The following is a 72,089-nucleotide window of genomic DNA, read 5'->3' on the forward strand; positions in this document are numbered from 1 at the left end:
CGTGAGCAGCCAATTGTCTTGTGAGAGTAACATTCAATCTTCAGCATTTTCCGATCCCTTCATTTATGAATGCTGTAAATATAGCAAAGAAAAAAAGAATCGGAAAAGATGAACAAACACCTTTTTTAAAGGCAAAACTTAAAAATGACCAGATGTATTTTAATGCCCCAGAGGTTTTTAGTTTCATTCTAATTCCCCTTTTGCATCAGTTATATTGCTTTAAATTAAAAATAACTTGATGGCTTTAACTTTGTCAGATAGATAATCAATAATTAATTTAGCAACAACAGCGCTGGGCCTACAACATCTGTATTGTATCCAGGAATATATCGAAATTTGTGAATTTTAGAAAACTTGCCAAACAAATATAAAAACTTGAATTAAAAAAATGTTTTGTATTCTACAAGATCTGCAAAATTCAAATTGAAAAAAAATCTCCTAAGCATTGCCTAGGAAAACTACCTTTGACTTCTACATGAATTTGGCAGCTTTTAGATCCGGAATTTTGACATCCAAGTTTTGAAAGCTCTAATTCAAATTTGTCATTTTTAGAGTGAATAAGCTTAAATTGTGGTAAAAATTCAAATTCGAACATTGATACATTAGCCCCTCATTGTTAAAGCCTTTTTATTGTGTCACTTTGTAATACTGTAATTGTAATACTTTGTACTGTTATGCCTGAGTAATTTTTGTACCAGCTGTGTACACCTTTCATTAGTGATATCTGGGGTGGGCCTTGATATTTACTTGGCAGTTTGACTTGTTCCTAAATCAGCACAATTATTCACAAATAGAAGAAAATGGTGCACATTCTGTAGCTACAAGCCACCATGCAGTATATAACTAAAGGTTCAGAGAGCAGCACTATAGAAGCTGAAAAAAACCAAATGGCGGCCTGAAACATTGCTTTTTTTGACCAGGGTTTAAGCCATGCTATAATAAAGACTTTTTAAATTTTTATACTTCTGTGGTGCTGTTCATTGTATTTTTTGTTATAATGAAATGGAATTTTACATTTAATAAGACATATAGATGTGCATTAATGTTGCTTTGAAGGATCTGAAACAGGATAGTGGGTCATGCAGCACTAAATACTAAATGCTACCCAATGGGGCCCTGTAGCGTGCTGCAAAATGACATACAGGTATGGGATCTGTTATCCAGAAATCTATTATTCAGTAAGCTCCTTATTACGGGAAAACTATCTACCACAGACTCCAGTTCAATCAAAGAATTCATCATTTTTAACATGATGTCCTTTTTTCTCTGTAATGAGAAAACAATACTTTGTACTAGATCACAACTAGGATATAATGAATCTTCATTGGAAGCAAAACCAGTCTATTGGGTTTATATAATGTTTCAATGTGTTTTTAGAAGGCTTAAGGTATGGAGATCCAAAATCTGGAAAGATCCCTTAGCCAGAAAACCCCAGGTCCCGTCCATTCTGTGTAACAGGTTCCTTACTTGTAATAAGAAATAAAGGCTGATGTATCTGTAGTGATGCATACTTTACCCCATTAATGCATGTGGTTATTGTATGTCCCAACAGTTTACAAGAGATATCAAATTACGGGTTCCTAGAAATAATTTTTAATGCCCTGTAACCTAAGTGAAGTTCAATTCACACACAAATAATACAAATGTAATGTAACATATCTCACACAGAGTAATTGCAAGTGTAGAGAAAATATTATTCATTATAAATAAAAAAGGAGTTGCTTAGACTTTATTGTCAATGAAGCAAACTTTCTTGTAACAGAGGCAGTTACAATATCACACTGTATCAAGAGGGAAAGGTTCTACAGATCTAGACAACTGCAATATTACTTACTTGCTTTCCCCTCTGTAACAGTCATTTTGATAACAAAATAGCCAATTCTCTAAATGAAAAAAGTTGTCTTGCTGTCGAGATCCTTCATATCATGTCCAGTTCATTGACATAACCAAATAAATGCAGAGCAAAACCAACTGTATTATCTTGACATAATGACTTAAACAATTGCCTTCAAATAGTGCATTCCTCAGACACGGGAAAAAAACATAAGGACTTATTTATGATCAGTAGTCACAGCACTAGGCACCATGTTATTGCCAAAGTCAAAGGCACAGTGCACTGCAGAATGTACCACTCCTGTAGGTGCTTGATGTTGCATCTGCAAGTGTAACCCATGTCCCACCAGTATTCTGCACCTCACTGTGGCAGGATGAAGTATGCTGGAATAAGTATTAAACATGGCAAATAATTACAATATTTTGCACTTAAATATAAAATTTCAAATGTAAATTATGTAAAATATAAAATGTATAATTTGTGTTGTAATGTCGCTTCTACTGTATATATAATAGATGCAATAACAAACATACATTTAGGACTTTTTGCTCCAGATGACTTTTGAGAAGTTTCTATTTGTCCAAGTAATGTTTGACATTAAGTAAAGCTGTCATTGTGCCGGAGCAAACAGTCCCTTTAAGCTTTGCTTTTAGTGCAGTGTACAACGCAACTGTAATTCTGCTCAGCATGTTCTCCAGGCATTTGCAGTTAGAAGCATTCTTAAATCAGTTGTAAAAAGGTGGTCTGCTCCCTTTAAAAGCTCCTAGGGGCAATCTGTCAATTTACATTCTCCTTGTTTTGCTCTTTAAGTTGCTTTCAAAATTGATGTGTCTGGAGACTGACAGTTTAATGGCAATAACAATGTTTCTGTACTTTGCTACATGCTAGTTACAGCCTGAATGCTAGCATGCAATACATATTGGCCCACTGTCTGCAGAATCATTTACACAATAAGGCTTTTGGAAATGAAAAAACGTAATTTTTTTGATCTTGCTTTGATAACAAATAACAATATGTTGTGAGTTGCTCTCCAATACTTTCTGCAATATTTGCAATAAAAATGTTTTCTGCGGTTCAAAACAGAAAACCAGAAGTGTGTATTGCCCATTAAGAATATTTAGTAAACACTTACGGCTGTAGGACCTTCAATTGAACATAGAAGTGACGAGATTTATATTTTGTAGAAAAAAAATTTTGGAAAAATTTGTGATCCAGAAAAAAACTCTCAGCAAAAAAAGTGTTATTTTAATAAATGATCACAAATGATGTTAAATTAGTTCCTATATTTAGAACACTACTCTTCTTCAGTCTCTACACAAGAAAACATGACCTTACTTGTAAAGGTATGGGACCTGTTATCCAGAATGCTCAGGACCTGGATATTTCTGTAATTTGGATCTTCATACCTTAAAGTGGACCTGTCACCCCAACATAAAAAACTGTATAATAAAAGTCCTTTTCAAATTAAACATGAAATCCAAATTCTTTTTTTTTTTTTTTAATTAAAGCATTCATAGCTTTAGTAAACACATTTAAAAATCTGTCAAAAAAAAGCTGTCAATCAAATATTGCCCGCTCCCCCCTTAGGCATAGAGGTGGAACAGGCAATTACTTTCATTTTCCATTCAGCACTTACTAGATGTCTCTGCACTCTTGATATTCCCCCTCTCTCTTTACCATTTAATTGTGTAGCCAGGGCATGGGGATGGACATCAGGTCCCCCATTCTGGTGCATAAACAAGATTTTGAGATGATGCAAGGCTTACCTTAATAACAGTGTCCACAAAATAGCGCCTGCCTGCTTGCTATAATTATGAGTTCCCAGACCAAACAAAACAAGATTAAAAAAATGTATATAGTGTAATTAAAGTTCATTTTGCTTGACTAATGTCATAAAATAGTATTTGAAAAATTTTTTTTTAATTGTGTAGCCAGGGCATGGGGATGGACATCAGGTCCCCCATTCTGGTGCATAAACAAGATTTTGAGATGATGCAAGGCTTACCTTAATAACAGTGTCCACAAAATAGCGCCTGCCTGCTTGCTATAATTATGAGTTCCCAGACCAAACAAAACAAGATTAAAAAAATGTATATAGTGTAATTAAAGTTCATTTTGCTTGACTAATGTCATAAAATAGTATTTGAAAAATTTTTTGGGGTCCCCTTTAAGTCTACTAGAAAATCAGTTAAAATAAACCCAAGAGGCTGGTTTTGCATCCAGTAAGGATTAATTACATCTTAGCTGGGTAACTGGTTTCTAGTACAATGTACTGTTTTATTATTACAGAAAAAAAAGGAAATCATTTTTAGAAATTTGGATTATTTGGATAAAATGGAGTCTATGGCAGATGGTCTTTCCGTAATTCAGAGCTTTTTGGATAATGGGTTTCTGGATAAACGATCCTATACCTGCACTGCCATAGAGAAAACAAATTAACGCAATACTCAAGGAAACCCCAAATGATACTTTTGATGTAAAGACCTAAAGGGTTCTTATAATATCAATGATTCTATCAATTGAATAGAGCAAATAAATTGAGTTTGGCAAGATGAGGATAATTTGTTTCTTTGGTGAGTATTGTTTCAATAGATGGAGTAGCACAAAAGACAGATTGTAGATAATGAAGAGAACCCAATTAAGAAAAAAAAAAAACAAATCACTATACACAACCCTTTCATGAAAATTGCAGATTTTAATTAATTTTAACAAAAGAATGATGAGCCATCAAAGGGCAAAGAAGAGTAAATAATCTAGAAAGACACTGGGAAAGCAATATTGGAGGAGGTGGTTATGCTGGTATTGATGAGGTTGTGAATGGTAAATGTATTCTCTGTATGGACTACACATAGACACATCTAACATACTTTTATTTAATAAGCCATAGCACATTCACCAGCCTATCAAAATAAATATCCTATTATTGTTGTTATGGAAAGCATAGTCTGATTACAGATCAGAAAATGACCATGAACTCACAACAGATAATGAAGACAGAGCCAAAGAAATAATAGCATAATGTCATTGTAGCAAATGGCACTCTATCTATATGTTAACTTACAAAGCTTTACCCTATGTGGAATCAGTACCCCTCTCACAAATAGCTACAAGCTTGGAATAAGAAAAGAACTCCATTCCAATTAGAAATGTTTTTTAGTGATGGGTGAATTTCTCCCGTTTCGATTCGCCTAAAAATGTGCAAATTTTCAGTGAAATTCACGAAAAATTCGCTAATTTTTACGCCGGCGTCTAAATATTTTAGACACCGCGACAATTCCGACGCTAGCAACAATTCTGACACCCATTAAAGTCAGTGGTCGTCTAGAATTATCGCAGGCATCGGAATTGTCTCTGGCATCAAAATATTTGGACGCCGGCAAATTTTTGCGGCAATTTCGCGAATTTATTCGCCCATGGCGAAGCATGGAAATTTGCCGCGAATTCGTGCCTGCCAAATAAATTCTCCCATCACTAATGTTTTTTACAATTCCACAACATACAGCCCTCAAGATGTACAAACTACTCTGAAACAAACTGCTGTACTTTTGGTATTGCACATCAGACAAAATCTACACAAAGTTTCCAGCATTCCCAGATACTTGCTGGAGTAACTGGTATCTTAAGACATAAATGATGAGACTGCAAAAGCATAAATTAACCACCACTGTCTACAGTGATAAGCCAACGGACTAGTCTGTCTATCCTTAGGAACTTTATGCAGATGTCTGAATTTCAGACATTTTCCCACTACAACCTTTTTACGACCGCACTAAACATTGAAGGTGAAGCGTCACAGTGAAAACGTTCTCATTCAGTTTATCAGAAGGGATAAACTAAATGTAAAACTGGATTATCTAATATTGTGGATGATGTATTTTTAAATCGCCTGTCCATTACAAGGTAAAGTATACAATACTATTTCTGGAATCTTGTATACTTTATGTAATGTTTTGCTTCCTATTGAGCTTTCTCATCTACCACTATTTCTTCCAACTAGTGATTTGTTACTGCAACAAGAGCAGCAAGGTCGGCCTGAACCTCCCTGTCCTGCAGGTAAACCCTCAGGGCCTGTGGGTAAAGGGCATGCCCACATCACTATTTCCAACCTCCTTCTCACTTCTTCCTAACTTGTTATCTTACTTCGGTAACTTTTGTAAATTGTAAGCATCTCTAATTATCTAACTTGCCAGTAGTGATGTGCAAATCTGCGGCATTTAGCTTCGTGGAAAAATTTGTGAATTTACTGAAAAATTCATGAAACTGAGAAAAATGCACGAAACACATTTAAGTCAATGGCGTCAAAATAATTTCTGCGAATCCATGCCTGGCAAATTTATTTGCCCATCACTATTTGCCAGACTTAAAAGAGAGTGGCATTATGTTACTGGCAGTACAGGTATAGGATCAGTTAAACAGGAAACCTGTTATCCAGAAAGCTCTGCAATATATCTCCTATATACTAAATTTTAATCAAATAATTAAAATTTAAAACATATTTCCTATTTCTCTGCAATAACAAAAAAGTACTTTGTACTTGATCCTAACTAAGCTATAATATAAAATCCTTATTGGTGAGAAAATAATCCTATTGGTGTATTTAGCTGATTATTTACTAAGATCTAACTTGTCTGTTTTTTTATATAAAGAAAGCTCAACCAAACTCCCATCCATGACCTGACCTTATTTATCATTAAAATAAACCGAAAAAATCAGATCACTGAGAGACTCTATGAAATTGAGTGAAAACCTGAATTTTTCAGATTTTACTCCTGAAAGGCTAAATTTTTTGGGTTATCATGTGGTTATTGGGCTAAACCTAACGCAGACCATGATATCTTCAAATTGGGATAGGGACATCTGCCATTGACTTATACATGACCTCAAAAGATTTAAGATGCTGGGTTTTTGAATTCAGGCTTTTTGCAGTATTGGGGTGTAATAAATCTAGAAAAATGTGAGTTTTTTTTCCATGAAAAGTTTTGCCTAAAAAAACCTTGGCCAGAAAAAAAATCAAGTTTAGTAAATAACCCCTTAATGTTCAAATTATTTTTAACAGATTTAAGGTATGGATCCCTTAAAAACCCCAGGACCCAAACATTCTGAATACAGGTATGTGAATCGTTATTTGGAAACCCATTATCCAGAAAGTTTAGAATTTGTTTTTGTAATTTTGTTTGATCCAAACTAAGATATACAGTAATTAATCCTTATTGGAATAAAAAATAACAGCCTGTTGGGTTTATTTAATGTTTACGTGATTTTCTAGTTTAGGTTATGAAGATCCAAATTACGAAAAGTGTAGTTACAGATAAATACATATATTGATATTTATATATTGTACGTGGCCCACCAGTATCTGCACAAGTGCACAGTAAAAGCACATATTGTTTAAATGTAGATTAAGCTGTTTTGTCCTTTAAAGCAGTTCAGATAAGCTATATTCTCTGTGCCACAAAATAATACAGACTTTCCATAACATTTGGGAGAAGCTAGTGAATAACACTTTTACCTTTTACCTCTTCTCCAGCATCTGTCAAAGCTATTTGCTTAAAACCTTTCCATATGAACAAGCACTAGCCACCTGTTTATTTAAGTGAACCAATTTATTCCTTTTCCTTCTGAGTTCTGCATAATCAGATATTTGCCTTGTAGGTTTTGTTGTCAGTAAACAAATGTTTAGTTTACGCAGCTTTTCTTTTCTTTAGATAGGCTGAAAATGACTTGCTGACTCAGCTGCACATATAAACACTGTCAGAAGCATGAATGCTGACAATCCTAATTGCCTTTAGTATATGCCTAAGCGCCCTACCGGCTGGATGAAAGACGCAGGCTTTCAAGTCTCTCTTATAATTAACAGAAGCATTATTGAGAAAGTGACTATTAGATAGAATAAGCAATTACGATAAAACAAAAAAATCTATTGAAGTCTTAGTGACAAGGGTTGCAGCAGTGTAAGGACATTGTGTAGCTCTGAATTACTGATACTTGCAAAGATTATGGCACAGCATATCTGCTTTACATTTTACATTGGCTTTTTCCTGGAGTCTGGAACTGCCATTTTAAAACTTCAATGTCAAGGTTACTGGCTTGTTAATTACCATCTCTAAAGTAGTAGAGAAAAGACTTGTACATGCCCAAGATGGATACAAAAGGTGACAGCTTCCATTGTGTGCTACCATCATCTGTTCAGGTGATGTAGTAGAGGCAAATAAGACAAGATCACCATTAACCTCAGCTTCTTAGCCAAGAAAATAAACATATCCACTATACCATACTATATATTATTATGATTAATATAAAAAAAATACAGTAAAGTCCAGATTATTAAAAGAACAGTTCAGTGTAAAAATAAAACTGGGTAAACAGTATGTGCAAAATAAACAATGTTTCTAATATATTTAGTCAAAAATGTAATGTATAATGCCTGGAGTGACAGGATGTTTAACATTACGGAACAGAACTTCCTGATTTTCAGCTCTCTAACTCTGAGTTAGTCAATGACCTGAAGGGGGGTCACATGGGACATAACTGTTCAGTGAGTTTGCAATTAATCCTCAGCATGCAGCTCAGATTCAAAAGCAAACAGTTATGACCCCTTTGCCCCCTGTCCAGTCACTGATTGGTTACTGCATGGTAACCTGGTAACCAATCAGTGTAAACCAAGAGAGCTGCAAAGCAGGAAGTAGTGTTCTGGCTATTATGTTAAACATCCGCTCACTCCGGCATTTATACATTACATTTTTGGCTAACTATATTGAAAACATGTTTTAGTTTGCACAGCCTATCTATTTATCTAGTATAAAATGTTATACTGAACAATTCCTTTAATATACAAGCATATATTAGTATATCAGCAAGAAGGTTTATGTGTCTCATGAAATATTTTTAGCTGGAGCTCTGTCATATAATATGACTAATGGTGCAACATTGGGAGGCCCATTTATTAAATGTTGAATTTTAGTGGTATAATTTAGAAAAAGTACAGAAAACATGCAAATATCTCTAAAACCTCAAATTTTCAGATAATTACTATTAATAAAATTAGATAATATCTAAAATATGGCTAAAATGGCTAAAACAAAGTCCAATAGGATAAGTGCAGCTCCCATTAACTTCTATGGGACCTCAACTGAGTTTACTTGAAGAACTTTGTATTAGAGTTTTTTTGTGGTTTTTTTAGGGGCAGATTTATCAAGGGTTGTATTTCAAAGGAAAAAATACTTCGAAATTCGACCATCAAATTGGAATACTTCGAATATCGAAGTCGAAGGTTTTTTTTACTGAATTTGACCGTTTTGTGGTCGAAGTAAAATTGTTCGATCAAACGATTAAATCGTTCAAATCGAACAATTCGAAGGATTTCAGCGATCGATCGAATGATTTTTCTTTGACTTCAAAAAAACGTAGAAAACTGCTCTAGAAGGTCCCTATAGGCTAACATAGCACTTCGGCAGGTTTAATTTGGCGAAGTATTGAAGTCAACGTTTTTTAAAGAGACAGTACTTCAATTATCAAATGGTCGAATATTCGAAACTATTTTACTTCTAATCAAATTCAAAGTCGAAGTTATAGTATCCTATTCGATGGTCGAAGTATCAAAAAAATTATCTATCACCCATGACAACCAATTAGAGGGTAGAATATGCTGGTCCCCTGTTTAAAGCAAACATATCACCTGGGCAAACTTTGGTTGGGGGTTGACACTAATTCCGGCTTTGTAAAGCATGGGACTGCTACTTATTGATCTATCCTTAACTATGTATCAATTGCCAAAAAAACATAAATCCCTGTGTAATCCGCCTGGGAGACCAATTATTTCTGGTACTAATTCATTAACATCACATTTATCAGTGTTTGTGGATAGTCATCTCCAACCCTTGGTGGCATCACTCCCATCATTCCTTAAAGATAGTACATCAGAAATCAATGCTTTACAAGGGATAGTCTGGGAATCAGACATGATCCTGGTCTCTTTAGATGTACAATCATTATATACATGCATCCCACATCATAAAGGGAGACAAGCAGTCCAGTTCTTTCTGGATCTCTACCAGGGGTATTCTCCAGCATTACGGGGGTTTATATTGGAAGGGATAAGTTTTATATTATTCCACAACTATTTTGTTGTGGAGGGTACCTATTACAACCAGGAAGTGGGCACAGAAATGGGAAGCCCGTTTGCTCCCAGTTTTGCCAACCTATATATGGGGCACTGTGAACATATATATATATATATATATATATATATATATATATATATATATATATATATATATATATATATATATATATATATATATATATATACAGTATCCACAGGTGTTTTTTTGGCGTCGCTATATTGACAATATTTTAATGATTTGGCAAGGAAATAAAGTGAATTTAGAGAAATTCCTTTTAAGTCTGAATTCTAATGAGTTCAATTTAAAATTCACATCCACTATCTCCGCCACTTCAGTAGTGTTTCAGGATTTACAGATGTATGTAGAAAAGAAATGTTTAATGACTAAAACACATTGTAAGTCAGTAAATGTTAATTCATACCTACATCCAAAGAGTATGCACCCCAGACACTGTAATAATAATATACCCATAGGACAGTTTTTGAGGGTGAGTTATTAAAGGAGTAATCAACCTGTGTGGAAAAAACCCTGTACCCCCCACCCCAGGTAGACCTCCCTCCTCCCCCCATGCTAACTACCCCCCCCCCCACTGGGGAAATGCCCCATACTCCATACTTACCCCTCGGTGCAGATTAAAATAATCTGTGCCGAGGGGTAAGTATGGAGTATGGGGCATTTCCCCAGGGGGTAGTTAGCCTGGGGGGAGGAGTGAGGGAGGTCTACCTGGGGTGGGGGGGTACAGGGTTTTTTCCACACAGGTTGATATCTCCTTTAAGTCAACATCAATTAGAGAGAGGTTTAAGGAAACAGGGTATAATAGAGATGTCCTTAATACAGCAATTGAAAAAATGATGAAGAAAGATAGAAACTCTTTGTTAAGATTGAAACAAGAAAAAAGGCAGAGGACTAGTTGAATTTTTAACCTGATTTCACACAGCCAATAAGGAGATTAAGGGTATTTTGGAGAAACACTGGCGGCTCTTGTCAGCTGATCCAGTTTTAGCCCAGATTTAACCTCATAAACCAAAAATAGCTTTCTCCAGAGCTCGTACTATTAAACATATAGTTGCCCCTAGCTTCAGAACTAGATGTGCCGAGGAGGTAGTTGAAGGAATAAAGTGTACCAAATACTGTGCAAAGTGTAAAGCTTGTAAATATGTGCGAGAAGGATCAGTGATAGTGATTACACAAAGTAATGAAGTAGTTAAAGTAAAAAGTTGTGTGACCGGCAACATAAGGAATGTCATTTATGTGGCAAGTTGCAGTTAGGATTACCAATATGTGGGGAAAACAAACAAGACTTTTAAACGTAGAATATTGAAACATGTGAATGGTATTCTTAACACATCATGTCTTTTATTAAGAGAGAAAAACCACTTACACATTTGCAATACAATTTTCTTCAAAATCATGGATTTAATTTTTAAGGGGTTGGAGATTGTAGAAAATACATTGTTGAAACGGGTAGAGATGTCGCGAACTGTTCGCCGGCGAACTTGTTCGCGCGAACATCGGGTGTTCGCGCTCGCCGGAAGTTCGCGAACGTCGCGCGACGTTCGCCATTTTGGGTTCGCCATTGTTGGCGCTTTTTTTTGCCCTCTCACCCCAGACCAGCAGGTACATGGCAGCCAATCAGGAAGCTCTCCCCTGGACCACTCCCCTTCCCTATAAAAACCGAAGCCCTGCAGCGTTTTTTCACTCTGCCTGTGTGTGCTGAAGAGATAGTGTAGGGAGAGAGCTGCTGCCTGTTAGTGATTTCAGGGACAGTTGAAAGTTTGCTGGCTAGTAATCGTTTTGATACTGCTCTGTTATTGGAGGGACAGAAGTCTGCAGGGGTTTGAGGGACATTTAAGCTTAGGTAGCTTTGCTGGCTAGTAATCTACCTTCTACTGCAGTGCTCTGTATGTAGCTGCTGTGGGCAGCTGTCCTGCTTCTGATCTCATCTGCTGACTGCTGCAATAACAGTAGTCCTTGTAAGGACTGCTTTTATTTATTTTTTTGTTGTTTTACTACTACTACTACTACTACTATAAGAGCCCAGTGCTATTAGTCTAGCAGTGTTGGGGAGTGGGACTGGTGTGCTAATCTGCTGCTCCTAGTAGTTCAGCAGCACCAACTTTAATTTTTTTTTTTTAATATTCATTTTTTTTTATTTTACTTTTTTTTATTTTACTACCGCTGTAGTAGTGTATAAGTTGACCTTTTAGGCATTATTTGCCCTGTAGGCATTATTTGCACACTGTTTTCTTCAACCCGCCATCTAGCTGTGTGACCTTGTTCACATTCTGTCTAAATATCCATAATATTACCGTCTCCAGAAAAAACACCGGAGTGACTTTTTTCAAGCAGCCATAATATATTTTACGTAATCCGTATCCACCGCTGTAGTAGTGTATACGTTGACCTTGTAGGCATTATTTGCACACTGTTTTCTTCAACCCGCCATCTAGCTGTGTGACCTTGTTCACATTCTGTCTAAATATCCATAATATTACCGTCTCCAGAAAAAACACCGGAGTGACTTTTTTCAAGCAGCCATAATATATTTTACGTAATCCGTATCCACCGCTGTAGTAGTGTATACGTTGACCTTGTAGGCATTATTTGCACACTGTTTTCTTCAACCCGCCATCTAGCTGTGTGACCTTGTTCACATTCTGTCTAAATATCCATAATATTACCGTCTCCAGAAAAAACACCGGAGTGACTTTTTTCAAGCAGCCATAATATATTTTACGTAATCCGTATCCACCGCTGTAGTAGTGTATACGTTGACCTTGTAGGCATTATTTGCACAGTGTTTTCTTCAACCCGCCATCTAGCTGTGTGACCTTGTTCACATTCTGTCTAAATATCCATAATATTACCGTCTCCAGAAAAAACACCGGAGTGACTTTTTTCAAGCAGCCATAATATATTTTACGTAATCCGTATCCACCGCTGTAGTAGTGTATACGTTGACCTTGTAGGCATTATTTGCACACTGTTTTCTTCAACCCGCCATCTAGCTGTGTGACCTTGTTCACATTCTGTCTAAATATCCATAATATTACCGTCTCCAGAAAAAACACCGGAGTGACTTTTTTCAAGCAGCCATAATATATTTTACGTAATCCGTATCCACCGCTGTAGTAGTGTATACGTTGACCTTGTAGGCATTATTTGCACAGTGTTTTCTTCAACCCGCCATCTAGCTGTGTGACCTTGTTCACATTCTGTCTAAATATCCATAATATTACCGTCTCCAGAAAAAACACCGGAGTGACTTTTTTCAAGCAGCCATAATATATTTTACGTAATCCGTATCCACCGCTGTAGTAGTGTATACGTTGACCTTGTAGGCATTATTTGCACACTGTTTTCTTCAACCCGCCATCTAGCTGTGTGACCTTGTTCACATTCTGTCTAAATATCCATAATATTACCGTCTCCAGAAAAAACACCGGAGTGACTTTTTTCAAGCAGCCATAATATATTTTACGTAATCCGTATCCACCGCTGTAGTAGTGTATACGTTGACCTTGTAGGCATTATTTGCACACTGTTTTCTTCAACCCGCCATCTAGCTGTGTGACCTTGTTCACATTCTGTCTAAATATCCATAATATTACCGTCTCCAGAAAAAACACCGGAGTGACTTTTTTCAAGCAGCCATAATATATTTTACGTAATCCGTATCCACCGCTGTAGTAGTGTATACGTTGACCTTGTAGGCATTATTTGCACAGTGTTTTCTTCAACCCGCCATCTAGCTGTGTGTATTATCGTTTCCAGAAAAACCAACTGAGTTTTTGTTGTTGTTGTTGTTTTTTAAAAAATAATGCCAGGCAAAGGCAGGCCGCCACGCAGAGGCCGTGCTAGGGGCCGTGCTGCTATGCAATCCTGTGGCCCTAGCAAATTGCCCAGTTTTAAAAAGCCAATGACCCTGAACTCCCAAAATGCTGAAGAGGTAGTTGACTGGCTTACACAGCACACCCCATCCTCTACCGTTTCTAACTTTACCACAACATCCTCCTCATCCTCCACTGCTATGGCCACCCCACGTAACACTTCCTCCACCACCGGTGCCCCTTCTTCACTGGGGTCAGAGGAGTTATTTTCCCATGAGTTTCTTGAACTGAGTAATGCGCAACCATTATTGCCAGAAGAAGATGAAGGAGATGAGGACCTTACACCAGATTTAATTCTGGCAGAGAACACGACAGAGATGGACATAATGAGTGATGAGGAGGAGGTCCCCGCTGCTGCTTCCTTCTGTGATGTGTCAGAAGAAATTGATGCATCTGAGGAGAATGATGATGAGGAGATTGATGTTTTGTGGGTGCCTAGTAGAAGAGAGCAAGAGGAGGGTAGTTCAGATGGAGAGACGGAGAGTCAGAGAGGCAGTAGGAGAATAAGACTTAGAAGAAGCAGGGAGGACAGCCTGCAGGGATCAGTAGGGCAACAACATGTATCGGCACCTGTGTTCAGCCGGCCAACGCACCCGCCATTGCCGCCAATGCCGCCAACTTCTACTGTTACCGCCAGATCGCACACTTCCAAAAAGTCAGCAGTGTGGGATTTTTTTAATGTGTGTGCCTCTGACAAAAGCATTGTAATTTGCAATGAGTGCAGTCAGAAACTGAGCCTTGGTAAGCCCAACAGCCACATAGGTACAACTTCTATGCGAAGGCACATGAGCGGCAAGCACAAAGCACTTTGGGAGCAACACCTCAAAGGCAACAGGCAAACTAAAAGCCACACTCCTTCTGGTCCAGCATCTTACTGCTCTACCTCTGCTCTCCTTGACCCGTCTGAACCACCCTCCACTCCGCCTTCCACCTTGACCACCTGTTCCCATTCCCAGTCATCTGCCACCAGCCAAGTTTCTGTGAAGGCCATGTTTGAGCGTAAGAAGCCAATGTCTGACTGTCACCCCCTTGCCCGGCGTCTGACAGCTGGCTTGTCTGCACTCTTAGCCCGCCAGCTTTTACCATACCAGCTGGTGGACTCTGAGGCCTTCCGCAAATTTGTAGCAATTGGGACACCGCAGTGGAAGGTACCCAGCCGCAATTTTTTTTCTAAAAAGGGAATACCACACCTGTACCAACATGTGCAGAGCCAAGTTACCGCATCTCTGTCACTTAGTGTTGGGCCAAAGGTCCATATGACTACTGACGCATGGTCCTCCAAGCATGGTCAGGGCAGGTATGTCACCTACACTGCCCACTGGGTGAACTTGGTAATGGCTGGGAAGCAGGGAATGGGTAGCTCAACAACAACAGTGGAGTTGGTGTCACCGCCACGGATTGCACGCGGTTCTGCCACCACCTCTACTCCTCCATCGCTCTCTACCTCGTCTTCTTCTTCTTCTTACTCTGCTGCTGGGTCCTCCTTCTCCTCCTCCACACCTGTGCACCCCCAGCTCCCCCTAGGCTATTCGACGTGCCAGGTACGCCGTTGTCACGCTGTCTTGGGGATGACGTGCCTGGAAAGCAAAAACCATACCGGATCTGTACTCCTGTCATCTCTGCAGTCACAGGCCGATCGGTGGCTGACCCCACACCAACTGCAGATCGGAAAAGTGGTGTGTGACAATGGAAGCAATCTGTTGGCAGCGTTGAGACTAGGCAATTTAACACATGTGCCCTGCATGGCACATGTGTTAAATTTAATAGTCCAACGTTTTGTCTCCAAGTACCCAGGATTCCAGGACGTTCTCACCCAGTCCAGAAAGGTGTCGGCCCATTTCAGACGTTCCTACACAGCCATGGCACGCCTTGCTGACATTCAGCAGCGCTACAACATGCCAGTCAGGCGTTTGATTTCTGACAGCCAGACTCGCTGGAATTCAACGCTCCTTATGTTGGAACGTCTGCTGCAACAACAAAGGGCCGTCAACGAGTACCTTTTTGAACTGGGTGGTAGGACTGGATCTGCACAGCTGGGGATTTTTTTCCCCCGTTACTGGGTGCTTATGCGCGATGCCTGCAGGCTCATGCGACCTTTTGAAGAGGTGACAAATATGGTCAGTCGCACCGAAGGCACCATCAGCGACCTAATACCCTTCGCTTTATTCCTGGAGCGTGCCGTGCGACGAGTGACAGATGAGGCTGTAGACCAGCGTGACGAGGAGCTGGAAGCGCACGATTTCTGGTCGGAATCACCAGAACGAACCCAGGCACCTGCTGCAACGCAGGGAGAGGTGCCAGAAGTGGAGTCAGAGGAGGAAGGTGGCTTTGTGGAGGAGGAGGAGGAGGACCAACAGGAGCAGGCTTCCCAGGGGGCTAGTGGTGACCTTTTGGGGACCCCTGGTCTTGTACGTGGCTGGGGGGAGGAGACCGTGGATGATGCAGTCCTTGATAATGAGGAAGCGGAGATGGATAGCTCTGCATCCAACCTTGTGAGAATGGGGTCTTTCATGCAGTCATGCCTGTTGAAGGACCCCCGTATCAAGAGGCTTAAGGAGAAGGACCTGTACTGGGTCGCAACGCTACTAGACCCTCGGTACAAGCATAAAGTGTCAGAAATGTTACCAACATACCACAAGTCCGAAAAGATGCGGCATTTACAAACCAGCCTGCAAAACATGTTGTACAATGCTTTTAAGGGTGATGTCACTTCAGGAACTCATCAACATTCCAGGGGCAGAGGTGCCAGTAATCCTGCCACGAGCACACCTGCAAGGACAAAGCCCTTTGGCCAGTCTGTAACGTCAGACATGCAAATGTTTTTCTGTCCAAGGCAGCGCCACAACCCTTCTGGATCCACCCTCAAAGAACGCCTCGACCGGCAGGTAGCGGACTACCTGGCATTAACTGCAGATATCGACACTCTGAGGAGCGATGAACCCCTGGACTACTGGGTGCGCAGGCTTGATCTGTGGCCAGAGCTGTCACAATTTGCCATGAACCTCTTGTCTTGCCCAGCCTCAAGTGTGCTCTCAGAAAGGACCTTCAGTGCAGCAGGAGGGATTGTAACTGAGAAGAGAACTCGCCTAGGTCACAAAAGTGTCGATTACCTGACCTTTATTAAAATGAATGAGGGGTGGATCTCGGAGGGTTACTGCACGCCGGAAGACTTGTTCTGACTTCTATGCAGCTGTCCTTCTCTTCAAGCCTCATGACTCCACACACAGCTGTCCTTTATCGTCCTCCTCCTCCCTCCGCCACCGTTACAAACTAGGGTGCAAACCCTACTGGTTTAATTTTTTCTGGCCTCTGTGCTTCAGTGGCTGCAACCAAAAAAACTGGGCAAACAATGTCTACAAGGTCAACGTATGGCAAAAAATGACTATTTTCAGCATTTATATGGCATATTTTTTCTGGCAACTGTGCTTCAGTGGCTGCGTCCAAAAAAATGCATATTTTCTGCATTTATATGGCATAATTTTTCTGGCCTCTGTGCTTCAGTGGCTGCAACCAAAAAAATGCATATTTTCAGCATTTATATGGCATAATTTTTCTGGCCTCTGTGCTTCAGTGGCTGCAACCAAAAAAATTTATATTTTCAGCATTTATATGGCATAATTTTTCTGGCCTCTGTGCTTCAGTGGCTGCAACCAAAAAAATGCATATTTTCAGCATTTATATGGCATAATTTTTCTGGCCTCTGTGCTTCAGTGGCTGCAACCAAAAAAATGCATATTTTCAGCATTTATATGGCATAATTTTTCTGGCAACTGTGCTTCAGTGGCTGCGACCAAAAAAATGACTATTTTCAGCATTTATATGGCATATTTTTTCTGGCCTCTGTGCTTCAGTGGCTGCGGCCAAAAAAACTGGGCAAACAATGCCTACAAGGTCAACGACGTTGACCTTGTAGGCATTGTTTGCCCAGTTTTTTTGGCCGCAGCCACTGAAGCACAGAGGCCAGAAAAAATATGCCATATAAATGCTGAAAATAGTCATTTTTTGCCATACGTTGACTCAACGTATATGGCAAAAAATGACTATTTTCAGCATTTATATGGCATATTTTTTCTGGCAACTGTGCTTCAGTGGCTGCGACCAAAAAAACTGGGCAAACAATGCCTACAAGGTCAACGTATGGCAAAAAATGACTATTTTCAGCATTTATATGGCATATTTTTTCTGGCAACTGTGCTTCAGTGGCTGCAACCAAAAAAACTGGGCAAACAATGTCTACAAGGTCAACGTATGGCGAAAAATGACTATTTTCAGCATTTATATGGCATATTTTTTCTGGCAACTGTGCTTCAGTGGCTGCAACCAAAAAAACTGGGCAAACAATGTCTACAAGGTCAACGTATGGCGAAAAATGACTATTTTCAGCATTTATATGGCATATTTTTTCTGGCAACTGTGCTTCAGTGGCTGCGTCCAAAAAAACTGGGCAAACAATGCCTACAAGGTCAACGTATGGCAGTTGTTTAAAGAGAACAGTAGATTACTAGCCAGCAAAGCTACCTAAGCTAAAATGTCCCTCAAATCCCTGCAGACTTCTGTCCCTCCAATACAGAGCAGTATCAAGCAGATTACTAGCCAGCAAACTTACTATCATCTGTCCCTGAAATCACTAACAGCTCTCCCCCTACACTATCTCTTCCAAGCACACACAGGCAGATTTTTCAGATACATTTTTGCCCTTGATCCCCCTCTGGCATGCCACTGTCCAGGTCGTTGCACCCTTTAAACAACTTTAAAATCATTTTTCTGGCCAGAAATTTTTTTTTTAGATGTTAAAGTTCGCCTTCCCATTGAAGTCTATGGGGTTCGCGAACCGTTCGCGAACCGCTCGCGTTTTTGCACAAGTTCGCGAATATGTTCGCGAACTTTTTTTCCGACGTTCGCTACATCCCTAGAAACGGGATATACTATACGGATTTTACAGAGAGACCAATTTGGATCCATAGGTTTCAGTCTAAATTTCCAAAAGGTTTTTATGAGGCTTTAGAGTTTGCTGTATTTTTAAAATAATAATGGTCTTACCTAAATACATATTTTAAATGCACTGTGATATGCTGTTTATTTTGTTTTTATTGTAAAAATGTAAGATTTATTTTTTAAATTGGTAGTATTATTGGTGATTAAAAAGTTAACTCTTCCTTTTAAATAGGAAGTGTGGAAGGAACAGCTCGTTCCTCCTGATGAAGTTGACAATATTGAGGACAAGTGAGCTGTGAGACAATTTGGTTTGTGCACTGAAGTCTCAATATCTTGTAAGTGTATTTTGTTGTTCACTAAATCTGAAAAAGACATTGTGGCAATTGGAGTACATCTCATGTTTTAATTTCTAGATACTCCAGTGGGAGGATCGTGTGTGACCTGCAAAGTCACGTGGATAGAGACACTGCTGCTGGGAAAAGTCTGTGGAAGTGCTGGTATCGCGAGGACCCTGAGGTTTATCTGCTGCTGGATTGTTTCTATCCTTAACTATGTAGTGCTACTACAATATCTAAGTAAGGAATATAGCCTATCCACTATAACTTCTTATAACAGATACTCCCTGGTAACATGGTACAATATCCTCACAGGAAATTACTGCCCAGGAAAAATAACAGTAACAAAGGCAGAAACAAAGTCTTTCAGCACTGTAAAGAACAGACTTTTAAGAGTTGCATAAGAATTCTAGATATGTGACTATAAACGTATGTGTGAGAAACTTGCCTGGTGGTCTAGTGGGGGTGGAACAGGGACGCCTGCCATGTCTGCTTTCTCTGGTTTCAGGCTTTGTTTTCTTTCTTCGGCCAATTCTGGCTATATTCGGCGCTGACATCATTGTGATGGCACGAAATTCAAAATATTTAAAGGCAAAGGCGCCTTTGTACATTGTCCAACATAAAGGTCAATTTGAAGTTCCTGCATGCGATTTCTAAGTTGTTCTTGACCCTGCCTGATCAAATCTTGTTTGCTGCCTGTCCTGACCTTTTCCTGTATTTTGACCACTCTTTTGGATTCTGTCTTGATACAGATTACACTTCCGTCTCTTAATACTCTATTGCTCTGCCCGTTTGGCGTTTGACCTGGCCTGTGCCTCCAACTACACTCCCGTGTCCTGATACTGTACGGCTCTGCCCGTTTGTTATTTGACCAGGCTTGTGATTCTGACTAGGTTCTTGTTCTCCTGTCCTGTACCATGTGCGGTTCCCTTGCCTGCCCAGAACTCTTTCCCTGGTCCTCTCACACTAAGACCTGGTGGCACCCGAGTAGTGGAGGGCTCCTCCTGAAGCATACGGTGGCTGTTATTGGCATAAGACCGAGCCGCGACCAGGACCTTGGGGATTGTTCTGGGTTTGGTATACGAATCATAAAAGCATGTGGTGACTTTCTGTTGTTTTAGAGCTGATGCAGTTGTACCTTTTAGTCTGAGTAAAGCTTATTGAAGAAAATTGTGGTCCATAAAATATGTGTGACAGTTAGTGGAGTTTCAATACAAGGATTTCTGTATGAAGTTTGTCATAAAACAGTAGTTGTATTCAAAATGATTGATAATGTGATGGATTATTTGGGTCTGCTGAGCATGAATTCTTTGCCATTTGGATGGATTTTTTCCCTCTTGAGGCATAATTGGCACTGGCTTCAGGCTGGGCTTTTTGCCTTCATCTGGATCAAAACAGTGGATATATATAATAATGTATTTTAAGTTTTATTTGTCACATCAGTGGTAAAAAGGAGGTTCTCTCCTGTGACTGCACGGTGGGTGAATTGATACAAACACTACTACTTCTAGGTGACAGCCTGCTTTGATTTCCAGTCATCGAGACACTGCAGATTCAGGAGCCGCAGCAGGACTGCTGAACTTCTCTCATGGTGGGAAATGCAGCTCCTGTTGGTAGCAGAGTTTGGGGCCATCCTCTCTGTACATAGACACAGTCTATTAAGGCCTAAGGCAATAACTAGTAGATAATAAATTGAGTAGACACAAGTTGGTAATAAATTGAGAGACCTGAGTTCAATTCCAACTGTACAAGTTTAACTATGAACCCTTGGAAGATCTTGACAAAAAATATAGGAATTAAAAATAATTTCTTAAATCCAAATCACCTTCCACTTGTCCCAATAAAATAAGCTTTAAATGTTTTTTTGCACAGAGGAGAAAAACTGACCTCCCTCAGTGATACATTCCTCTTGACCATAGCCCTTGCTTACAAATTGTAAATTTATCCCTGTATTTTACAGAAAAACCATAAAGAAATTCTGCCTTTGTCAACTGCAGTGGAAAGTGACAAGTACATTAATCATATGGTGACATAGTTTACATAGTTATTAGCACATCAGCTAGATCTGTTTAAAATTACAATATAAATTATGATTTTAAAATAACTATGCTAGTTTCTTTTTTAAACTGTCAAGGATGCAAAAATAGTACTTTAACATTCGACTATAAACGCTGGTGCATTTTTGTAAATTAATGAAATCAGTCTATTGTGTCAGAAGTGTTTAAGAAGGGCTCTCACCAAACAATACATAAATGCCTGGGTGCTTTAATGAGATCACAATAATCAAAACACAATCAGCACTCGTGGGTCTTGCAAAACATATTTTAAATATTTACTGAAAATTAATGTTTTATCCCCTGAGAGAATAAAATACAGCTGTAATGATCCATTATTGACTTAAATCTTAAGTACATTTAATGCTGCATGCAATATTCAGTATGTGTACACTGGGCAGACAATCCCAACTGATAGCTTTGTACCCTGGATATTGGTTTATCCATGGGGCAGGTTTCAACATTTCAGTCAGGTTTACCTTCACCTCTATCAACTCGACATGGATCAGGTGGCTCTGAATAGGATCAAAGGGTCTTTATTGCAACAGGTTGAGGATCTATATGGCCTTCACCTCTGCTGGAATTTGCTCTGTTAAGTTTACCCTGTCTGCTTAACAATATTTACCACAATTACAGTATATATTATAGGAAAATTACAATTTCAATGTGTATAGCCAGCATTAGTAACTAGGACCTTATAATTGTTCATATTCTGTCACGTTCGGCACCCTAACTCCAGAACCAATGCTGAGCTCCCTGGTCTCGGCTCTTGCTTTTGCCTTTAACAGCCGCCTTTCACCTCGGGGGGAGCCCTCAGCTAATTGGATGCCGCAAGGTCTTACTAAGAGAGGAGCCAAGCTAAAGGTTCTGGATGAGCAAAGGGGCACAATCGTTTCCCCAAGGATACTGGATGGAAGAAAACACAGCTTGGAAGACAGACCAGACAATGCAGCGTGGACGGACAGGCTGGGCCAGCACAAGCAAAGTTAAAAATAGTCAGACAAGATGGAATCAGGATTGGAGAATGTAGAGTAGCCAGACAGGCAAGCATCAACGTGGAGAGTTCAGAATAAACAACCAGTCAAGGGTCACGATACTGAGTTCAGAATAGTCCGGCAAGGGTCAATAACCAGAAGATAAAGAGGATTCACGTAGAAATAGCACCAGGAACAAACTAAATTGAAACTAACAATAGGCAATGTGTTTTATTTCAAATACTTTGAATTTCGCGCCATTGCGCAATGACGTCATCACGCTGGCGCATAAACCCAGAAGTGTCCCCGCCACTCACAGGGTAAGCCACTAGACCACCAGGGAAACTGATCGTTACATATTCTAGGTTTTAAATAGTAATAATAATTAGGGTTTGTACTGAATTTACTTTTTACCTAATTTTTTAAATTAGAAATATCTATTTTTTTTATTATTTCTTGTACTGAACCTGGCAAAATCTGAAAATGAAACCTAAAAGTCCCATTTTATATGTTTTTCTATTTTTCTATAAACAGCTGCTCCTTAGCTCACAGCCAAACAGACTACAGCTTTGGGAAAGTGGCCAGGTTGTTAACACACAGCTTGAGCAATCTTAAATCAGGCCATTAATCTATTTATTTAAGTCAAGCTTTTGGAGTTTTTTTAGCTTTTAAAATTGATATTTTGAGGTATTCAAGTGTTTTCAATGTTTTTATTCATTCGAATTTTTCTATATATTAGAATAAGGTAACAATAAATAAGGTAATAATAAATTTTAAATAAGGTAACATTCAAATTTTTTTTATTTAATGAACTTTATTAGTTTTCAAAGACACATTTTCCAAAAAGTAACGCTTAGTAGTGTAAACAGCCTCATCTCAACAACTGCAGCATGTGGTATTAAAACAATAAACGTTTGCTCCGCCACAGTGTGTTTCTTTGTTTGGTCCCCACCTTTTGTTTTCCCAGTCCATAGAGGGTGGGTTACCATTGGCATATATTATGCGAGGGATTTCCACTAATGGATTTAAGGTTTTTTTTTTTTAAATGTGAGTTTATTCAAAGTAGAAAAAAAACCTCTAAAATAACAAAAATCCAAATTTTGATTAATAATGTCTTGTGGCGCTACACCTTTCTTCTTTTTAGATTGTAAGTTTGTCACCTCTTGTATCAGTTAATGGTTGCTCTGTATGTATTGTATTTGTTCAACGTATAATACTATTTATTATAAATTGCTATTTGCAGTTCAATAGTTTTTCAGGATTTTATATTGGCAAAGTGCATTGCGATGCAGAGCTGTATGTTTTTATGTACAGTATACTGTTTGTATATTCTTTCAACAATATGTAAAATGCATATGAAAATATTATTGTGGTTTAACTTAAGTTTTTAAAATGGCATATTTTGTAAAAAACATAAAACTGGGGTCAGGCTCTGAATATTTACTTAGCAACCTTTGTAAAGACAACAAATAAACAATTACTAAATCCAGGATCGGCTTGGGGGTCCAGGGCCCACCAGTACTGCCACCTCCGGTGCCCTCCAGGCAACACCCGACACCACAATTCTCAGGCAGCACAAGGAGCACATACAATACAGTCTTTGGTGGGGTGCATGTTTGGGTCCACTGGATTTTTTCCAGATGTCCCGCTGGCCTAGTCCGACCCTGGCTGAATCCAGCAGAGATTGATGTTTGGAGTTACTTATCCTTAGAAAAACTGTCAGGCTATAAACTAGGCAAAAGATGGATATCAATAGCATATAAATTCTACTAAGTGCGTAAGAAATATGTTGAACAGATGCATTACTCTCGTTCTTATTGGTCACTAGTTGTGTGTTCTTATAGAACAAGCATCTTGCACTATCATGCACCACTTAAAGAGACAGATATATCAAAATTCAAGTTGGCGCTTTTTCTCATTTCGAGAACACATACACTTGTGGGAGTATTTTCTAAAACAGTCAAGATTTAGTAAAGAAAAAAAAAACATGAAAATTCACCAGAAAAAAAACTTAGCAAGTAAAAGCTGGTGAGGTTCTTTAGAAGAACAACTTTATTTATTTTGCCAGTTAATTAAAACACTTTTTCAGGCTCATTGAAAATGAATGGAACTATGTGATTCTCACCGGTGTGTGTCTTTTTCCATGAAAAAAGTGAACTCGACTATTTTGTTCATTTTTTTTTTCTTGTCAGCTGACAGTCAAGGAAAAAACTTGAAAAGTCATGCTTATTATGTTGGCCTTTTTTTTTTTAAACTTATTTTGTAATGCCGCATAGACTGCAGTTTTTCTCTTTATATTGTGTATAGTATAAAATAGACAAGAGTGCCCTACGCAAAATGCAAATATAAATGAGAAACTAAAGGTAATGAACCATCTCAGCCATTGTAAGCTGGTTTCCATTCATTTGGGAATGTGGTGGGAGACCTGATTCTCACAATTTTAAGGGCAATTTACATGAAATACATCTATCCCAGTGCATTGTGGTTTAAAATTGTTCCTATCTGGTGGGCTATAAAATGTTAAATGAACAGCACTAATGATCAGAACAATTAGGTTTTAACCAATGATGTGTCTCCATCTAATATATACCAGCAATGGGAAAGTAAATAGTCAAACAAGGTGGGTGTATTTATTGTACACTTCCTACCAACACTATAATCTATTTTCTACCTCCAACATTAGAATCTCTACTTCAGCTTAAGCACATTCATCTGCCTTGCTAATTGCTTCCAATTGACTTAGTCTGTTTTACATCTTGTAATCCTCTTTTAAATTCATTAATACTAATAGCAGCTACAGCATCCAGTGACAATGTATTTAAAGCATTAGAAGAAGGATTTCAAACAATTTGTTTTTTCTTTATTGCTTAAAGTGCAGCCACATCACCCTGCCCTTCCCTGTTAGAAGCCCAAAGCTGTCTTTTTTATTTACTTATTTATTTGCTGAAGTAAAAGTAAGCAAGACACAGCTTCCCAAAATACTATTGTATCATATGTGGTATTATAATAAGGATACCATGGGGCAAATTTACTAAGGGGCGATGTGGCTAACGCTAGTGAAAATTCACCAGAGTGACATCATATTGCCACTTCGCCGATTTACTAACGGGTGCTAGTGTAAATTCGCTAGCGAAGTAGACAGACTCTAGTGGTACTTCGCACCCTTACGCCAGGCGAAGTTGCTCTCTGACGAAGGGACGTAACTACGCTAAATCACTTAGTTGCAGATTTTACTGAACGTTACCTCTTGCGCCAGACTTTACTTTGCCAGCTCAGACCAGGGAGAAGTGCAATAGAGTAGATAGGAGTTTCTCTAAAAAAAAACGCTGGGGTTTTTTACTTTTTACTGGGTGATAGGCTGAAAAAGATCAAAAATGTTTTTGGGTTTCTCTCCTTCCCTTACATTTGGCACCTAAACTTTACAGTGGGCACATGTGTAGGGCCATATAAGACCTCTATTTAATTTTATTAAGTTTCCCTGGCCTTGTGTAGTGTAATGTAGTTACTGCAGCATTCACATCCATTGTACTTTAACTGCACACCGTATGCTAATTAGGCATCACTAGTGTAACTTCGGACTGCTTATCGTATTATCGCAAGTGCAACTTCGCAACCATTTGGTAACCTGTGCTCAACTTCGGATCTTTGTGAATTTGAGCAGCCCTGGAAAAACTAAGCCTGGCCAAGTGTGGCAAAGCCGTCGCTAGAGCATTTTCGGCGCTTAGTGAATTGCCCCCCATGATTCTCTCTTCTTCATAATTATTGCAGAGCAATAATTATGATATTTTCTTCTTTCCTTTTTTTTTTGCTGAGTCAACTATGGGACCACCAATGTTTAACGAAGCCTACAGCTGGATTAACAATAAGAATAAAATAAATAAACATTTTTGTAAATAGAGGTTCAGAACTTTCAAAATTATATAAACATATAAAACCCAAGGGTGGGACTTTGGGTAAGCAACAAAGGCATATGCTTAGGGTACAAGTATGGGGATTCAACTGCTGGGGGGGGGGGGTGTCAATGAGTCATCAACCAAAAAAGCAACTGGCTGCTATGCCTGTGCATGAGTCAATGGTGTCAACAGCCTTTTTGGCAAGTTTGGCAAATACAACTTGGCCTGCCACTTATAAAATCTGTATCTCTAATGGGACAGAAATACTATTAAATTGATGATTACCTCTAACTTAAGCTATTAAAGGAGATATATAGCATAAGTAAACATTTCCATAATCTCATGGGGAATAATGAATTATAAAGGGTGCTGGTTTTACTTTGGGCTAAAAATTAACATTATCTTCAAAAATGTCCCCTTTATAGGAGCTCCCTATAGATCTGCTATGGTTTCAAATGAGATGAGGGCATGACCTATCATCCCTGCCAGAGGCACAGTAGGAGGAGTATAGCCAATCACAGCTCTCCAATCACACAAGCAAAAACAGACTTCAATTCCCTATCAGGTCAGCCTAGCTGCTGATTGGTTCCTATTCTACAGTGCAGTGTGCTGAGTGCCACCAGCTCCCCTGCCCAGCCTGGAAAAGGAGGCAGCAGAAAGTGAAACAGATGGGCAGGACTATTAATATATTTGCAAAAAATGTCAGCACATTCCTTCTATATTTAAAAGAGTATAATACACTGACACAATCTTGTTTTTACAAAATATGTCTCCTTTAAGAGCCCAAATCTAGTGCAACCACAAGTTATTAATGTGTTTTTAGAACCCCATTCTGCTCAAACCACCAGCTGGAGGGCCAGTACAGGTTGGCTCCTGTGACCCATAACTTTGTGTACATACTGTATTTCACTGGTCATGGGGAAGAGTGAAAATTAACCTTTATCTTTTGATTTTATACATTTCAATTTTTCTGTATGGGTTCACCACGGTAAATAAAGCCGCTATATCATGTCCTATGTACTGTAGCTCCATGTACTAAATGGATTCACCTTCTCATCTCTTTTGTATTATATTCTGTACAATTACCACTTGATAATTGTATATTATTGGTATACAATAATTTGTTTATGGGGTATAAACACTGCATTATGGATTAAAAAAACTGTGATTTGCATTCAAAACTGCATTTTGCATACTGCACTTGAATTTTTGCATTGCATCACTATCAATTGTAAATAATCCCTAGAGAATACAAATATTTATTTGGGTTTAGTTATTTATACATTATTATTACTGCATTCATTTGTAGTCAGACAACAAACCAAGGCAATAATACAGGTCATGGCTACAAAGAGTTACAATCTAGGTTGTCATGTTAATGTTAACCTATGATTCAACTGAAATTAAATCACTTGCCAAAAACAAACTTTAATATATTTCCTAATCGGTGGACTTTGTAGCCAATTATAACAAAGGGGAAATGGGAAAAAGAGCTGTAAAAACATTATTGTTTGTTGCAATTGTTGGTTCAAAAGTAGTGCCTTGAAAGGTCATTTTAACCTCTCCCAATTGTGCTGTGTATATCGGTTTTATTCCTTTTTTTTTATAGTAGTAGAATATTAGTTACCTCTAAAAGTACAACACATAAAAAATCAATTTAGCATTCAAATATTTAAGATCTTGTGGAAAGCTGTGCTTTCTGTTCTTGCCAAGGTAGCTAACTATCACAGTACTCTCCAATCCTATTAAGCCTCGGCACAGTGTATTTCAGCCATTAACATCAGCAGATGTCAAATAGGTATTTTTATGACATACTATTTCAGTCATTTTTGGTGAAACACATTTTGACGGTCAATGGAAAGTTATGACAAGTACAAGTTCTGTAACAAACTGCCAGTTATTTGTGAGAGATGGAAAGTGCTTTTTTTAAAACTCTCGAATGGGTAATAGAATAAAGGCTTTTAAAGTGATTGAATAAAGTTTAGAAATGGTCAGTTTAAGTGACAATAAGAATAGATGGCTGGTAAAATTACCTCAGGGATGTGATTTTGAATGAAGGCTGATGGACGTTTTGGCTTGATAAGGGAAAATGTGAAAGGACATAAATAATGGGACATTTTATTAAAGGGAAAGTAAAAGATCAAGAAAGTATCTGCTCATTTTCTTAGTATTATGACATAGGGTTGGTCTGCCACGTGCTTTTTTTGTAGTGCCTCTTAAATAACAGCATTGTAGTGGTTTTTTTATCCAAAAATATATTTTTATTTTTCTTAAACTTCGAGGTTTATGAAGTGTAAAAAACACAAAAAACTATAATACAAATCTTCGGCCAGTAAAAGCAGTTGAGGTCCAATAGAACTCAATGGTAGCCGCACTGTGGACCTTTGTTTAGCCATTCAGACTTTTAGAGGTTTTCTGGGGGGTTTTCTCTAGTAATTGTCCGAAAAACTTGACTTTTTAGAGGTTTAGAGGTTAGAGGTTTTAGAGCTATTGTTCAGCATTTAATTTCTGTTTGTACTTTACAAAGTACCTTATATTCGGATCTAACTTTCATGGCATTCGTGGTTTTAGAGAAAAAGTGCTTGATTGTGGTTTCAAAAACTTTAGACAAAAAGTAAACGTCATTTTTTTATTCAAAAAGTATATACAGTTGTTACAGTACAATTTTCCATGTTGTTGCCACAGTGCTGCATAGTTTCCCAGCATACCAGAGTTGTTGCAGCCACATGGGAAGCTGAGTCTGTTGCAATTGGTCCTAATGAGTCTAAACAAACATAATTGCACATTGTTGTTTTCAAGTTGTGGATGTAAGTTGCAACTAACATTTATAGAGTAGAGATTACTTCATTGTGGTGTTAAAATGCTTTTAGGGGCAGATTTTAAAGTCCCATCACCTCGAAATTCGAATAAAAAAAGACAAACCGAAATGTATTAAAATCAAATTTTTTAACTTCACGTGAATAGGCTGTATTTGATCATTCAATTCGAATCGTATTCGGTCAAATTCGAATCGAAGTATTTTCCAAAAAAAAAACCTAGATTTTTCAAAGTCCACCAAATGACTCCAAATAGGTTCTAGTATAGGCTAAAACAGCAATTCGGCAGGTTTTAGATGGCGAATAGTCTAATTTTTAAAGAGACAGTAATGATAAATTTCGATATTCAAATTTCCTAATTTTTTTCAAATTTGATTTGAATCTGGTCTATTCCCTAGACCACTAAGGGTTTATCAAGGGTAGAATTTTAAGTAGAAAAAACGGAATTCAACCATTGAATTGGAATACTTCGACTTGGAATATCGAAGTTGAAGTTTTTTTACATCAAATTTGGCCATTTGCGGTCGAAGTAAAACGATTCAAATTATTTCAGCGATCGATGGAACGATTTTACTTTGACTTCCAAAAACTTAGAAAAATGCTCTAGAAGGTCCCCATAGGCTAACATAGCACTTCGGCAGGTTTCATTTGGCGAAGTATTGAAGTCAAAGTTTTTTTAAAGAGACAGTACTTAGATTATAGAATGGTTGAATATTCGAATGATTTTACTTTGAATCGAATTTGAAGTCGTAGTATCCTATTCGATGGTCGAAGTATCCAAAAAAATACTTTGAATTTCAAATTTTTTTACTTCAAAAATTCCCTCGAATTCACTTCGACCCTTGATAAATCTGCCCCTAAAATTACCTTGAAATTCGTATTTAAAATTTGAATTTTCACTTCGATCATTGATAAATCTGCTCCTTAGGGACAGATTTATCAAAGGTCGAGGTGAATTTTCAAATGAAAAAAAATTCGAATTTCGAGCTATTTTTATGTACTTCGACTAGGAAATAGTCCAAATTCGATTCGAATTTGAAAAAAATTAGAAAATTCGAATATCAAAATTTATCATGTACTGTCTCTTTAAAAATTCGACTTCGACCATTCGCCATCTAAAACCTGCCGAATTGCTGTTTTAGCCTATGGGGGACCTCCTAGAACCAATTTGGAGTCAATTGGTGGCCTTTGACAAATCAAAGTTTTTTTGGGATCAAATTCAATCGAATGCACTATTCCTTCGATTCGTACGATTTGAATACGAATACAGACCCATTCGATCGAAAACTGACCTATTCGAACAGAAACATAACTTCGACTTAATTTCGGTTGGTCTTTTTGAATTCGAATTTCCAAGTTTTTTCAATTTGAAGTTCGATCCTTGATAAATATGCCCCTTAGTGTGTGATTTTCTTTTATGCACCTATGTATGCTGCTTGCTGTAGGAACTTTGGAACAACCACCATATTTAGGATGGTGGTACCATTTAGGTTCCCAATGCAAATGGGCACACTCGTGCATGATTCATCTCAAGAGGCAGGGTGGACCAATTGTGCTTAGGGAAAGTATGTGGGAGTGCAAGTTTGGATGCAAGAACAAATGAATGGTGCCAATATGTCCAACATACAGTATACATCCATTTTAGCATAAACCCACTTGTGGTTGCAAATAACCCTTTAAGTACTCCACAAAACTGACTTTTGGCTTTAAAGGGGATGAACAGTCATCCCTAAAGTGTATGGTTTATAATAGAATTCCTTAAAATAAACATGTATACCGATTTCAAAAGCTCATGTTGCCAAGAATTTTGAGAATGGGTAACAAATACAATGATTTCATGAGGATTCCTGCTTCACTTGTCAGATTAAAAAGATGTTAACAAATAATAGTATATAGTATGTCATTTACCTCTAATTCATTCTCTACTTCATTTTTTACTTAATTTTCAAAAACTCAGATTAAATAGGAAAGGAGGAAGAAGGCAAAGAGGCATAAACAGCACCAACGTATGTTGATTACAAGCAGAACACAAAGCAAGGAACATCGCAAAAAAATTAAATTAACCGTTTTTAATCAGAGACCATGAATTTACTTAAAATAGAATTATCCCACTCAGACTTGTGATTCTTTCCAGTTAGGTGTGGAACTGAATATTTTCATATCATTTTGTTGAATCTTTCTTTGTTTCTCCTATTCTCATGGTGTGAACTATCATTTAATATGCAAGGACTATAAACTTTCAATTAAGGCTGAAAAATGTAAGGGTGAATAGTTTCATTTCCACACATACAGGCATGGTGATCCTATATCAAATCCTATATCAAATTACAGCAGATGTTGATAAATTGAAATGTACATTTAAAAGCAACCTCGTTGTTAAACCTAATCTTACAAGAGCATTTTTATCCTTAATTTTTAAATCAGCATTATGTCATAAAGTGTGGGGGAGTTATATGACAATGCAAGGATACAAATATACTTTTCAATTTTGATGTTAACCACTGAAGGGATGTTCATATCGGCAAAATTAAAAAGGTATGTGCGCATGGGGAGGGGGCAGCTTATGGCAGGTACGGAGGCCTTGAGTGGGATTTGTGGCAGGGGGCCCTGAAACAGCAGCCCAGGTGGGTCCCGGGCCCCCAGTCCGTCCATATGAGGAGTTGAGCAGGAACTTCTATTCTGGGATGGCAGTGGATGTGATCTACTGTAACTTAGACTTTGCTAAAGCATTTAATACAGTACCACACAGAAGGTTAATGCAAGAAACGTAATATTTATACTTGGATCGAGAACTGGCTGAAGAATAGATCACAAAGAGGTGCAATGTTGATAAGTGCAAAGTTATGCACCTTGGTAGAAACCATATAAATGCTATTTATACACTAAATGGTAGTGTGTTGAGGCATCCCATGTGAATTTTTTTTTAGATAAGAAGTACTTTATAAGTACATTAGAGGGCATTATTGACAGATAGTGGGGGATCTTTTTTCCCATAAAAACGATAAGCGCACCATAGTCCACCCCTTTAAATTATATGAACAGAACTTTCATTTGGGACAGCATAGGTGAGTGATGTGTTCAATTAATGCCTTTAAGATGGACTTGGATGAACAAGCATAATATCAAAGCTATTGTGATGCTAAAATCTACAAATAGTATAGATAATATAATATATACTGTATATAGTTCGATTATTGCGAATAATACCCGCACTCCTTCACATCTCACTCAGCCGGGTGCTCGGTCAAAAAATTTAATATATATAATTGCAGAAAGGACCCGCACTCCGTTTTCCAAAAAGTTCATTGATTTATTTTAAAACTCACAGTGTCTCCAACGTTTCTGGTATATATAGGCCCTCTTTGGGGCCTTTATCAAGGATGTATATAGTTTATATATGTGAGTATATAGATAGGTAAATTTAAGTATGTGTAAATACACTGGGGGTGTTTGAAGGGGTTGGATGGACTTTTGTCTTTTTTCATCCCAACTCAACAATGTAATATTACAATTTAATATGTTAAATGATCAGATGATAATGTATTAATTCCCAAAGACGGTTCACTTGCTATTATTGCATTATTAATTGTTGGTGGGTCTAAATGGCACTTCCATGTAATGGGTTAATAAGGTTGGACTAGCTCGATAAAGGACTGATATAGTTGAAAACACCACAAGAGCTATAAATAACCAAAAACTTCACAATGAAAAACAAAAAAATCCATAATTTAGAAATTATAGAAGTATATACTTTGTACATTAACATAATGAAACCAGTTTACTAGACACCACAGTACATATAAATTGCAATTCCCTTCTGACTTCCTCTGAAATGACAGCTTACAATCATAGAAGAAGGTCAATCATTTATGCTCCATCCTTGCTGATTGCTATGAATGTCTATAAAAGCTCAAGATGGATTTCATTAAACAAGAATATATAACTGAAAAAAAGTGATAGCCAAATCAGAAATAGCTATCACCCTGCCAAGGGACATTTTCACAAACCACCATAAACAATAACTGTGTTCCCCTTGTGATTTATAACACATATCTGGAAGCCTTGCAGAAAATAATGAAATAACTTCATTACAAATAACAGAATCTTGCAAGACTGCAAAATATTTTCCCTAAACTTCTCCTTCTGGAATACAGACAACCACCAATCATAAATCTTATGGTTTGAAGCTCAAAGAGTAGAGTAGAGTCAAGTTAAGTATAAAAGCTGCACCCATATATACCAGTACCAATACCAGCCAGCAGGAAAGAAAAGTAAAGTGATCTTGCACTGTTGTCTTTCTAATAATGTGTATGAAATACATATATAGTATATAGGGCTACATGTCCATTATAGGGCTACATGTCCATTAACTGGACACACAATTGGAAACATTATCACCAGTAGACTAGGCAATATTGTATTAAGCTCCCCATAGACGCGACAATTCTTCTTGCCAAATGACCGATTTTAGGGAAGTCCGACCAATCCTTCGAAATTATCGTGTGGTTAGTGGGATTCGAACGATCGTACATCTTACAATTTTTCAGCCCATATCTGTCTTTGTCGGTCCCAGTGCAATCTATCTATGTTTGCAGGTCCAAGCAGGCAGCTCCCCTTTGTTTTCCTGGCAAATTGGTCTTTTTAGTTGATGGTCAATTCGTACGATCGTATGATCGTTCCGAGAAAATCGTGGTCTCATGAGGATCGGATCTTTTAAAAATCTCAACATCTATGGCCAGCTTTAGACTCTGCAAAGAAATCTCAGCTTGGACATGAGTGGCTATACATGACAAACATGTCAAATCACATTTATAACAATTTCTGTACCCTGTGCTAATGTGTATAATTGTAATGTAATGTTTCAATTTATTATACCATGTCTGAAAAAGAGACCTAAAGAGCCTCAAAGGGTTGAATTTTATAATTTACAATGTAAGCTAATTAAATGTATCAATTACTTAATATTTTCCAGCTTTGATGAATCTAACATGGTCAAAAAATGCGGCTACTATCATTTATGAGTGCAACTGTATGGAAAGTGCTAAGTGCAATTTTGGATTTTTAATAATAATAATTTTAACCACACTGCAGCATTTTCCACCACAATTTCAATGTGGTTGCATCTGACGCATTTAGTCACTGAAGCTCCAAAATAAGTACTTTTTAAAAATAAGTAAATTTTGCAAAAATGAAAATGTTCAGAATCACTCAGCATTAAAATGATGTCTGGGCATGATTCTTTAGGTACAAGAGTTTTTGAGCAGCCCACTGGAGGTGTTACAGATGCACCAACAATGAGTGGAACTTTGCAGAAATGCAAAGAAGGATGTTTGGACACAAATACCTTTAATGAATGGCATCAGTTCATTAGTAATGTGCACATTTTTTCACCAGGTATGGCTTCACGGTGGAATTCTGCATTTCACTATCTTCAAATTTTTTGTGAAACTGGTGAAAATTTGCAGCAAAAGAATTGTCAAGACAAAAAAGTTGCCCATTGACTTTGATGCATTTGGACAAAAAGTCACTAAGACAAAAAAGTTGACTCCAGAAAAAAATTTCTGCATTTTTATGAATTTTATGGAAAAGCAAAATGGGACAGATTCACTCATTACTACTTCAGCCACTTTTGGGTAGCTGTGGTTGCATCTGTAAATGAGCCCTAAAATCTTGAAATGCTAGGTACTGGTATCTTGCCATACTTTCCTATATGTCTGGTGTGAATTCAGATTATTTATACCTAGTTTTAGATGACATCTACAGAAGGTGAGTGCACCCTGTTGTCCAATAAACCTTTGATTCCTGGAGATTAATTTGTATTTTGGTTTCCATTTAGCTTTAGTATTGTTTTGGTTACTGATGTCAAATTTACTGTTCAAAACCCCATAAAAGATGTCTCTGATGGTTATAACTTTTCAACCAAATAGTTTATTAACTGCATCTCTCTTCAGTTTTTTCCATTTTAGAGAAAGAAGTATGGTCTACTGAGTGCACATTTAGGAGAGGGGTGTGATGGTTGTAAAAAAAATCTTGGAGAATTGCCTGCGGGCCTCTAGTTGGAGAGTCCTGTTTGAGTTTAATTTATTAAACTATATTAAACTACTTTGTAAGCATTGCTCTGATTTTATTCAATATTTCTCCACGTATTACAGGTGAACAATGTATAATTTCCTAACATTTTTATATATTTCTAACGGCATTAAGCATTAACTTGACAGCCATGGCCTGAAATTATATATGGGCAGTGTTTTAATGTCATAGAATGGGGGATTGTAAGCAAGAAAGTAGTAATAATAGCGTTAAAAGCTAGACAGAAAGCAAAATCGAATTCTGACTCCAACTGTGCAGCTGTTTCAGAGCAGAGGAAGCTGACGTTTCTATGCATGTTGTATATTAGACAATTTAATAAATTTTCTTTGTAGAGCAAAATGTGTTAGCGAAAAATGAAGGAAGTGGTTTGGAATTAGATTTATGCACGTTACCATTGTATGGTTGTATTTCTTACTTCTAACAAACACTCAGTACTCTAGCCACATCTGGGATCCACACTAGGCTGACAGTCATTATTAGTTTTGGCAGAAAATCTCAATAGATCAATGCGATCTAAGGACGTAATTTAATTCTGCAGTTGTTGAACCATTTTACAGAACAAATTTGGTAGTTTTAAATCAACATATAGTCAGAATACATTGGGGCTCTTTGGCTTACTTATTTAAATATTACAGACATAACGTTTGTTCAAATCTACAGATATATTGTTATGTGAAAAAACATGAATGTAAAAATACCCAAACAATGAATGCCAACAAATTCCACATTTCTTAATTTAATTTATAGATCAGCCTGTTTGAGTCACAACACCATAAACATGCTCTACATAAACAGATAGTTGCCTTTCAAAGATATTCTGACCAATTCTTTTTAATAAATAGCAAATCCTACATTGAAGTTCTCCATCATATGGTGGTAGCATCATGCTGTTGGACGAATGGGTGGCACAAAATACAGAGAAATATTTTGGGAAAAAATTTAAATTGGGTGAAAGTTCAAATGCTATACTCTAAGATCCTAGGAGCTAACCCAAATGTTGTCCAGATTAAAAATATATTATTGAAGTTCTTCTACTTTGCATAAAACTTAATTAAAAGCTTTTAATTTAATATTAGTTCAATTGACACAGTTGCCAGTAACAGATATACAAATCTTTGCTTTAATTGTTTAACTTGTAACAGACTGATTAAAACGAATTGTTAATTAGCTTGCTATTGGCAATTTACTTCTGCAGTTTTGCACTCATTGTAAATGAGCCCCACTGTGCACAGAACCTTTTCATACCATATGTCATGGGCTAATAGCATGTGTTTGCCTAAAACTTCTTGTTATGAGATTATAATACAAGGGAGTGATGAGGAAGCTTGAGATTAGCCTACCTAAGAGAAAAGGATAAAACAGGCAAAGTTAAAACTGTTGTTAGAGTAAGGGGAACTATCAAAAGGAAAACTTTAACACAACCACACTTATGATTTCCATAAGACAAACTAAAATAAGATATTCTGGCACACTTTTATTTTAACAGATTGGTACTAACAGGATTAGAAGATCCTTCCTGTCTCGCCTTATTGCAGTCCTGCACTGCCTTAGTACAAATCTTCATCTCCCAGTGCAAGGATTTTGCAAATAGAGTATGTAGGCATCATCATTAAATATGAAGGTCATTCTCACCAGTCCTGTCTTTATCTTGCCTATTTGACTGCCTTGTCATGAAGGTTTGCCTTGCAGTGGGCAGCACAGTGGCATAATGGTTAGCACTTCTATCTTGCAGCTCCAGAGTACTATATTTTTACAGTCAGGGCACTGCCAGAAAGGTAAAATGTTGTAGGACATGTCTTGATAAAATTTAAAGGTAAGGATGAAAAACTGAAAGTAAAGTTGTAAAAAAAATCCCAATAAATAAAGCAACATTATTTTGGAAAAGCATTCAGTCAATTCAACATTTACATATGAATTATACATCACAATAAAATCCGAATTTATATGATTTTTTTGATAAAAAAAACACACAACCAAACTCTAATATCCGACCTTACTTATTATTAAAAAAGACCTTGGTTCGGGTAAAAACTCGATAAAATCAAGTGAGAACTGGAATCGCACTATTTTTTTTTCATAATCGCTCGATTTTTTTCAGGCTTCTTCCAGAAAAGCCTTAATTTTTTGGATTCTTGCCAAAAAAGCCCAAAAAGGTTGGATTTTCAGGCTAATTCCAGCACAGACCACAGAAACTTCAAAATAGGATAGGGACCTCTGCTATTGAAAAATTTGAGTTTTAAAAAAAACCTGAAACATTTGACTTTTGGCCTAAAAAACCAGACTGGAGTTTAGTAAATAACCCCCTAAAAGTCCATATATTTTAAAAACCTCTTCTTTGTTATGTAATTACCTGCCCTTTTTAATCTTTTACAATATAATTTTTCAATTTTGTTATAAGTGAACTGCAGTAGGTTTAGATTAAATTAGATTTTGCAAGAAAATTCCATGCGTGTAGATTGAAATGGGAATATATACTTCATATGTTTGAGCATAGTAGGCCTTTAAAACAAATTTACTATACTCAAACTACATATAAGTAGGTAACTACCAACCATTGCTAGTGCAACTGCAGTTGGCTTTGTAGCTAGAGATTTAAAAAAAAAAGAGAGCCACTATCAGTGTAAGGATTGCGGATTTCTCCACTGCTCCTGAAGACTCAGGGTTTGTGAATTTGAGCACCCATTAAAAATGGTTAGTTAAATTTGTTTTGGATACTGGAATAATTTAATATATTAAATGCACTTTATAAGCATGAAAAAACATTTGGAATACTGAGAGGCGAATTCATCAGGTTATGCATCAAAACGTGTGCAACTTTTTTTTTTTTTTACAAGTGGGCACTATCTTATTAAAAAAGTGTGGCAGAATATTTGTGGATGGCTTTTTTCATGGAAAAAACAAGCGAGAATTTTCCATTAATATTTAATGAGGCTAAACATCTCAAATCTTTTAATAAACTTGAAAAATAAATAAATATATTAATTGTACAAAGGCCTCATTTACTTCTCCTGGGGGTGCAAGTGTAGGACAACTAAGGGGTGCAGGAGGATAGGGGGTGGATCGGTGAAAAAAGGCATCTGAAAAAACTTTGTGTTTATAGATCTGCCCCATAGTTATAGGAAAGTCTCTCTTTACCCCTTCCCTACATGTTTACGTTAGTATAACTGTATATGCGCATTTCTAAACTCTCATATAGAGGCCTATGTATTAAACCTTGATTTTTTCTGGTCAAGCTTTTAGGGGTAAAAGTAAAATTTTTCTAGGAAATGGGTTTTTTTTTAGATTTATCATACATATAAGCCGAGGTCATGTAGACGTTAATATCCCTTTAGTTGTTTCTTGACATCGTGATCTGCACTGGATAATTTAAAAAAAAGTAAGGGTTTTCATAAAATAATCCGAAAAAGTCTAGTTTTTGGAGCGTCAACCATACAATTCGAATAAATGCTGGATTTTGTCACGATATCTTATCACCGATTTTTTCAAGAAAAATTATTGATAAATAAGTTTAATTCGTGGAAGGGAGTTTGGTTGGATTTGTTTTGATAAAAAATTTAGATTAATTTGAGTTTTAGTAAAAAGCCCTATAATACGTAATGTATTTTTTGCCGCTGTAACTGACTTATACCTTTATTATTAATGTTGTGTTAAAAATGTTCTTTATTTAATTATTTTATTTTAATTTATTTATTTATTTAATTTAATTTATTCTCCACAGTATTTACTAATACCACTGATGACATGCATTATTAAAGTTCAAGCATCAATGAATCCATTCACAGGCTTTGGCAAAACAACATGGCTTATTTCCAATGCTGTATGTCAACCAGATTGCAATGCCAGGATCATTACATCAAAACAGCAGGACATATTTTAACAAAATGCTATTACTTTGATCATGAATTGCATCAGCAACTGAAAAAAGGGCAGTGTGTTATTGCAGTTTTCATGCACCAATTGCAACATTATTACTTTAACATAAGATCACACACCAGGGGAAATATTGGAAACGGTGCCACAGACTGTGGCAAATAGTCGGGTCCCTTTGTCAGTTTTTTCTTTGTTTCTTTTTACGAAAGAAAGAAAGAAACCACATGTTGGAAAACTTGCTGAGTTTTGAGGGCCACAAACTTGATAATCAAGCTAAATAAACCACAAATAAAAAAACAAAATTAATTTTTCCACAAAATGTTACCTGAACCTTATATTTGATGGTAACTGAGCTGCATGAATCCATATTGAGGGCAAAACAATCCTATATTTATGGGGTTATTTACTAAAATCCGAATTTATCTCATTATTTAAAAACCACGACCAAACTCCCATACCCAATTTTACCTTATTTATTATTATTTAAAAAGCTCAAATGAATGGGTTCAGGAAAAAATCATATGAAAAATCATATAGTATGATTTTTGAGGCTTTTTACCCGAATCGTACGATTTTTTTCAGGTTTTTTCAACCTCATCTAAACTCACATTTTTAACAATCTCAAATGTTTCCTTATCTAAATCTAAATAGAAAAAGCACGAATGTGTTGGAATATGAATAACTTGAAATCCTCATTTTTTGTAAGAATTTTTGTGCAATTACAAGTGAAAATAATCCTAAAAAACTCTTAAACCTCAAAGTAAATAAATATTTTACAATTTTCTAAGAACACCTCCCATTTACTTGTACATGACCTGGTTTTGTTTTAGGGCTTTTTACACTTGAATAACAAAATTTAAAAAAATATTGTTCTTTTAATACACAATTTTTAGCTTTAATAATTAGTCATTATTAAATAGTATTATTATGTTGCAGAATGTTTTGTTTTTGACACTAGAAAAGTGTTTTTATTATTGGTAATTTAATATTTGCTACAAACCAATACAGGGAGGGTTATTTATCAAAATTAAATTTGTGTATTTTTAGAGGGTTTTTTCAACCACAATTAAACTCATATTTAAAAAAAAGCAGGAATTGTTCAGTGTAAAAATAAAAACTGGGTAAATAGAGGCTATGTAAAATAAAAAATGTTTCTAATATAGTTAGTTAGCCAAAAATGTAATGTATAAAGACTGGAGTGATTTGATGTATAACGTGTCAGTCAGAACACTACTTCCTGCTTTTCAGCTCTCTTGGTTTACACTGACTGGTTACCCTGGCTACCTGGCAGTAACCAATCAGAGACTTGAGGGGGTGCCACATGGGTCAAATCTATTGCTTTTGAATCTGAGCTGAATGCTGAGGATCAATTACAAACTCACTGAACAGAAATGTACCATGTGGCCCCCCTTCAAGTCGCTGACTAACTCAGAGTTATAGAGCTGAATAGCAGGAAGTTGGATTCTGGCTGTTTTATTTGACATCTGTTCACTTCAGCCTTTATACATTACATTTTTGGCTAACTAACTATATTAGAAACATTTTTTATTGTGCACAGCCTATCTATTTACCCAGTTTTTATTTTCACACTGAACTATTCCTTTAATGTCTACTTTTTTATTAAAGGGATTCTATCATGGGAAAAAATTTTTTTTTCAAAATGAATCAGTTAATAGTGCTGTTCCAGCAGAATTCTGCACTTAAATCCATTTCTCAAAAGAGCAAACAGATTTTTTTAAATTCAGTTTTGAAATCTGATATGGGGTAGACATATTGTCAGTTTCCCAGCTGCCCCAAGTCATGTGACTTGTGCTCTGATAAACTTCAATCACTCTTTACTGCTGTACTGCAAGTTAGAGTGTTATCACACCATCCCTTTTTCCCCCCCAGCAGCCAAACAAATGAACAATGGGAAGGTAACCAGATAGCAGCTCCCTAACACAAGATAACAGCTGCCTGGTAGATCTAAGAACAGCACTCAATAGTAAAAACCCATGTCCCACTGAGACACATTCAGTTACATTGAGAAGGAAAAACAGCAGCCTGCCAGAAAGCATTTCTCTCCTAAAGTGCAGGCACAAGTCACATGACTGGGGGCAGCTGGGAAATTGACAAAATGTCTAGCCCCATGTCAGATTTCAAAATTGAATATAAAAAAATCTGTTTGCTCTTTTGAGAAATGGATTTCAGTGCAGAATTCTGCTGGAGTAGCACTATTAACTGATTCGTTTTGAAAAAAAACCTGTTTTCCGATGACAGGATCCCTTTAAAATATCAGAATATTAAAAGCACAAACAAATAAAAATGAATCCAAATAACAAAATGAAAACCTCAAAATCCTGATTTACATATATATATATATATATATATATATATATATATATATAAAAAAAAACTTTGAAACACTCTTAAACCGTGAAGTAACAAAATATTTTAAAATATGCTAAGGACAGTTCCTGTTGATTTCTACGCGATCTCAGCAGCTTAGCGTTTTTGTGGTTTATACACTTAAAAAATAGTGAAAATTCTGTCGATTAAAACGATTCTTCACGTGCAAGATTTTTAGAACAAAAAAGTTTGATTGTGAAAAGAATAACTTTCAGTGGGTTCAGTCAAATTACTTTTCCTCTTATTCAAGCATTTAATAGTACAGTATAGTAGAGGGCTGCATGATTGCTATTGTAAATATATGTAATGAGCTTATACACATCTTTAGTTACGTCTCTGCTTCCTTGGTATCCTGCTTACTATTGTCTTCTTTGCAAACAAGATCTTTCTAGGCAAACACACTACATACAGTAGGTTTTGTGTCTATCGTTCTTTATTATTTAAATAACCGATTATTTCATTTGATCATGAGTCATTGCTTATTGTGTCTGTTTTGTGATAAATTGGGTTGTTTTATTTATATTATAATAGACTAAGGTTAGCCTTATGCATTTTTGAATATATTAGCTGTCCCTTCCACATCAGAAAGGCCGTTCCATGCATTTGTCACCTTTCGATTCTCTTCACTACAATTCCATAAATGCTAGTGTGAATAATTATGCTGCTGCATTAATACCCCTGATCTACTCACTTGCTCTTGTTATACCAGCCGAGTCCTTTCTGTCATCTAAACTGTGATTGATTACCTCTTCAGTTCTCTTACAATACGTTTTATAACCAATACATTTTTTATTAGCTGTTCTTTCAACTGATTCCAGATTATTCATAATTTTTTTGGAGCCTATAGGAATTTGCACAATAAGGTAACGTTTTAACAGTGACCGTTTAAATTGGGAATAATTGACTCAATTAGCATAATGCTTTCAGCACTGCTTTAGATTTGTGCAGGTATCCAGCAAGCAACACTCAAGGAAAGTATTTTAGAATTGTTTTTCATATATAATATATATATATATATATATATATATATATATATATATATATATATATATATATATATATATATATATATATATATATATATATATATATATATATATATATATATATATGAAGCTGTCACATTTCCTTAGAAATATATAATTTATGGTGGGAGTGCATTTAACTGCCCTGTATTTTAAATGACAGTATAAAATAATTCATGTTCATGCTTTTTCATTTATATATACACTTATCACTTATTACTTGGCTCTGCTTTAGTAATCTAGTTATTAGGGAAACATATTTTGTGTAATTACAGGGTACTTGGCACCTATTTTGCGGCATGTACATTCGTTAAATACTATATAAATTTGTAAACCATTTTAACTCCCAGAAATATGCTGTAATTTGTATTATTTTAATAGCTTGTGCACTTACAAGACTAACAAGATACCAGTGACCTATTTAGACAGCCGTTCTCAACATAAAGATGTTCCATTATTTAGTGTTAAATCTTAGCAACTGAAAACAATTGCTTGCTTACCAAATATACTATATCTAAAGAATTTACTACAGGTATGGGATCTCTTATCTGGAAACCCGTTATCTAGAAAGCTGTTTCCCATAGACTCTTTTATCCAAATAATCCAAATTTTTAAAATGTATTTTCTTTTTCTCTGCAACAGGAAAACTTTACCTTCTACTTGATCCAAACTAAGATATAAATCATTTAATTCATTCTTATTGGAAGCAAAACCAGTCTATTGGGTTTATTTAATGTGTAAATGATTTTCTAGTGGACTTAAAGTATGAAGTTCCAAATTACGGAAAGATTCATTATTCAGAAAAACCCAGGTTTCGAGCATTGTGGATAAGATACCTGTACAAGTAGCTTGCCTTGGACAATTTAATTAAGTATATCCAATGAATCACAGGGCATACTATTTATGATATTGATAACAGCTATAACAGAAAATGTTTTACAATTTCAAGATCTGGAGCAACTAGATTAAGTAGCAAACGACTATTTTCATAACACAGCCTATAGGTGCAATGCCGTCTTAGCCCTTGGACCTTTTAGGGCATAGATTCAATCAGCAGCAACCACAGTAAACAACAAGTGCTCTAAATCTACCAGAGTGACATAATATTGACTATTTCTGTGGCTATTTAAAGATTATGGGTTACATCAGTTAAGGGTATATTTTTAAACAGTGAATGAATATTCCATTCCTGTTCTAGAGTAGGGAGTCAAATATTGCCTGGCATAAAATGTGGCCATGAAACACCCTACTGCTTCAGCATGGATATAGATAATAGACCTTATATGCCTGAATGCAGATTCCTAAACTGCAGCATTTTGTAATTTTCTAGCAGAAAACAGGATTCTGCATAAGGGATCCCACTTGTATTTGCACAAACTAAAAAAGACTGTAAGTTACTTTAATATAATGTAAAGGACATTACATTTAAGGTTTAACCTATCCATGAGTTTTATAACACTTATCTAGCAAGCTGTCCAGACTCTCTTTCACTCATTCTATCACAGAAAGAAGGTAACTATGTGAAACATTGCCAGAATAAAATCTATTGCAGATAAGAAGAAAGAACACTTTCCCCAACAACTGACTCCTCTGAGACTCCAGCAAGAAATGTGACAAATAAATTCAGCCAGACATAAGTTAGATAGACATATATTATCTTTAACCATGGCCAAAAATTATTATCACACCATTCCCTCATTTCCTAACACTCCCATTTAATTGTCTGCATATTTAACTCATATAATAGAATTGTCTGTTACATGAAATATCAGGTTTCCATGAAATTATACAGAATTTCAAACCAGTGTGACTTTTTTTTGTCTGCTTTAGCTTTCTTATCACAGCCATTATGTTGGGAGATTAAGAGCTGCTGCTTTAAAATGAATAGAATATGCATGCTCCTTTGCTCTTTTAAGAGAGAACGTTTACCTTGGGTAAACATCATATTTTTATCCATCTCTAAATCCTACAATAATGCAAAAATTAAACATGGAAAAATGATGTGACCTAATTCTCTCTCATTCTCCCATCTACCTTTGTTTTCTCATTTTAGCTTTTATTCAGGCAGATTATGAGCTGCTGCTTGAATGTAGGAATATTGTCTGTAGGTTTCTTTGTTTTAGTAAGGTGTTTAATAGGACAATAAATGGAATGGAAGAAATGGAAAGATTGGAAATGGAAGAAATTGTGGCCCAATACTCACCCAATATAGTGCCAGTACTGTTTTCCCTTTTAAAAAGCATCTAAGTAGATATGACCTTCAGAATCACCTACTGAATCAAGCATGAATAGCTTGCACTAACATCAAGCTTACCTTTAACCAGAAATATGATAAAGTGGAGAGAAGTAAGCAAGGTCTAGCCAAGACTGATACAAAGAGTTAAGCAGAGACACAGAGTCAAACATCTCCAATGATGCTGCAACAGATAAACAGGCAAAAGGTCAGGACAGACAGCAAAAGGCAGTTCAGGATTAAGTAGAGTCAAAACAAGCAGGAAAGTTCTCACCACAGGTTATGGGCATAAGCATTGATAAATGAGCCACATCATTCATTTATTTACAATGATGGCAAAAGTTGTAAAAAAAAATGGATTTTGCAGAAGAGCCATGAAATTTTTCATAAAATCACTCTACTCATATCAGAAAACAGTGCAATGCCCTATAGAAACCTCAGTGACTTCATGGTGATGAAAGGTCCCAACGGTCAGCTTAGATACTAGTATGAAAAATGTAATATTCAGGCATGGTATAAGTGTAACGCCCACTTGGCCAACCCCCTTGGTGCCAAGGTCGTACCTGCTTACCAACTCGAGTCCTCAGTCCACTTTACAAGGTGAAAGGGTACTGGGAATGCTTCTCTGGCAATGCCTCCACCTAATGGGATCCGGGAATACACCTGCGGTGGCACCATTAGGACAACAAATAAATCACACACTTTATTATATAACAAAATATAACTTTTATGCAAATTTAAAGGGGAAGTAAAACTTTACATTCTCATTTATAAAAATGCCCACTACCCTAGGAACCTGTAGCAGTCCAGTCCTGGTAATTCCCTGCCAGGAAAAGTCCCGCACTACTCCATTTTGACAGCCCAAGAGTGTCAATCAAGAGTGTCCCCAAAAGAGTACCAGTCCGAGGTAGCGCTACCTGCCCACATACTTTCCCGCTGGAAAGTATTTGCTCCCAAGTGGCAGGCACACAAACAGCCTGTTTCCCCAAACAGGAGATCACTGGATCCTTTCCTACCCTCCCTCAGGTAACACTCACCCCAAGGGATTCACACAGATGGGTAGACTCACACAGAGCTGGCAGGCATCCACAGCGATGAAGTCTTTAACTCCAGGCTCTCCTAGCCAAGCATATGAAGGCTTAAATCCTTCAGGTATTTGCTCCCAATGCTGTCGATAGCATGAGCACTCTAGACATCCATTGCTGAACACAGCTTTCAACACTCTCCAGAGTCTGAACATGGAAATCCGGCAATCCAAACCTCAAACCCTCCTGGTTGAGCTTTCAGGCACTGAAGGATCCTGCCAAGCCTATCGAACTCCCTTTTAGCCTACATTTTGCCGGATAGGATTCACTATCTCCACAGTGAAACAAGGTTCAGCAGCAATCCAGTAATGATGCAAGATCAAGATCCAAACCAAGATGGATGTGTGAGCACATGTCATTCTCCTTTTATATTGGTGCACAGTGACACCTTGTGGCTTCCTTTCGGATCAGCCATGCTGCACCAATCCAAGAGCTCTGCACCTGGAAACTCTAAGAAACCCCACTCTCCAAACAGGGGAATTCCCAGACCATGAGGTCGTAGACCATAGGATTAACACTACAGCCCCTACATTAGGTTATCTAAAGTGATGAGCAAAACTGCCCCATTACTCTCTGCTGAAAAACTCTTGAACAGGAATAATCAAAAAAAATTGTCATTGATGAATTTTCAGGGAAAGCTGAGAGTTTGCCTGTGGCAAGTTTTTGCGAATTTGCAGTGAAAATTTGCAATTATTCACCTTTGTAGCACAAGTAGGAGATTATCCTGCCTGTGATTTTTGTGATTACTCCAGAGCAAGCAGGAGATGCAAACGTCAGCACAAAAAAAAGACAAGAAAAAATTGGCTTGGTTCCATTTCAGTGTTATTATGTCTGAAAGAAAAGAGAAAATGGTAGTAATCTATGATATCTATGAACATAATAGATGATATTAGGATTCAATTACATTCTGAAGAAACATTATGATGGTTTACAACAGTTAACCACGTTACACCTTTCAAATATGAATTGGTTTTAAACTATCTTAAAAAAAATCTGAAGTTAACACAATTACTAACAATTTGTTTATGCAAAAGCCCTATAAATCCCGTTAGGAAGGAAAGCAATACACAATGGCTTCATAACTCTCTAGTGAGAAATAAAAAGCAAAATAAATGCAAATTTCTTAATGCACTTAAATGAAACAAGAAATTGTTGCTTTTTTATATCCATTTGTACATCATCTGAAATTGTACATTGCTTCACTTGTATCATAAAAGTATAGTATTACTTACAGATAAAAGCCTGATTTTCTTGATATACTGTTAAGGAATAATATAACCAAAACATATGGTTGTTAATATTAAAATAGCATTGTTTCTCCATTCCAGTTTCTAAAGTCAATAATGGAACCATTTCTAAGCCATCTCATTTATAGTTCCTTACAAGCATATGGCTGTCCAACACAGTTTGTCACTGAGAAAACTGCTATCTTCCTTAGTACAAAGATAATTACAGTTAATGATCAGAATTTGACTTGGGAATTCCACCAACCACTATGGTATCATCAGATGAAATGAACGGCCTTGAAATAACTATCTAATGAAATGCTTAATTGTTTCATAAATATTTGTAATCTTTTAGCTGTTTTTGTAAAATAACAGGCATACATTTTAAAAATCACATTTAATTATCTCACAAAATATCAAGATCCCTTTCACCTACCAATTATCTAAGTTATAATTTTCTCAAATCTGACTGTATTTAAAGATTTGAATGGGTTTGATTGAATAAATGATACTCAAACATTTGAGGTCATTTTTTTGAGCCCCAGGCATTTGGTAAATCAAGTGACATCTTGTAAAACTCAAATATATGAGTTTATAAGAAACAAAAACTACAATATCCTATTCCAATTATTAGAAAATCCAGTTTCAATTAACCTCAGTAGAATCACACCTGAAAAATATGAAATTTCCAATCGAATCAAGTAAATTAACAGCAAATAAATTGTTAAGCCATATTATACACAAATCTCTGACCTCAACCCTTGATAAATGTGCCCTTATGTAAACTTGCATATACACTGTACTTAGAATTCCTCCCTGTCCACAGTATATTGCGGCTTCCTGTAACCTCTACTGTAATCCAAAATGGCATTGCCCTTTTTGTACTCTATATTGATAATGTAAAAAAACTCACCCCCACCCCACCCCTCCCAAAAAAGGTTCTAGTTTTTCCAGGCTCAGTAACCAACAGCAAGTAATAATACGCCCCTTTAGCTCAATGAATAGAAAATGAACCCTAATACATGAGTTTCAGTTTACCAATATTCTTTATTTTTAATGGATCCCTTTGTTTTATACTCGACTTTATGGATCGATGAAGCCAATATATTCCTCCATGGTCTCCAATTTATTTATACAAATAGTACAACATAGTAAAAACATTTCCTTTCTTTGCTCAGATGAACTTGATTCCCAAAGTCCTTGCTTGATGTTATCCCAAGAGATAGAACTTAATTATTAACAGTACTCTGCTGGCAGATTTGCTCCTGTTAAAATTGTGCTTTTTATAGATGCTCCCAGTCATATGGTTATATCAAATGTTATCCAACTTTCAGTGAGAGCTAATTTCTGCTTACAGTCAAAAGTATGTAACACATCAGAATGCAGCTGCAATGGACATGTTGTTTGCCTTTTATTGCTTCCTGCTGTTGTTTATCCGCACATTTTCACCCCATGCTTTCACATTATCTAAAACACTAATAAAAGTACTAATTCTGCCCCTTTCTAGCATGCGGCTTTCCTGCTGTGCACTTAATTTCCTAGTGTAACTCTTTTTGCACCGTATAGCAGTTAAATCCCAAGAAGACTTTTCCTATTAAATTTGCCCATTTACAGTAAAATACACCATCCTCTGTTCATACATGAAATTTATTATTTATAGTACAGGTATGAGATCTCTTATCTGGAAACCTGATATCCAGAAAGCCTGGAATTATGGGACTAACAATTCTGTTTTTTTTTTTTTAATTATTTTTTCTCTGTAATAAAAAAACAGTACCCTGTATTTTGTTACAACTAAGCTCCATAATTCTGTATTGGTGGAAAACAATCAAATTGGACTTATTTAATGTTTAAAGGTTTTTAGCAGCCTTAAATTATGGTAATCTAAGTAAAAAAAAACAAACACCTATACGGAAAACCCCAGATCTCGAATATTCCAGATCCCAATATCTGTATATCCATTTTTAAATAATACTAATGCTCCTTTTTTTTAAAGATTATTTTTTTTTTCAGTACATTTAGGGATAATACGTATGTTCTCTTGTAAAGTTCAAGAAGAATATAGGGGTAGCTTGGTCTCTTAACCAGATCTCAGCTTTATTATTTCAGCATTTAATTTACAACTTGTGGGTTCCACTCAGGGCTAATACATCATCACTGATCCTGCCTAATCTCACCCTGCAGAGCAACAGCTTCTTTCCCTTTCCCTAAACTGCCAAAATGGCCACCACCCCTCTACTTTCATTCCAGAGTTATCCCCTTCTTGATCAACTTTATTAACAACAAAAGGAATTTGAACAAAACATGTTGTTCACCTTACATGCTTCCAACTGCCCAATGTGAGTTAATTCAGATTGACATTAAGGAATTAGCACAAAGTTTTGAATTGTGGGTCAAGAGCCCAGTGTCACAGTTTTATGACACAAATAAATAGAACATTCTAAAAATAAAAGGATTTTCAGGACCCAGTCCAGTCCTCCAGTTCCTTTACATAGAAATAGATGAACAGTGCAGGTTCCTCACAGATAAACTGGGGGGTGCGAGGGGTCTGATGGACCAGGTGATAGTGGCAAAAAATAATACTTAACCAACCACAATTCAACTACTGCCTGTAGAATGATGCCAATAGGCATAGTATTGTGCAGGCAGCTGTTGCTGGCAAAAGCAGGAGCAAAAAGCTCCCAATCATTTTATTAGGCTTAACGAGCAATGTAAGAATTACCTGAAGACGTGGAGGCAATTTTTTGCTGCATATAATGGGCAGACATATTGGAAGAAAAATTTAATGTGGAGCTTTTATTGTATACAGATGCTTCTGGTCCCTGTTGTTTTGGAGAATATTTTCAAGGAATCTGATGTGTGGACCATAGCAGGGCTTAAACATAACTTGGTATGCTTATTACCCTCACTTCAGGCTTGTCTTTAACTGTGCTATCGAACCCTGTCCTGCTACATGGGCTGTCATAGTAAGTGTTGAGTTCTAACACCCCCCTTGAATCGTTAATCCATATGTATCTGTCTACATTACACTTCTGCTGGGAGGGTCATAAATTAATCCTCATGTCTTCTTTTCCATTTGTAATAGTTTGACTTGTGTCCCAAGTTACTTTCCCAGAAGATGACAGATAGCAGAAACGTACTTGGTACTTTATACCATGATAGTATAATAATATTGGAAATCATAACAAAAATTTAAACCACGTAAAATAGTTATCATAAACTGATTTCTTCAATTCCTACCACTTTTACATTTACAATGTAACACATGTTGTGCAACATTTCAAAAAAGCAAGCAATTGCCTATTTTTTTGCCTTTTACATTCTGTGTGCTGCTCCCAACAATAGAGTGTTATCTTTGTATTGGTGGGGGAGTTGGTGAGGAGAGGCACATAGGCATTCTCCTATTTGCCCCCTACCTGCCCTCTAATTTGTACATCATTTTTAAATCTGACAGAAGGAGCAGAATATAGCTTACCCCAGTGAGCAAGTGCTTCTTTAATAAACACTGAATGGAACACACTTATGCCCAATAGGGCTTTAGAACTTTTGCCCCTGGGTAAAAGAAATTACCCTAGGTGTTTGGCAACTGAATCCCAGATAAGGAATTTAAATCTCCATACCTTAAATTTGCTAATCATACAAATATTAAATAACTCAGAAGAAATGCCACCAAAATGGATTCATGCAGCTTAGTTACCACCAAGTACAAGGTGCTGTCATTTATTAATAATTAGGATTACTCTTAAAAGGGATGTAAAGACAAAACAAATATCCAATATACTGCTTCTTCATCTAAAAAGAAGTGTATTTTCAATTTAGTCCAGTTAGCAAATCTTTTTCTGTAAAATAAATGATCTTCCGCAGCTCATTCAACATTCCTCCACTCCTTCTGGAAGCTACGACTGAGAACCTTTGATAGTCACTGGCCGGCCAGAGTTGCTCAGCATTCCGAAGTATAGGGGCTTTTATTTATATGTTTATTTATGATTAAGGCTAATCTTCATGAGAAACAGTCCCCATGCTTTTTCCTTGCCCTTTGAAATGCAGAGCATCCTTAATGATTTCTCACTACTCTGGCCTGCCAGCCATGAAAGGATCTGAATGCAGCTTCCAGAGGGAGAGGTGAGGAATGGTAAATAAGTTGCAGATGATTGATTAGTTTACAGAAAAGGTACTGAATTGCAAAGGAAATATATTGAAGAGATGCTTATTTTTAGGTGAAAAATCAGTAGATAATTAGATGCTTTCTGGATGATGGGTTCTGTATAAGGGATCCCATACCCATAAATAAAGTAGAACAGTGCTTAGCATGACTTCCAAATCATATCCATGCAACACATAACAAAAAGGCAGCATATATTCTGTATTCTACAATTGAATACAGATAAACCACTTTGGTTCGTGTGTTTAACACATTTAACCCTCTTATCCCATTTAACACAGAAAGTTACGTCACAGCATCCCATCTAATTAAAGCATTCACCATTGTGAACAATCGTGCTTTGGTATGCTAATGAAAAAGTTAAATGCATTAAATGAGTTTAGATAACTTTGGATAAGTCATGACACATTTAACACACAAATCCAAGTGGCTTAATCTGTAGATAACTATAAGGGCCTTATTTATAAAAATCAGATTTGTGTAGTTTTAGAGGTTTTTTAACCTCAGATACATTTTATAAAAGTATGACTGTCTCCTTATTTATTAAAAAAATCTGAATACAAGAAGCAGGAATGAATAACAACACTGAACAAATAAAAACCTTGTTTTCTTAAGAAATTTTGTGCAAATACAACTGAATAAAATCCTGGAAAACCTCAAAGTAAAAAAAAGCTTTTGCAATTTGATAAGGACAGTTCCCACTGACTTCTACATGACCTCTCCAGCTTTTAGATGGTGATCTTCTTAGAGTTTTTCATTGTTTTTGCAATTAATAAATAATTGGTTACATGGTTTAAGAATATTGACTGATGGGAAAGACAGATACTAATACAATATACAGTAATTATGGGTTGGGTTGGTGCAACATGGTACAACTAATATGAATAAGACTTTTAACAGATATAGGAAATCAGTGCCACAATCTGACCTTTACATGATTATTAATAAACATGCTTTCCTGTAGCCATGCTCATATTAAGTCATCCCTAAAGAATTGTATTTAAAAGTTTCCGCTAACATTTAATTCATTGTAATGAATATGGCATTTATTTCTTTTCTAGGCTTTTATATGTGAATTTAAGGATTAGAAGTAAGAATTACCTGTTAATTGTTAAACATAAATTTCCTTCATAATATGTAAAAGGAGTCTTCCTTTTTTGCCAGCCACAATTCTTCACCTTCATCTTTGAAACAAAATAAGAAATAATAAAAAAAATTAGTATAATTATTGTATCATTTTCTTACCTTTTGAAAAAGAATAGAGTTCAGATTATCTGCCATATATTTTGATTATTTCCTTTTTAAAACCTCTCTCTCTCTCTCTCTCTCTCTCTCTCTCTCTCTCTCTCTCTCTCTCTCTCGCTCTAAGAACATTTTCTTCCTTAAATAATTCTTGCTGCCTGTTTGTATAAATTTGTATCTTCTCGTTATAATGTTTTCATCTGAATTTGTTCAAAGAGAGTTCATTTGGTGCCTATCTTTTTCTCTTGGTTTATTCAATTCAGTTTTCCTATGTCACATTCTGCAGCCAGAAAGGAATATTATTATACTTAGAATTCTTTTCATCAGTATTTTAAAATATATTAGTTTGTAGTCTGTTTGGTGTCACATTAATAAAAGTATGTGCCTCAATCGGTTCCTTAAATAGTTTTGTACATATCTCTTACCCTCGCTAAATATTGTAAAATTTTGTCAATTTAAATTTTGGACTAAACTCATGCCTAAATTGTAAATTAAATGTAAAGTAAATGTATAATAAAAATTAGTATTTAACCTTACATACCTTTGTAACTGTTCTGTACCACCCCTCCAAATAAAAAAGATCATCTATATACCTAGCATACATTATAATTAACTCATTCTCTCATTTTGCTATGTTCACTGTTCCTCTACATGATTGTGTTTAACACTCTTGAGTGGCCTGGGTTCATTCTCCCATTTCACCATGTACAGATTGCCCCCCCCCCCAGTGGTTTGTAGGTACATGTGATCACTACGCAAAAAGTATTTTTTCTTAAAACAAAAAAGCAAAATGCAATGAAATAAGGAAACACACATATCACTAGTCAAATTACTTTGATGATGCAAAAACTCTGTAACCACCCTTACCTCGGAGCAAATTGACACTTTCTTTGATAATCTGCACATGCGAATTGGGAGAATGAACCCTGAATGTTAAACATGAGCAAGTGCAAGAACAGTTTCTTCACTACATTTGAGATCATCATGGAGACCATGTTTTTTTCCACCTCTGGCATTTCCCACCACTGATTATTGACTGATTTTAGCCTTGTTTCACTTTCAGATAGAGAAGGTAATTAACTGCTTTCAGTTTCTGTACAGGAGGTATTTCCCCTCAGTATAATGTCATTCATATTTAATTAAAAGTGTATTGAATATTTAAAAGCAGAAGACAGATGTATATAAAGCTGATTATATTTTCAGCATGAGCTTCTTCTTATACATAATAATCTAACTATAAGCCATTGTTTTTATTTTGTTCTCTTCATTCTTTATTTATAATATTTTAAAATGTTTGGAAAACAATATAATTGGGAGATATTTCATTGTTTTGTTAGTAGTGTATGAAAAACAAAACAAAAAAAGGTTCTCTAACCCAAACCGACTTGTGGGAAGTAGCATTTTACTGTTTGAGCTTGAAAAACATAAATAAGTAAAGCCTTTGCTTTCCTCTTCATATTCTGTATATATTCGGCAAAGATCTCAAAGCACACTTAAGCAGATATCTTATATTTGTAGTTTACTGTGAATGGTTGGTAGGTGACAAGCACATTCAAGGAATATACAATCTACATAGAGTTAATTTGTCAAAATATATACCTAGACACAGGGCAAAAATCAGTAACACTTGCTAAACAATTGATTTGTGCTGTTCCACAACTTTCACTGCTCAATTGCTTTTAGCATACTTGTTGGCAATTAAACTATAACATATTATGGAAGTTTTATCAAAAATCTAGTTACGTGTTTATGAGACCTGCACAATAGTGATGGGCGAATTTGCGCCGTTTCGCTTCGCCGAAAAATTCGCGAATTTCGCGCGAAATTCGCGAAACGGCGAAAAATTCACGAAACAGCGCCGGCGTCTCGTTTTTGACGCCGGCGCCCGTTTTTTGCCGCCGACGCCCGTTTTTCGACGCCGGCGCCCGTTTTTGACGCCGGCGTCCGTTTTTCCGAAAAAATTTTTTTGACGCCGGCGAATTTTTTCGGCGAATTTTCGCGGGCGTTTCGCGAATTTATTCGCCTGCCGCGAATCGCGCAAATTCGCCGCGAATTCGCGCCTGGCGAATAAATTCGCCCATCACTACTGCACAAATATGTATGCACTTATTTATTTAAAAAAAAAATCAGCCTTTGTCATTGGTAACTCTGTAAAGATATAGATGTCTTTGCTTTGCCCATGTGTGTCTTTTGTCAGAAAGCACAATGTCTGGATTTTGCTTGAACAATAGAGTCTGTGAAAGATTTATGTCTTGTTTCTACTTCTTTGTGCATCATACACTACTTTTCATGTGAGATCCTTAAGTTCCACATTTTAAAAGCTGGCGCCTATATACATGGGCCAAACAAAAATTGTATTAAAAATACAGTCAAGTGTCAAATGATTTTTTGTTGCAGCAATTGTTTTGCAATGTCCTTGTTGTTAACATGGTAATGCTCTGGATCTCATATTTACCAGACTCTGTTCAACCTCCAATTTTACTAACTCCCCATTTCCCCTCTCTGATCACAATATGCTCACATTTCAACTCTCACTAACTCCCTCCTCACCCCCTGCTATTCCCCAAACACGTACTTACCGTGACTTGCAATCTGTAGACGTGTCACATCTCTCTTTTTCCTTTGACTCTCTTCACTCTAATATCTCAGCCATCTCATGTCCTAATGTGGCTACCTCTGTCTACTATAGTACTCTCACCACTGCCCTAAATGAGCTTGCTCCTATAAAAACTAAACGTTCTCGACCCAAACCATTTCAACCTTGGCATACTGCTCATACAAAAGCGCTCCAAAGACACTCACGTGCACTTGAGCGTCGCTGGCGCAAATCCCGTTCAGAATCAGACTTTTGGAGCTACAAATCTGCCCTGCGCTCCTTTAACACCAGCCTCTTCCAAGCCAAACAAACATACTTTACTTCACTCATTAACTCTCTTTCTAAAAAACCAGCACAACTTTTCTCCACCTTTAACACTCTCCTTTCCCCTTCTCCACCCCCTCCATGCACATCTCTCTCTGCTCAAGATATTGCTGAGCACTTCAAAAACAAAATTGACACTATCAGAAGGGACATTACACTACTCAACCCCCCTAGACTTCCACCACCCTCCCTCCACACTCCCCAGTCTCTCCTGTGCTCCTTCACCCCTGTCACTGATGAGGAAGTCTCAAAGCTTCTGGCCTCTTGTCACCTTACCACCTGCCCGCTTGATCCAATTCCCTCAAAACTTCTCCGCAATACCAATCCTTGTCTAATCAAAGCCTTAACTCACCTATTTAATCTTTTGCTCTCAACTGGACTATTTCCTTCTCAACTAAAACATGCTCTTGTCACCCCCATTCTGAAAAAACCCTCTCTTGATCCCTCCAATCTTGACAACCTCCGACCTATCTCTCTGCTACCTTTCATCTCTAAACTACTTGAGCGCCTAGTCTACAACCGACTTACCTCATTCCTCTCTGACAATAACCTGCTGGACCCCCTACAATCTGGTTTTAAGCCACAACTCCACGGAAACTGCCCTGACTCGACTAACTAATGACCTTTTAACCGCTAAAGCCAACAATCTTTTCTCACTACTAATACTGCTTGACATCTCAGCCGCATTTGACACTGTAGATCACCCTCTCCTCCTCCAGTCCCTCCGGTCGCTTGGCCTTCGTGACACAGCCCTGTCCTGGTTCTCTTCTTACATCACCAATTGTTCCTTCAGTGTCTCCTACAATGGAGTATCATCTTCTCCCCTACCTCTTTCTGTTGGAGTTCCTCAAGGCTCTGTCCTGGGACCATTACTATTCTCCCTCTATACTTCCTCCCTTGGCAAATTAATAAATTCATATGGTTTCCACTACCACCTCTATGCTGACGATACTCAGATCTATCTCTCATCTCCTGATCTCAACCCAGAACTCCTAACTCGCGTCTCCTCCTGCCTGTCCGCTATCTCTACCTGGATGTTGCAACGCTACCTTAAATTAAACCTCTCTAAAACTGAAATGGTTCTCTTTCCTCCAATTAACACCAGTAGCATCCCCGAAGTATCCATCATAGTTAACAATTCCACTATCACCCCCTCTCCCCAAGCCCGGTGCCTTGGGGTTATCCTAGATTCTGCCCTGTCATTCACTCCTCATATCCAGTCACTTATTAAATCATGTCACTTCCACCTAAGGAACATTTCCAAAATACGATCATTTATCACCCAAGACGCTGCCAAAATTCTTATTCACTCTCTCATCATATCGCGTCTAGACTACTGCAACTCTCTTTTAATTGGTCTCCCCCTCCAGAGACTGTCACCTCTCCAGTCCATAATGAACACTGCTGCGAGGCTCATACACCTCAGCAACCGCTCCTCCTCTGCCTCACCATTCTGTCAATCCCTGCACTGGCTTCCGTTACCTTTCAGAATCAAATTCAAATTAATGACACTGACTTTCAAAGCACTTCACAACTCTGCTCCACCCTACATCTCTGAACTCATCTCTATATACTCACCCACTCGCTTACTACGCTCCTCTACTGACCTGCTACTCAACTCTTCTCTCATTACCTCCTCACATGCTCGCATTCAAGACTTTGGAAGGGCTGCACCCCTCCTCTGGAATGCTCTCCCACGGTCTGTCCGACATTCTCCCAACCTTTCTGCTTTCAAAAATCTCTGAAAATGCACTTCTTTCGAGAAGCCTACCCTCACTCTGCTTAACTACCAAACGCAACACCACATACAACACCACATTTCTCACCCACTTACTTCGATTTTGCCCACTCCCACACCTTGTGTATTACTCCCTTCCCTTTAGACTGTATGCCTATGCATAGGGCCTTCCTCACCTCTTTGTACCTGTATTGATTGTGATGTTTGTTACTCCATATATTCTATATATGTAATTCATGTGATGTAGTTGTATATTCACATTTACTTTACAGTGCTACGCAATATGTTGGCGCTATATAAATACATGTTAATAATAATAATAATAACAGTAAATTGATACATTTCCATAACATTGGAGTCTGCAATCCTTCACACTATGATATTTGGCTTTTTTGCAGCCACTGGATGGCTTTTCTCCTATCTGTCTCCACATCTGTCTGTGTTTCTAACCTCGACAAACATCCTGGTCATTGATTATCAAGACTTATTTACATATTTCTTAAACAACTTGAAATAAGGAAAAAATGGTCAGGACAAATCTTTCCAAATCCAAATTGTTAAAAGTAAATAGTCAGTGGGGTCATTTATAAACACTGGGCAAATTTGCATTTGGTCAGTAACCTATGGCAACCAATCAGATGATTGCGTTTACTGTTCAACCTGCAGCTGGCTGAAAAAAAGCTAATCACTGATGGTTGCTATGGGTTACTGCCCAGGTGCAAATTTGCCCAGTGTTTATAAATGAGTGCCACAATGTTTGGTAAAAAAGGGTGTTCGAAATCATTTATATACAATATTATTTTTCCCTCCCTTGAGCTGTGTTCATCTCGCTATTTGTATACTGCATTTTCAGCGGCGTAACTACCGGGGGAGCAGGGGGTGCGATTGGGCCAGGGCCCGCACCCCCTCAGGGCCCCCGGCAGCTCACACGCCACTCTCTCCTTAGAAAAATGTGGCCGTTTCCAGCTGTATGGAGGGGGCGGGGCCCGGCTGCACATCCCGCGCCAGGGCCCGCTCCCCTCTAGTTACGTCTCTGTGCATTTTTGAGTTGTAAATTCAAGTCCTTTTATCTTTAATGATAATGCATATTACCAATGGATATTACTAGCTGGAAGGCAATTTGCAACCTTTTTATAGCTTTTTCCTGCTTTCTAGTCACCGGTTAGCTTTATTTTCAGTTCCTCACTCAGTGTTTATAAGAGTCCATGATTGCTGAGTCACAGCCAAGTGTTTGGGGTGACAGAGATTTTATTAAGCTATCCACTATTAACAGGTGATAACTCCCACTGGCTATTAAGGCCTTATCAGGAAATTAAAGTAGAAGGAAAGGTTAAAACTAAGTAAGATTTGTCAGAAAGGTCGACATGAATACATTGTAAGCCCTCAAAGTAATGCTGCTCAGAGTCTTCTGTCCAAAGAAACAGCACATTTCTTTCCTTCTATTATGTACACATGAGCTTCTGTATCAGATTTCCTGTTTCCAGCTTAATCCTCCGTGGGTTGAGTTTGAGCATGCTCAGTTTGCTCCTCCCCTCCCTGCTGTAACCGGAGCTCAGAGCCATGAGTGAGCAGGATAAAACTCAGGCAGGAAGTGATGTTACAGCAAGCTAATATGGCAGCTAATATGGTTAAACAAACAGAGACCATGTCTAGAGTAAAATAAAAAAAAAAATATATAAAAGTTTTATGAATTGTTCCAAAAAATTAGCACTATGGAGTTTTATAAATATAAGAAGGCATGAAAAATGAAATAGGGATGGCTTTTCTGTGTAAATTCATTTTGGATTAGGGCTGTTTTCTTGTACAGGTACTAGCAGTTGAAAAGAGTTTATTCTCAAATAAAATGCATGTATATTCTATAAGATGTAGGTATATTATCAATGGAATAATAAATCCCACACAATTGATATTTTAAAGCAGACATGTTTTATTCATCTGGCCTATGTATAAAATTCATTATATAGTATTGTTATAAGCAATAGTAATAACATAGTAAATTCAAACTGCCATTTTGCAATGTAAATTTTCAGGATTGTCTTTCCAATATAGTATATTTTAGATTTAGTCATTTGTATGTATTTTTATGGCTTTGTATAATATCAAATTATTTCTGAAATAAAGAAAGATATTGATCATAATCACCATATTGAATTTGCCAAGTACTTTTTAATCATTTGGGGCCTAAGGAGGCATTGGATAAAAATAAAGAAAAAAAAACAAATCCATGTTTTGGAATTTCTTTTTATGTGAGCAGGCTGAATGATTTGTTTCCTTTATATTCCACAATATAGTGAAGCTGTTAGATTCAGTAAGAATTCTGATGGTCCATTACCCCTAAGCTTGAATCAAGCATTGCTAGACTTAAGCAACTGACTGGAGAACGTAATACATTTCATTGCATATAAACAATAATTCCTTCATAGCCTGATTTACAGCTGTTTACTTAAGCTAGAATATACAATGTTTTGCTTCTGTGGGGAAATATATATGAATGAAAACTGTTGCCAGTATATTAGAGCAACTAAAAATAACTTTGCTATATGAGTGCTTTTATTTTTATATATATTTATATATATATATTTATTTATATATATATATAGTTTCAGTTAGCTCTTAACTGTATTTTTTAATCCATTATTTAAAACATAGTAAATTTAAAGAGTGGATGTGGTGTGCCTATTAATTTTTAACTAATAATGTTCATATTTTTATTGAATATTTATCAAACAAACTAAACTACTATATCGTTTTAAGACCAGCAATTTGGTAAGATACAGGAATAGGATCCCTTACCGGAAACCAGTTTCCAGAAATCTCTGAATTACTGGAAGGTCATCTCCCACAGAGTCAATTTTAAGCAAATAATTTACTTTTTTAAATGATTTCCTTTTTCTCTGTATTAATAAAACAGTACATTGTACTTGATGATAAGCAAGCTGCATACTTGATGATAACCAAGCTGCATAATTACATATTTATTCCATCACAGCTCTATTGAGTTTATTTAATATTTAAATGTTTTTTTTAGTAGACTTAAGGTATGGTAATCCAAATTATAGAATGATCCCTTATCTGGAAAACCCCAGGTCGCAAGCATTTCAGGTAATAGATCCTTATCTGTAATTACTATCAATACCATAAATAATTGTCTCAATCAGCCAGTGCTGTGGGGGTTTAGTTTTATACTTTGGTAGGCAAGCTGGATAAGTGAACAGAGAAGTGACAAGGATTCCAAGAAATGCAATAAAATATGGCTTTGCCTCATCTTTATTTCACATTAGTCAAACAGCTCACAGTCTGTTCATTGTCAGACACATTTTACAAACTGTACCACTTACAACATACATATTTTATATAGAGTATTTAATCCAAAATCATTGAATCATTATTAATTTGTTTAGCCCCAACTGCCTTCATAATTAAATATAAATGCTGTTGTTGTAACCTTTGACTCCCTTGGGGACTAATTGTTAACTGTAAAGGCTGTCTGCTATAACCTATGACTCACTTAAAGGATTAGGTTCCTAGGGTCTTCCAGATGAAAGTCTCTGAACTTTCTTATAGATTCAGGAATCAAATTAGGAAGCAGCTTTCAAGATTGTAGCTGCCTACATTTGTATCCTCCAGGGAGACCCGGGTATCAGTAAGTTCTACATTTCAAGTGAGAAACAATAACCCCAGAAGATAATTATTTAAAAGGTTTAGCAAATATGAAGGTGTACTTTGCTTTGTATTAATAAATTTAACCTATTGACATCAGCTCATTGAAGCAGATATGTTGTACTTGAAGATACAAGATTAATGGTGTGTCTAGGGAAAGGTCACAATAACTAAAATATTATTATTTTACTAATATTTCCCGATTGGAAAATGAGTGTGAGTGATGGTATACAAGGCAATATAGCTAGTTTTACTAATTAGGCAAAAGGTGTTTAGAAGTTTCAAGAGTCCCTGCATGAACAGGGAGCCTTTCCAGCCAGATGGTAGTTACCGGGCCCTGCTTATATACAAAATGAGCACATTGGGGTTTAATATAGTACTGGTATGGGACCTGTTATCCAGAACGCTCAGAAACTGGGGTTGTCCGGATAATGGTTCTTTCCATAAAGCTTCATAACTTAAGTCTACTAGAAAATCATGTAAACATGCTTCCCATAAGCATTAATTATATCTTAGTTAGGATCAAGTGCATCGTACTGTTTTACTATAACAGAGAAAAAGCAAATCATTTTTAAATATTTGGATTATTTGGATAAAATGGAGTCTATAGGAGGTAATTCAGAGCTTTCTGTATCTGAATTTTTTGGACTATTTTAAATAAAGAAAAGTCAGATCAAACTAAAATCCACGATTGGACGTTATTTATTGTTTAAAAAGCACGTTTTATTGGTTTGGGGACAAACACCAAAAAATCGAGTGAAAATCCGAATCATATGTTTTCTGTTTTTTCCCGAATCGTTCAATTTTTTCGGGCTTGTTCCTGAAAAGTCCAAAATAGTTGAATTTCGAGCTAATTCCAGCGCAGACCACAGAAACCTCCAAATAGGATAGGGACCTCTCCCATTCTTATATACAACCTCAGCAGGTATGAGATGGTGGATTTTTGTATTTGGACTTTTTCCATTCTCGTGGTATGAAAAAAAGTTTTTTTTCCACTAAAAATTTGGATCTTATAGTAAAAAAAAACTTGAATTTTATGAGTTTTTGCCATTTGGACTTTAATAAATAACCCCCCTTAATGTCAGCAGTAGTGATGGGCGAATTTGCGCAGTTTCGCCGAAAAATTCGCGAATTTCGCGCAAAATTCGCAAAACAGCGGTTTTTGACGCCGGCGCCCATTTTTTCAAAAAAAAAATTTGACGCCGGCCAATTTTTGCTGCGAATTTTCGCGGGCGTTTTGCGAATTTATTCGCTGTCTGCGAAACGCGCAAATTCGCAGCGAATTCGCGCCTGGCGAATAAATTCGCCCATCACTAGTCAGCAGATTCATTCATTCAGATAGGTGTATAAGAGGTGACAACTCTTGAAAAATCAAGGAGCCGTGCCTACATTTACACAATTATTTTAGCTAGTAGCCACCAGTTTATCTGTGTTTCAGGGGATGAATGACTTCCTGATGAAGCGAGAATTATCCACCCCAAAATGATAATGTGCTGGTGGCTAAATAAAAGGGATCAATCTCTTAGAATGCATACCCTTTTTATAAATATCAATTGATTTTAAGTTATAGAATTGTGAGCATGCCAACATAAAGACACTGCAACTCATTTATATGACACGGATGCTTAGATGTTGCATAACATTTCAATTACTTCATATTTATATGTCTGCAGTATCATAAAAGTTCAGTATATCTGGAGCACTGTGGATCAGAAAAATCTAAATGTAATACACATAAAATAATATACTGAAATATTTCCATACGCTATATGCAACAGATAAAACAAGTGCTTTGTAAGAACTATCCATTTTTATATGCTGTGTGTTCCAAGTACCTTTCAGCAAATTAGAAAACTACATGTTAAATAAAGGGAATATAATGACCATCAATTTTATGTGATACACAATGGGTAACATGCCAATACTGATTTTAAACTTTATTAGGAAATGCAACACATGCCATTACTTTACATTAGTATTCTACAGACAGTTTTGTATTATATAATCCAAATGATTGTAATATATCTTCTGATTTTGATCACAAATCTAAACCTTAAACTAAGAACTACTTAAATTGAACAGAGTCCTCGTTAACTTTCATTGTTTCTTGAAATAATTTTTAGTGTTATGTCTTATCATCCTCCATTAACTCTTACTGCCATTGGCTTTAAAATTAGTGAGCTCAGAGATGCTTGGTGGATAAATATATAATATTCTGACAACTCAAATTATGAATCCTGAGACACTCAAATTATACATAGTTTGGTAATATTGGCCTTTTTGTCATACACATACATCGAGTATTCAACTTTGTCATACATATAGATGATGATGAGAAAAATATTAAGTTGATGCATAACTATCGTTTTGAAAGGAAGTTAGATATATAAATGACTGTGAGAAGAGATAAATTCAAAGATGAAGGGAATATGCAAATATCTTGTTCTTGTATAATGGTAATGTTATCATAAGAAAAATATTACTGTATTTTCAAGTATATATATATATATATATATATATATATATATATATTATATATATATATATATTTATATATATATATATATATATATATATATATATATATATATATATATATATATAAAACAGTCCAGATCCGCACTCCGTCAGTCAATAGTTAATATGAACACCCGGGTGCTGCTTCCTGGGAAAATGTATACATTTGTTAGATGAGGCAGTGCACTCCTGGGAATTTTATAAAAGATAATACTTTATTCCATGTTTGATGAAAAATCAACGTTTCGGCTCACGTCTAGAGCCTTTATCAAGATTAAAAATAATACAAACACGTCACACTTAAATATCATCCCTGGGCATAACTTTCTAACACGTCAAAACTCCCCATTAACATATCCGCAATATGAAATTACCTCATTTCATTCCCTCATTAACCACTTAGGGAACTTCACAATAGTTAATGCCATTCTTTCAATAAATATAATAAATAAGTAACATTGTTACATTAATCAAATGGTTATACAATAAAAACAGCAAATGATACAGTTACAAACGCTTATCTCTAATTCAGGAAACAATTAAAGAAACATTGTTCATTTAATCCCTTAGGGCAAGGGCAAGTAATCATATATATGACGTGTGTGGTATATATATACTGTATAACTGTCATATTTGCGTTTTACTTAATTTTCTTGTTTACTGTGATACAATACCAAACTGTAATAATAACATACATTTGTGCTGGGGTCTGCTGTATATATTATGTCTGCATGATTAGATACAATATTGGGTACGATTGAGATGTTATTGACTTGCAAGCAGGCCAGATATAACTGTTTAATTCTGCTGAGAATACAAATATTTACAGATACAGACTTTAAGTGTGAACAGAATGGTATGGCCTTTCCTATCAATGACCTGTCAATTGACAAGTGCTGTTACCTCTGTGAACTTGCTTGCAATGTTGCACAATCATCATGCTACTGTAGCACTTAAGGTTCCCAAGACTCTTCCTACCTTTAGTCATATGCTTAATGACCTGAAGGTGTGCATTTAAAGAACTGTTTCTGTTTTTGCTGATGATACTAAGTTGTGCAGAACTACAAGTTCCATGTAGGATACCACCACTTTGCAAGTGATTTGACAAAAATTGGTAAACTAGGCAATGTTGATAAGAGCAAGATTATGTTGTTTGGTAAAAAAAGAATATAAATGCAAGTGTGTTAGGGGTTTCCTTAATACATGATTTGATTTTCCCACAATATGTTAAACGGCACTATAATACTTTCATTGGTTAAAAACTAGCATAGCAGATATCATAATTTCCTAATTCCTTTATATTGCCTATCCTACCAATATTTATTCCCCTAATCTGTTTATTTTGACAATATGGACAGCACGGAGATGTTCACCAGATGAGACTTGAGCACAGATACCAACTTGGAATAGAGTTCTTTTGGATGTATCATTTTGATGGTGCCAGAATTTGCAGCTGAAATGACCTGCAGCAGAGACTTACGAGTTGGGAATAATCATCAATGATCACACATCAGCTTTTTGCCCTGGGCTAGTAGTGTACTAGGTTTCACTAGGTTTTCTTGATTTTTACTTTTATCAAAGCAGTGTCAGCTAAGCATCCCAATGGAATGGCAGATGATAAGGGTTCAATAAAAGAGTTTGTACGACATTTGTGTATTTAGTAAAGACTTGGCTTTCAAAGAGTTTATGGACACAAGGCAGATGGAACTGAGGAAAGGTTTTAAAATGACATGTGTAACAAAATCATGTGTCATAGGGTAGGCAAAAGATATGTCTAAAATTATAAAATTTGTTTCAGAGTCACTGTCTCTCTGAAGAATGTGTAGGAAGGTGGTTGCTATGGTTTATAGGTTTTGATAAGAAAAATATAAGATACATATATTTTGTGGTTTTCCATACAGAAAAAATCCTTGAATGCAGTACATTACAGAAAAAAGAACTTGGGACCTTTATGCAAAACAAGGACTCCTATTCATTTTCTGATTAATGTATATTTTATGTCACATATACTCCTTAAAGGAAAAGTTTCATGTAAAAATAAAAACTGGTAAATAGAGAATAGGAATATAATAGAATAGGTTGTGCAAAAAATTCTAATATAGTTAGTTAGCCAAAAATGTAATCTATAAAGGCTGGAGTGAGCAGATGTCTAACAAAACAGAACCCAACTTCCTGCTTTTCAGCTCTCTAACTCCTAGTTAGTCAGCAACGAGTGATTGATCAGACTGGTAACCAATCAGAGAGCTAAAAAGGAGGAAGTTGGGTTCTATTCTTTTATGTTTGATATTTGTTCACTCCAGCCTTTATAGATTAGAGTTTTGGCTACCTAACTATATTGAGCCTATCTATTTACTCAGTTTTTATTTTTACACTCAACAATTCCTTTAATAATTAGAGTTAAAAACCATAAAAAGACAGAACAACCCCTGAGGGTTCTGATATTGCAAACTCTACCTCTCCAAGCACAAACCAGAATAATGCATTAATCACATTAGCTACACTAAAATATTACACTTGCATTACATTCTAAACATGTGCAGTAGACATAATCAATAATTTAATCCAAGTATTCTACTGAAATTGTTGTTTTGACAATTATTTACAGCTGGGGAGCTAATTACTACTGTATACAAGCTTAGAATTAATGAATTAATGTCATGGAGTAGGAGAAATGCACTGGGCTTAGCAATACCAATACATTATTTCACATTTTCTTGTGTAAAGTGTATCTGGGAAATCGAAATGTTTTTTATTGAAAGGGGAAATCTAAATATTTAACTGTCATATTCAACTTTTTTTTTCTTATATTATCAATATTAAGCAATTATCTACACCATCCTGATGAAAAGTCTGTATTCTAACTATACATATTATCCTCTGCCCCATAAAAAATGTTTTATTATGTCAAGCTTAAAACCTGCAATAATTGTCTGTCTGACTGAAAGAGATTATACCTTCAGGCAACTGAAGGCTTGGAATTTGAAAATTGAGCAAAAAAATTGCAAATGAGCACTATCATTTCTGCTTAGCATGTTGTGGATAATGTATGTAAGAGAATGGCTGTTTCTGCATATGGATCCAAAGACACATTTTGTTCTCCCACAATGAGTGAATTTCAGAGTTATTGTCTTTCTGAATAAGTAGTAGGAAGGTGGTTGCTAGGAGTTATAGTTCTTGATATGAAGAAATAACGGATTGCTTTGATAGAAATATAGTCTATGTACTGTAAGTGGGCATAGGTACAGTACACTGATCTGCAGTCACAATTTAATAGTTACATGCAGAGACTAGGTTTCAAACAATATTTCGAATACAGTTTTAATTTCTACGATAGACTGCAATACTACACATGTAATTGTATTCAATAAAAAAGCAGAGCTCCTTTCACACATTTTCATTTTCTTTCCATTTTCTTGTACATCCTTTTTTGCAATCTTTAATTTTTGTTTTTGTACTTGATTTTCCTTACATTTTTGGACAATTCTATCTATTTGTTAAAATGTTCCGTTCTGTCTTTGTAGCATGTTACAAAGCCCCAAGTTTGTGACTGGTCTTATTACAACTGATGTGTTACCAGTGGTTGCTATTTCTCGAGGAATGCTTTTGTTTTCAATATAATTGTGGAGCTGATCCAACTGCATAAAAATTAGATGGTTTTCATTGCTAAGAAGTATCCAAGGGAGTACCAGAATAATGTCAATATTACTCATAATTCCTTGTTTTTAATGAGATTTTCTAATGATTATATTTTACAATTTACACTTTTCACTTTCTAATGTATATTTTACAATTTGAATATATTTACAAAATGTCAAGGGGTTATTTATTAAAGATCGAATTTTAGAATTATGTGAGCTTTTTTAAACCTTTAATAAACCCGAATGAAATGAAAACTTAAATGGTTTCTAAATTTCTAATTTAATAAAAAAACTGAAATGGAAAAAAACTGGAATCTCCAAATGAAAACCCAGTTTTTTCAGTTAAAAACCTGAGTTTTCATAAGAAAAAAAACTTGAATCACTTTAATTGATCAAGTTTTCAAGCGTAACCCACCAAAAAAAACTTGAACATCATGAAGGCTATTAACATCTTCAAATGGTTGAAGGGACCTCTGCAATTAACTTCTACCTGAAATGCTTCTTGTGAAATAGAGGCTCCATTCAATTTTGAATGACTAAAATCTGTACTTTTATAGTTAAATAGTTAAGTTGGGTGAAAAAAAAGTCCACAAAGTTCAACCCCTCTGAATGAACTGCAGTGCACATATATACACATACTTATACTGATGATCTATAGTGATGGGCGAATTTATTCGCCAGGCGCGAATTCGCGGCGAATTTGTGTGATTCGCTGCCAGCGAATAAAATAAACGTCCGCGAAAATTTGCGGCAAAAAATCAAAAACGGGCGCTGGCATAAAAAAACGGGCGCCGGCGTCAAAAACGTGCGCCGGCGTCAAAAACGAGAATTTTTCGCAAATTTTTCGCCATTTCACGAATTTCGCGTGAAATTCACGAATTTTTCGGCGAAACGGCACAAATTCGCCCATCACTAATCATCTATACACTCCCATATATAAATTATATATACCAATATCTATACTAACTAGATCTTAAGATCTCAATAGCCTTGGATATTGCTTGCTCAAGAAATCATCCAAGCTACTCTTAAAGGATTTAGGAACTGGATAAATAGATAAGCTGTGCAAAATAAAAAATGTTTTCCCAGATTCAATTCAGGGAGAAAAAGTCATGGACGAGATTCAATTTGAGGAGAAAAATCTTTACTCCAAATTCAGTTTTAGTTTTCCCCCCCTTGAATAGAGTTTTCACTTGATAAACCATGGGATAATAGAATCTGGCTCATGAGTTTTCACGTGATAAACCTTTTTCTCACTGAATTGAATCTGGCCCATAGCTATTTATCCAAAAATGAAATCTATAAAAGCTTGAGTGACTGGATGTCTAACATAATAGCCAGAACACTACTTCCTGCTTTGCAGCTCTCTTGGTTTCTACTGATTGGTTATCAGTCACTAACCAATCAGTGACTTGAGGGAGGCCATATGGGTCATACCTGTTTGCTTTTGAATCTGACCTGTATGCTGAGGATCAAGTGCAAACTCACTCAACAATTATGTCCATTGAGAGATGTAAAGCAGGAAGTTGGGCTCTGGCCCCCTGAGGAAAACCCCGGTGGTACTCCACTAACAACACTGATCCAATTAAAAATACCACCACCCTTTGTAATCTAATCTTTGGCCAGTACAAATATGTTCCAGCACAATGTTTCTTAATTTAACTATTAACATGATGTTTATTTATTAAAAAGCATTTTAAAGACATTTAAAAGACATTCCATGTTCCTTCTGTGTTTAACCCTATGAAAAGCCTTTGCCAGTTAATATATTGCAGTTTGCCCTCATACTACAAAAGTTTGCACATCTTACATTTTGGGGGTTATTTATTAAGCTCCGAATACCCAAAATCCGGAAAATTCTGATTTTTCAAAATATGAATTTTTTGGGCTGGTTTGAAAACTCAGAATCTGAAACCCTGGCATCTCAAAGCTCTCGGCGTCCTGTATTAGTCAATGGGGAAGTTCCCAGTGTCTGCGCTGCTGTCAGTACCGATATCAAATGATTTAGTAGATTTTGTCCCAAGAAGTCCGAATACTCCGAAAAATGTGTGTTTTTTGCGGAAAAGTCTGTAAACTTCAGACTTTTTGGGCAAAGGTCCGAAGTTTGCCCTAAGGTCCATTTGGGAATTTGGAATTGCTCGAATTTTTATCTTAATAATACTGAGATAAATTCAGAGCTTGATAAATAACACCCTTGGTGTTTTAGTTAATTCCTTATAGAGTAGTCTGCAACATAATCTCAAAGAATGATATGATCACTGTTCCCTAAATGATCAACCACACAAATACTAGAGATAAGCTTGGTATTATTAGTTATCAGATCCAAACGTAAACTGTTCTTATTAGGCTCCTGACCTAGTAGAAATAAAAAGTTGTCATTTAGAATATTTACATACCTACTAGCTTTTATTGATTTGGCTGCCCCATCTGAAATCATCCATGATAACAACTTCTCTTCCATTTGTAATAGTTGGGCATCATTCTGCTCACTTACTGTATACTGGTTGGTTTGTCGCATACTCCAATGATAATTTTCTTTGTAATTATTAGTCCAACTGACATCTCTAACCAAAGGTATTCCACACCTACCACAGCGCTATCCCTAGCTATTTCTTTATTGCATGGGTTTAATTCTGGCTTTACATAAAGACAAATCCCTCCAACATTTTTTAATCCCTCGTGTACCATATAAATTCATAGCCCAGTCACATGTTTCATTTCATCATTTCTCAGTGATGCCAATTATATCATAATTTTCAGTATATGCAATCTATTCCAACTTGTATGGCTGAATATATGGTCTAACCTCATGAGACAAGCTTGAACCAGGTAAACAGGATTGGTATATAGATGCTATGAAATCTGACTCTGGTGCTCTTATAATTGAAAAGAAGTCTGTGAACATTATTTCACTTATGTTTTATGTTAACATGAGGTAACTGAAAAAATACATATATTTTCTGCATAAATTACTTTACTATGTAATATTCGTCTAATCAAAAAAGTTTCCCAAAGCCTTTAGGAATCACACATTAAAAATGTAAAACAATCTGTTCAGTATAATTGCTACCAGCTACTGAAAATTGAGTCCTACTTCTTTGCTTTAGTGTATTTTGCTTCTGGAGATACTGCCGAGATTCTGTAATGTTAACTATCATATAACAAATAAAGGCACTTAAAAGCTTTTTGGATCAATTCACTAGAAACAAATAAAAAATTTAATTATAACAAAAAGAGGGTATCTGGTGGATATATATGTATTACTTGTATTACGGTAGATTGTATTTTGTACGTTTTTTTCAAATATAGATATGGGATATTTATATGAGGGACTCCATGTTCACTTTTTTGTAATAATCTACTAGCAAAGAAGATTAGAAAGAAGATTACCTACTAAAAATGGATTTAAAAATTATTACATGGCTGGCCAAAGCTAATACATACTATTATTAAAAACATAAACAAGTTGATAAATGCCATATAAAAACTATGAACCTAAAGTAAATCCAAATGCATTTAAAAATTCATTTATTCATTGGTCCTTATTGTGACTTTCTATATTATTATTATTATATGAGATAATTGGAATTTCCTGTTAAACTATATAAGACTTGGTCACACAGGAAGTTGTTTCTTTGTCTTTCCACCATATCGCCAAAAGAGGCTTTCCACCTTGGTGGTTCCATAAGCCAATTGATTAGGCATAGCGGTTTAAAATGCACAGACCTGTCCTCCACCAAGGAGTTGTTGAGGGACTCCTCAGGGGAAGTTCTTAATTCAACAGTCTCTAATCGAGAGATGGCTTAATGTGGCAAGGTTGAAAGAGAATGCATCACTAAACCATTTTGTTTTCCTGATACAGATATTTGTACTGAGAAACTAATTAACATTCATATTCATTATTCATATTCTTTCTTATTCTCTTTAAAAGCTGTTTTGTTTATAAAGTTTGTGAAGGATCCAAAATGACCTCATATTTTGCCTGGTCAGGTAAAGTAAAGTATGGTTACCCTGAATATCCTTCTATTTTGTTATCCAATCAATATGAAAATAATGTATCTGCCGATACAAATTGTCTTGTTATATTAACCAGAAATTTTACATATAACATGCTGCCAATTTGGCTTAGTCATTCTTTTTATTTCTCTTTATATTCACTCAGCCTCTGTTTGCTTAATTTTAAAAGCTAGCAATAGTTGTTCTATTGTGTTTACATGAACTTAATAACTTCTATACTGTCTAACTTTGCAGCACCATTTATCTTGGGATTCTTATTGCTTTTCTTTTGTTTAACTAACATGCCTACAGCAGAGTTACTTTATTTCTTACATATTATAGTTGATGTTTTAGAGCTTCTGTTTATTATTAAACCCTGCATAGGCTAGGATGTTCTCATGTACAGAAACTTCTTGATTCCAGCTACACTGTATATACACTTCCCTTTAAATGTTTGTTTTTAAAAAATCTATGCAATAAACATTTGAAGACAGGTGCGATGTCCTCTTTGCTTCATATGTTTTATTTAATCTCCTTTAAATAGGCGTATAAAACAGTATAAAAGTGAATAAAACATCCATAAAAGGGAAAAGATTAAGAAGTATAAGAAGAAAGCGAAGGGGAAGTAAAGACTCAAGAGAAGAGAGATATGAGAAGGAAGAGTATGCAGGCACAAAGAAGGAAGAAAAAAATGTTCTAGAACATAGATTAAATGACAATGATTTAGTTATTAATATTTCAATTTATAACTTGACATCAGTGGAGAGGAGTGTGTTGAATAAGGGACTTAATTATTGTCCATCAAACCATTTTCGCTATTTAATACCATTGTGGACTTGAATAGATTTATGAGATTTTTAACATTGAATACAAAATACAAAAATCTTTAACATTGAATACTTTAATACAAAAGAGAATGTAATAAATGAGGTAAATGTTCCAAATGTGGTAAGTGAAATAGATAATAGTGGAGAGTATGAGAACTTTGCCACACAAGATGTTTTGCAGGTGATTGACCAATAGGGTGAGGAATGGAGGAGATATGTGTAGAAGAACAGTCATATAGTGAAGCCAAAGGAGAGGTGATCCATATGGATTTGAGACCCAACTCAGTTTAATACCCAGTTGGACAAAGTGGTCCATTCAGATTTTATACCCTTGTATGTTATGACTTGAAAACATTAATGGAGAAAAGGGAAAAGAAGAAGATAAGAGAGAATAATTTAACTAAGGAGGAATTTCAGGCATTACAAACTCTCAAGGAAAATGATAGTATAGTGATTAGAAAATCTGATAAGGGTGGATCAATAGTTGTCCTAGACAGGGAATATTATAAAAATTATATCACAATGTATCACAATTGAGTGATGAGAAACGGTACCGCTCTTTAATGAGTGATCCCACTAAAATATTTCAAACTAAATTACGTAAAATCTTAGAATATG

The sequence above is a fragment of the Xenopus laevis genome, chromosome 5L, assembly GCF_017654675.1.
Source record: "Xenopus laevis strain J_2021 chromosome 5L, Xenopus_laevis_v10.1, whole genome shotgun sequence".
Taxonomy (NCBI): Eukaryota; Metazoa; Chordata; class Amphibia; order Anura; family Pipidae; genus Xenopus; species Xenopus laevis.